Source organism: Hippichthys cyanospilos, chromosome 14, assembly GCF_059441005.1.
Source record: "Hippichthys cyanospilos isolate Australia breed blue-spotted pipefish chromosome 14, RoL_Hcya_1.0, whole genome shotgun sequence".
Lineage (NCBI taxonomy): Eukaryota > Metazoa > Chordata > Actinopteri > Syngnathiformes > Syngnathidae > Hippichthys > Hippichthys cyanospilos.
The window spans coordinates 8,834,586-8,906,674 of NC_142382.1; the positions used below are offsets into that span (position 1 = coordinate 8,834,586).

A 72,089-nucleotide genomic window follows, 5' to 3' on the forward strand; every position below is an offset into this window, starting at 1 on the left:
AGACAATATGACATGACGTGACAGAGACAATGATCCGACACGGGCTGTAACAGACACTAGGCTTAAATACATTCACAAACTAATCAAACTAACACATGGCAGCTGGGCAGGGACAACAGGCAAAGGGAGCAGATTGGAGGACACGAGGCGCAGGTAACAGACAGGTGGACTAAATCAAAACTAACGCAGGCAGACGCGACAGGGGCAGAAACCGGAACTATAAACGTAAACAGAAACAGAACCCCTCAAAATAAACCCACAACCCAACAAACCATGACAGAACCCCCCTCTCAAGGGACGGATCCCAGACGTCCCAAAACAAACAGACAAGCAAACAAAACCGAGGCAGGGTGGGCGGAAGGGGGACCGGAGGAGGGCACAGGAGAAAAACAAAAACAGTCCAAAGGCACCCCTGGTGCCAAACGGGATGCACCCGAGGGGGAAAGTCCAGAGGACGACCCGGTCGCCAGAGCGAGTCAGGCGGGCGACCCGGTCGCCAGACGAAAGGTGCCCTGCGGGGCGAATCAGGTGGGCGGCCCGGACGCCAGACAAGAGGCGCCCGGCGAGGCGAATCAGGCGGGCGGCCAGGACGCCAGAGCAGATGTGCCCGGCGGGCCGAGTCAGGTGGGCGGCCCGGACGCCAGACAAGAGGCGCCCGGCGAGGCGAATCAGGCGGGCGGCCAGGACGCCAGAGCAGATGTGCCCGGCGGGCCGAGTCAGGCGGGCGACCTGGGCGCCCGATGGCGAACAGCAAGCCACCCCAGGTAGGCTTGTATCCCGGTTGCCCCTGAAGATCGGCAGGCGGGGCGTCAGGCGAGAGCGGAGACGTCAGCAGGGCGGCGTCAGGCGAGAGCGGAGACGTCGGCTGGACGCCGTCAGGCGAGAGCGGAGGCGTCGGCTGGACGCAGTCAGGCCAGAGCGGAGACGTCGGCTGGACGCAGTCAGGCCAGAGCGGAGACGTCGGCTGGACGCAGTCAGGCCAGAGCGGAGGCGTCGGCTGGACGCAGTCAGGCCAGAGCGGAGGCGTCGGCTGGACGCCGTCAGGCCCGAGCGGAGGCGTCGGCTGGACGCCGTCAGGCCGGTGCGGAGGCGTCGGCTGGACGCCGTCAGGCCGGTGCGGAGGCGTCGGCTGGACGCCGTCAGGCCGGTGCGGAGGCGTCGGCTGGACGCCGTCAGGCAGGTGCGGAGGCGTCGGCTGGACGCCGTCAGGGAACAGCCACTGGGTGCAGACCACAGACACGAGTGAGAGCACAAGACTGACCTGGGACAGGGGCGACCACAGGGAACCGTCTGGCATCTCTGTCGTCTGCGGCAATGGTGGCATGGCTGACAGCTCAGGCGACTGCGGCTGCCGCGCCGAGGCTGGCGGCTCAGGAGGCTGTGGCAGCGGCGCAGAGGCTGGCGGCTCAGGAGGCTGAGGCGCCGTGGCTGGTGGCTCAACAGGCTGAGGCTGCGGCGCCGTGGCTGGTGGCTCAGGAGGCTGAGGCAGCGGCGCAGAGGCTGGCGGCTCAGGAGGCTGAGGCGCCGTGGCTGGTGGCTCAACAGGCTGAGGCTGCGGCACCGTGGCTGGCAGCACTGGGAACGGCAGGCTGGACAGAGACAGCCACTGGGGGCCAATCAGAAACGGCGGGGATGCCAGGAGACTGACTTGGGATGACTGAGGCAGACGGGCGACTGGCTTTGGAGTCAGACGGGCGACTGGCTTGGGAGTCAGACGGGCGACTGGCTTGGGAGGCAGACGGGCGACTGGCTTGGGAGGCAGACGGGCGACTGGCTTGGGAGGCAGACGGGCGACTGGCTTGGGAGGCAGACGGGCGACTGGCTTGGGAGGCAGACGGGCGACTGGCTTGGGAGGCAGACGGGCAGGGTTCACAGAGCCTGGGGTCCGGCTCGCAGGGTGCACAGAGCCTGGGGTCCGGCTCGCAGGGTGCACAGAGGCCGGGGTCCGGCTCGCAGGGTGCACAGAGGCCGGGGTCCGGCTCGCAGGGTGCACAGAGGCCGGGGTCCGGCTCGCAGGGTGCACAGAGGCCGGGGTCCGGCTCGCAGGGTGCACAGAGGCCGGGGTCCGGCTCGCAGGGTGCACAGAGGCCGGGGTCCGGCTCGCAGGGTGCACAGAGGCCGGGGTCCGGCTCACAGGGTGCACAGAGACCGGGCGCTGGCTCGCAGGGTGCACAGAGACCGGGGTCCGGCTCGCAGGGTGCACAGAGGCCGGGGTCCGGCTCGCAGGGGTCACAGAGGCCGGGGTCCGGCTCGCAGGGGTCACAGAGGCCGGGGTCCGGCTCGCAGGGGTCACAGAGGCCGGGGTCCGGCTCGCAGGGGTCACAGAGGCCGGGGTCCGGCTCGCAGGGGTCACAGAGGCCGGGGTCCGGCTCGCAGGGGTCACAGAGGCCGGGGTCCGGCTCGCAGGGGTCACAGAGGCCGGGGACCGGCTCGCAGGGGTCACAGAGGCCGGGCGCCGGCTCGCAGGGGTCACAGAGGCCGGGCGCCGGCTCGCAGGGTTCGCAGAGGCCGGGGACCGGCTCGCAGGGTTCGCAGAGACCGGGGACCGGCTCGCAGGGTTCGCAGAGGCCGGGCGCCGGCTCGCTGGGACAGGGGCGGTCTGCCGCCTTGGCGCTGGGACAGGGGCGGTCTGCCGCCTTGGCGCTGGGACAGGGGCGGTCTGCCGCCTTGGCGCTGGGACAGGGGCGGTCTGCCGCCTTGGCGCAGGGACAGGGGCGGGTAACCGCCTTGGCGCTGGGACAGGGGCGGGTAGCCGCCTTGGCGCTGGAACAGGGGCGGGTGCCGCTTCAGCCCGCCGGCAGGAAGTTTGGGGAACAGAGACCGGTGGTACAGACGCGACAGGAGCTTGGGACAGGGTGCAAGAAGAGGGTGGTACAGGACAGGAGGAAGTAGGCAGGGCGCGGCAAGAGGGGGACACCGAGACAGGAGGGAACGGATCGGAAGGCTGAACAGATGGGTCCTGGTGGTCACTGGGGCGGTGGCCTTTTCGCGGGCCCCTCCACCGGCGGCCACGAAATGCCAACCGGGAGCCCACGAAAAGGTCACGGTCAAATAGGGGCTCTGAATCGGAGTCTTCGGACGAACTGTAAAAGGACTGGCCGGACTGATAGTCAAAATCTGAATCAAAATCATAATCAGAGGTGCACGGGCTCGAATACGGAATATGATAAAAAGTGTCGAAGGAAGAGGGACGCGGGTAAACAAAATCCGGACCGGTACTGGAACGAAACGTGACGAAAGGAGGGCAATCCTCGATATCGGAAAAATCTGAGTCCAACGTACAGTAAGGTGCGCGAACAGGAGAGGAAGGGTGATCGGGTGTGCGGACAGAAGGTGAACTACGCAAATCAGAAAAATCGGAACTACAAAAAACGTGCGGGGACAGAATCGTGTCGTATGGGAGGTCGGAGGAACACGAGGGAAACGCGGAAGTAACAGACGCGGGGGGCGGATCAGAAGCGGGGACAGACGCGGACTCGGAGGGGAGAAACACGGAAGAAAAAACAAGAGGTCTCACACTGGGGGAACGGGGCTGACCGGCGGGCTGAGAACGGATGCGGGCGGGGCGGCGGCGTCGAGTCCGCCGACGCGGACTTCCCGCTGGGTCCTGTGCTGGTCGGATCATTCTGTCACGGGGGAGTACGGCGGTTGAGGAGGCCGGCATGGTTGCAGAGGAGGAGGACCCAAAAGCAGGGGAGCGTCGGGACAGGGGGTTGATTAAATCCATTTATTTATAAACGAACGGGAACAAAAGCGAGAAAAACAGGACGGCAAAAAACTCGAACTAAGGGCGCAGGCAGGCTGGCAAAACAGAAAGCAAAACACTATGGACAGGCTGGCAGGAAAACACGGAGCTGAGGGACTCGGGGCAAGACGGGACTACGAGACAACAATACGATAGAGACAATATGACATGACGTGACAGAGACAATGATCCGACACGGGCTGTAACAGACACTAGGCTTAAATACATTCACAAACTAATCAAACTAACACATGGCAGCTGGGCAGGGACAACAGGCAAAGGGAGCAGATTGGAGGACACGAGGCGCAGGTAACAGACAGGTGGACTAAATCAAAACTAACGCAGGCAGACGCGACAGGGGCAGAAACCGGAACTATAAACGTAAACAGAAACAGAACCCCTCAAAATAAACCCACAACCCAACAAACCATGACATATACATATCAGCTATTACTATGTATAGGCATATAAAGGCATTGCACATTAAAGGGAAAGCTTCTGGTCGATACTAGGGAGCTAAAATTTCACCCTGATTGTCACAACATGTCAAATTCAACATGTTACGATCACACAACATGGAATGTGTCATTCCTTGGCTAAAATATATTGAGCATGTGGAAGAAAATGGCCCAAAAATGGTCAGAATAGTCCACAAGGAGTATTGTGGAGTATTCTGACCAACTTATTTTTCTGTTGCCCTCTTAATGTGTTTGAGAACATTTGAATTTGAAGGTGTCACCAAACCTCTGACTGGTACTGTGCATATATTGTAATTTACCATGATTTATGATGTTTTCGTTATAAATAAATCTTGTGTCCACTCTGTAATCATGACATTTTGATTAATTTGGTGATCGAAGGTTTTAAATTCAGCAGCACCTGTTTTCTCTGAAACAGCTAACTAACTAACTAACTAACTAACTAACTAACTAACTAACTAACTAACTAACTAACTAACTAACTAACTAACAGGTTCATCTTGACCCTGTAATTCATTTTAGCCCACTTTAATCAATTCAGAAGTTGACTTGAATGCGCCTTGGCGGCTTTGTTGTGTTTGTGACAGGCAATTAAGAAAACACTTAAAACTCGATTTGCCCTCATGCTCTCATTCCATGTCATCAAATAATGAGTGTATCAGTTTGCCTTTTGACTTGAGCATGAATTGGAACAAAATACTGAGTGTTTGAGGAAGATGGAAGATTAACCGCAATGTTGGCCTGGCGCCACTCAGTGATAACATGCTGTACAGACAGAAAAGGATGCCTTGTGTCAGAAAACAGGCAGCAAAGGATGGCTATTTGACAACCTCAACCGTTTCGAGAAAATGCGAATGTACGTTTTTCCGTCGCTTTGTAAGAAATTCCTGATCAAGCATTTCTGCTTCAGCATTTGGCTGATCTTTGGTCACATCAAGAACTTTAGCACCGAGGACACAGGCGGTATTGATAAGATGCATTCGGGGGAGGCGGTGGCACTTCATCAAGGTCACATGTTCTGTGTATGACGCTCACATTGTCGGAATTCTTGAATGAATTTCAGATAAAGACCATTGTTCTGCAGTGCTTATGATGATCGAATTGGAGGGTTTTTTTTAGGTTTTTGATCTCCTCTTGCTTTGCATGAGTTTTCTTCTTAGTATTCCAGCTTCATCCACGTCCAAAACATGTGAGGCTTATTAAAGACAAAACAGTGCACATCAATTCACTGAGATAGATTTCAAATTAAATGTGTGACCAGCTTGGGACTTTGGCAAAATTGTAAGAGTCAATGTTCATTTTGAATTTTATCACTATCAAGAAGAATTGTGCAGATGTAGTTTGACGTGAGATTTGACGCTATTTTATTGTTAAATTTAGATAAGCATGACGACTAACGCAAGAGCTCTTGTGCAATTTTCACCTATTACTGGAATCTAGTTTGCCTCATTTGTTTCATTAAACTTGTGCAGAATTTTGACCATTATTGGGTCATTTTCTATCCTATCAGTCGTGCAGTATTTTAGCCAAGGGATGACACACCCCTTGTCGTGTGATAACTGAAAGAAGACGATAGGAAGCTGAAATTTCACCCAGATGGTGACAACATATCCACTGCTCAAATATTCCATTAACTCTATAACACGAGCAGTCACGAGTGCAAAAAATGCGTATTGTTCATTCATAACATTTGCCAAATATTGGCTCATTATCAAACTGATCAGATCGACGTCAGATTTTCTCCACAAGATAACTAAATATTTTTTCATGTATAATCAATAGATTTAAAGACATATTTAATAATATGTACTCAAGGCTCATAATGAATAATCACGACTCAGCTTGTGAACGTGGCCAAAACCAGAAGACAATTTAGCTGTAATTGGTCGCTACCTGAGCTGCGTTTTAAGCATGTGCTGTCATTGTCAGTCAGTAGCAAGAAAAAATACATTTTTAATAAGAAAAAATTTATAGATAAAATAGAAACGTTTTAATGCTGAAAATGTTTAAATAAGTTAAAACGTGATTTTTTTTCTGTTTTCTATAAAAATCACTGCATTATTTAATCATGGTCACTTAAGGAAAAGCTTTTTTTCCTGCTTTTTTCCTGTGCACATCGCCATCAAAAATAAGATCCATCTGTCTTCTAAATGAATTTGTTGATTTCATTAACACTTACTTGAAAGACGTCATCCTTGTACTAAGCAACGGTGACGTTCTGGATTTGACAAGATGTCTCTCACTTTAGCGTCTGGTGTTTGTTTAGTAAAAAAAAACTTTTGTAGCACAGACTTCCCCTTACTCGGAAACATAGAACCAACATTTTTCCCCACTGAGGGAAAGTACTAGAAAATAGTCTGTAGGGATGTTTCACCATTCCAAATGATGAGTTCTGAAGCGCCACACTAAATTCGTCCAAGGACACCTTTTGAACTTTGCTTTCTACACCGGAGTAGAATCTTGGGCCTTCATCGAACTGTTGGCAACAAAGTCTGAAAGCATTTTTCCAAAAATGACCTCATGACACTAAAACTCTGAAAACTACCAACTCGATGAATTTGCTAATGTTTTTGGCACTCGTAAACGCACATTTCCCATCATTTTCCGTGTACTAAAGTGATGAGCAAACTCCCCCACTCTTCTAAATTAATGCACAGGCGCACCTCTTCAAACATCATCAATCCTTTCGCCAAAGCGTATTTCACTGTTGCACAGAAAGCCAATTGTGTGGCTGAGATTCTCAATACATAATACAAGTGTATAAATCAAGTCCGAGACGGGCCCGGGAAATGGAGACGTTAACGTGCAGGGGACACCAACAAGCTGACCTGAATGCTCGCTGCTCTTCTGATTTCCCCAAGGAGCTCCTCTCTGGCCTGTGCCACCGGTTCTCGGATTCCTGAGGGAGGCCATTACCGCTCCCGATCCATATGCATGTATGGCTGGCTGATGCCTCCCGACTGCCAAGACGCTAGCGCGGAGGACAAGCCCAATGGTTTTACAAGGTGATTATTTGCACTGTGCATCTGGATGTGAAGCTGCAGCTAATAGGCTTTATTTGGAACTTTCTGAACAGTTGGTGGGCTTTGTCAGTACACGGCTGATTAGCGTGATGTCCTGTCAAGGCTACTTTTGCCTTTTGAAATGATCGGAGCGGAAAAGTCCAACACTTCTATTCGCTGCCCAATCAGATTTTCGTGTAAAATATGCTTCAAAAGTTGCATTTGAATGACAAGCCCAGGGGTGTCGGATGAACAGACTAATTGCGATAAATTAGTTACAGTCATAGTTAAAGCTTTATTTTGTTTCAATGTTAATCTCTTTTTTGATCCTTTATGTTTTTTTAATCTCCTGGCAGCACAAGTCAAGCCACCCTCAAGAATGATGATAGTCAATCTTGTGAGATGTTTTGAGGCGCCACATATATTGTGCTGTATTGTTGTTGTTGTTTTAATGAACCATTACCATGGAAAAAGATGATCGCTATTCCTGTTACTACGTCACAAGAATACAAAGAGAGCAAATGGGCATGAAATGAAAATGATGGTATTGATACTTGAGAGGTGATAATGACTGCACTTATGCATTTTAGTGACAGGCTCATCTGGCTTCATTTATTACATACAGTATATACTGCGATTTCAGCTTGAACAAGTGGAATTTTTTCATTGGTTTGTACGTGCCCCAAAAAAGGAGAAGTTGGACTCAACGTTAAAAAGTCAACATAACCACAGTGAGCATCGGAAACTAGACTGGATTTTAGTCTGAAAAAGCAAAAATACCTTAGAAAAAAAAACAATAACTGATTCTTATTTTTTGAGCAATTTATGTTCTCTTTTTAAAACAAAGCTGTTTTTAAATAAACCGTTGCTTTAAATAAACAAACAGTGATTAAAACTTGTGTCTTTTGAGTCTGATTAACTGAATAAATAATCAACAGATTAATCTCTAATGACATAATTGTTAGTTGCAGCCCGACTAGAAATGATTACATATTAGCAAACATGCAGTCTTAATCATGCTAAATGTAATTATTGGAATTAGAGTCTGACTTATTTGATGGGCTGGTTTGTTGCTCGTAATGTGCAGTAATTCACTTTATAATCCAATATTTGGAAATATCCCCAAAAAAGGCCCATTCAGACACTATCTTGTGGTCCGCAAAATACGGTGTATGAAATTCAAACAACTACCAGCAGATTGTGTTCAACTTCTGAGGTTCCAGAGTCGAAGGAAATTGGCTTTAAAAGTTTCCCAATTATCGCTGCCTTGTGATGTGAATATAGTAGTTCCACTTCAATGGATGGCTTATGTTTTTATTCCTCAATGCTTGCTCACTGTCCAGTACATCAGGAGCTGACTTCCTCCCCGTCTGATGGGCTTGATAACCTTTTGATAGCCACGTGCGCTCATTCTCCACAATCTCCAATAGGCCAGCTGGACCCAGCAAAGTTGTCTCGCCAATCTAATTAACAAAATAAATCTGCTCGGCTTCTTGGTGCTGGAATAAAGCGGACGATAAAAGTGGGCCATAGACTCACTTCGTAATGTCTCTGCGCCACAATAGATCCAAGCTTTCGTGCTCCAATGTGTCATCTCTCTCTGCCGAGTTAAAAATAGTGTGATTGGGAGGATGAATGGCAAAAAAAAAAAAAAAGTAACTTCCTGATGGTCTCTTTGTCTTTCTACAGCTGGGAGGAATCAGGGCTTATGTCGATGTTAAAAATTCATAAAGTTAGACCATGAATGTGAAATTCTGTCCGCATATAGTCGACCTTCATCTCAGAAGTGTTCACGAGGCTAAGAGGAAGTAGGAGGCCTCATCCTGTCACTATTACTGTGATCACATGATGCTACGTGGCACAAAGACGGTCACTGCAAGATGGAGGAAGGGCCGGAGTGCCGCCTTTTGAAATCAAGCAGAAAATTTCATTAGTAAGGACTTCGTTTCTTACAAAGCTTCATTATTTATTGAAAAATCTTCAAACGCGACAGGAACAAAAATGGTTTTGTTTTTTAATGAATCTCAGAATCTTCAGCGACAACAATTCCAATGACTTTGGGTCGCTAAAGCTGTATTAAAAGCAAAATGTTGACTGTAGCTATTTGGATTGTTTTTAATTGTATGAATGCATGCGGATGTGGAACCTGAGTAAAAATATCTACTGTACTATAAATGCAATTTATATTTTTATTAAATTAAATCATAAACAAAATGATTAAAAAAAAAAACGATCCCTTTCAAAAGTATGAAAGTGTATTTTCAACTAGCTCAAATGTTATTAAATGTGCCCTATTTTATATGATGCCTTATGGTTTGGTAAACTAGCATTTTAGCCTACAGGCTATGTTTAAATTATGAATATGCAATTTGGAAACATTTCACTTTATCCTGTCAAAACAACCCAATTGTAAAAGTCAAAATAATTTAAAAAAAATACTCACATGGAAATGAGAAAATACATAATTATTATTCATACATACAGTTTAGCTTTTTCTCACAAAATCTGATACACCTTTTCTTAATATATTATACAAAATTCTAGTGTTTTTGTTTTTTACTTTACATCACTATTTAATCCCTGCTTGTTATCTAAAATGGAACAAGTATTCCTTGTGGAATAATACCCAAATTAGTCTTCATCAGGTAAATGCTTTAATTGATGTAATTAATCCAAAAACAGTCAACATTTTCTTTCTGTCTGTAGGAAAACTAAGTCGTGATGATTGGCATATAAAATGATCCAGGAACAGTTTGCCCATCACTTGTAGTTGGCTCGCATTGTTGGCAGTCGAGAAGGAGCTGACAGCCTTCCAGTTTTGGGAAATAAATGTCCCTTATAAAAAAAAGAAAAGAAAGAAAAGACAAGGAAAAAAAAATCCCATTTTGTCATACTGTCAAATATAATTGTTTTTCTCACATTAAAGAAAAAGTAATAGATGTGCATGTTATGTTGCCTGCTGTCGACGAGTCTCCCTCTTTTAGATATGACTGATAGAAAAGTGATGATTTGTTGCTGGAGGTGTTGAGTCTTCCTGCTTTTGTGTCTCCGGTGGATTTTGCTGCCAGACTGGCACTAATAACTGCTATGAGCCGCAGCATGAACAACGCATGCATAGCGGGGACACGCAAACTCTCTTACCTGTCTCCCCCTTGTCTCACCCGGCCTTCTTCCACTTTAGCAGTCTTTTTCGCTGTGTTTTTTTCCTGCGACAATGCTGAGCAGGTATGGTTGCCTCCTTGTTTGCTTGGCATTTGCCGCAGTGGATGCCAATCATTTATATTAAATTCACAAGAAAAACAATTGAATACGTGATTGAAAGGGACAGTCATTTACTTAATCGCAGATAGGAAAGAGTTCAGGTCAATTTCAGTTATTGTAATTATATGACATCAGATCATTAATATGACAGTAATATAATATTGTATAACTATATCGATGAGCATATAAACAGGAAGGACGTTGTGGTTGACAACACAATACCAAGCATTTGGAACATCCGTAAAAAGGAGCATGAGAAACTACAAAATACCAAGGCCTCCAAGATGAGCTGGCAGGCTTGGCAGGTGAAGACCTCAGTGGTGCCTGTGGTCATGGAACACTCAGGGTAGTGACCCCTAAACTGGAGTGGCTAAAACATATCCCAGGAAAAACATCAGACATCTCAGTGCAGAAAACCATAATACTTAGAACAACAAAACTACTGAACAGAATCCTGAATCCTGAAGAGGAGGTAGAGGACACGAGCCGTGGAGTGAGAGATTTGTATGTATGTATGTATGTATGTATGTATATATATATATATATATATATATATATATATATATATATATATATATATATATATATATATATATATATATATATATATATATATATATATTGTGGAACACTTTAATGTTCATATAAGTGAAAATCTGAATACAGTTAGCTCATTTTTTTCTATTTGATGTCTTACTTCTGACAATGCTTGAATCCCTTTCAACTATTACCGATGGCTTACATCATTCTCCATGAAAAATATTGTTCAGAGGCTAAAAAGTTTGGTAAGATGTTTTTCTAATCTTTTCCAAAGTAAACTTTAAAAAGACTTTTCCTGGAAGAGGAGTTGCGATACTCTGTTGAAACAAGAGTTTTTATCAGGAGTGTCTGCTTTCCGATGTGTTTGGGGGCGACCATATTACAGCCCCAATGTCTGCTCGGGGATGGCGGAGGAGGAAATAGATGGTTCTAGATATAATAGTGATGGCCCCTGGGTGGTACTCCTGTGAGGAAGCGAGAAGAGATGAGAGTGGAGGTGTGAGCTTGCAGTAAGATTACATTTTCCCTCATTTTTAATGGATACGTGAGCATCTATCTTCTTTTTTTCCCCCTTGTGTCACTCCCACTGTTGCGCTTCTGTTTAGCCGTGTTCCATTTTTCACTTCCCTCAAACACACACACATGCACATACTTGAATAGCTCACACTCAAAACCATGCGCATATGCGCACACACGCGCAGACACACACACTTTTCCCTGCGTCCTCCCTCACTTGATCCTTACACCTACGTGCTACAGATGGTTTCATTTTATAAGAGATAAAACCACATTTGGTGGAACTGATTAAACAGAGGGAACAACATCCCCATCTGCCATTTATTCCAATCTGAAATTGCTTGGGCAGATGCTGACATCTTTGGAGATGATTGATTCACCCCGTCTGGCCAGAGAGGAGTAGAGAGGGGTTGCGTCCTCCCAAGGGCCGAGTCTTGCCACTGCCCTGCCATGGCTTCGCCGGCGATGGAGCTGCCCCCAACCCCCACCGAAAAAAGTCCCCCGTTTCTTCTCTCCGGCAAGCTGTCGCAATCAGCAGAGCCGCTGATTGGACTTGGGCAGGTGATCGCTACGCACTCGAATCACGAGGCCAGTACATGCCAGATCGTTCTCTCTGTACTGGTGTGTGACTATGATGGTGACAGCACGGGTGGGCGATCAAGGATGTGCTTGTGATTCCACTAAATGTCACACAAATCATGCTGGGCTCTTTTTTTTTTTTTTTGCCCACCTGTTGTAGTCATGCTGTTTGATTTCATGTTTTTGGCCCAGATTAGGAACGGAACCAAGGCAACGTAGTGTAATATCCAATGGATATAGATTCCATATTTTTCAAATGGTGGTCTCTGTTGGCAGTAGAGGCTCAGTCGATGATGTCGGATTCATTAAGATGCATGAGGTGTGCACTTTTGGACAAAAGTTTATAAGGCGGCACAATATTATGGCCAAGGATGATGTCCAAGGCAAAAAAACCCAAAATGGTTCAATAGAGAAACACGCATCTTAATCGTTTGCTGATACATAGATGTCAAAGTGTGTGGAAAGCAAGCAGATTGTGCAGAAAGGTAAAGATGTTGCACGATCATGCAGATCGTGCCAGAACTTTCCCTTGAAGGCCTGAATAGTGTTTGGGCCTGCAGAGAACACCTTGAAGGCCCTGACGACACACCACTCCTAAATACATAAATACGATGGTGCCTCAAGATACAAAATTAATCATTCGTGAATGGCTTTTGTATTGTGATTATTTTTTTTTTTTTTGTATCTCCAGTCCAAATTCTTATGTAAATCGTCTTACTCCTGCCAAACAAAAAAACAAGTACAAAAATGCGGAATCAATCTGCAATTGGCTAGCAACCGGTCGAAGGTATACCCTGCCTTTCGGCCGAAATCAGGTGAGATTGGCTCCAGCACACCAGTCACTCTGAGGTTAAAAAGTATGAAAAATGGATGAATGGAAACAAGCGGTTACATTTCAATTCCTTTCAATGGGGACGATTGATTTTACGTACTGTACAGTATGAGTAAATCAAGAATTGTCTTGTAAGACAACATTCTTTAATACCTGCATGAATTCAGTGGAGTAAATAGTTCATATCAAACCTTTGTTTCACTGTGCTTGGGCCTTCATTTTCCTCTTGTCATCATCCAGTATGTGATCACATAACTGGGGAGTGAGGTCTGTGTTGTCATCACTTTGTGTGAAGCGGTGCCGTTGCCGCGATCCCGACCCCCACCTGAGGTAACGTGATGAAAGAGTGAAGAGAATACCAAATGGGCCTGGGGTGATTAAATATTCCACTCAACCTTCATCTAATCAACATTTATAGTGTCCTGCCAGTGGAATTACGCTGCCCTCCACTAAATCGCCTCTGCATCATCACTTGTAAACACTCAAGCATTTTAAGATGAAGATCTCCTCCTGCAGAAATGCCATCAAGCTCAGCCGCGTGCGCGCGTGCGTGTGCGTGTATATATATATGTGTGTATGTGAGCACGGCCTCGTAAAAACTGCTGAGCTGGGCTCCTCGATGCAATCAAGCTGTGGTCTCAGCTCATATACTTGTTTGATGATAACCGAAGATAGAGGGAGAGTGATGGAACTCTCCGAGGGACGGCGGCGATCATTTAGCCCGGGGAGCGGGTGTGAATCATGGCGGGGAAGGACGGGATGCCGCAGGCTACGGATGAATCATTAGAACGGCGCTCGAGGGGGAGGAGAAGGGTACCAACCCCAGGTGACTTAGATCCATCGACTGCAGCGTCGACCCTCAGGATTCTAACGCCGGCCTGTCCATCTTTTTCTATTTTGCCTCTGTCGCTATCTTTCTACTCTGCCTCTCTCATCAGGCGTGTCATTCCATCAGAGGCCTCCTCTCTTCTCTCTTCTCCGCGCCTTCGCTAAGCCCCTTGAAGTATGACTCGACGCCGGAATGGCAAATGAATTCCCAGTCCGAGTGCGTACTTCTTGCCTCTCTGCTGCCCTCCCTCTCTCGCCTCTGGCAATCAATTCTACCTCTCTTCCTAACCCGTCCTCCAATTCTCGCCATTGTCACTACGTTCCCAACACATGATGAGCTCCCAACACATGATGAGCTCCGGGTGATCTGCTAGCCTAAAAAAATAGAAGAAGAATGTACTGTATTTTTCTGGACTATGAGTTCGAATGCGAAATAATATGTCATAGACAAGGCTTCAAATGATTATATATACATCTAATTTGATATAGTATGCATCTGTTTTAGCGTGTTTGCACTTTCAGAGGCTGCGTGGATAATTTTTACGGCGGACTTTGACAGATTATGAAAAGGAAAAGACGGCCTGAAGTGTGCTTGAACAACATGGATGTCGGCAGGTGCAGAAACAGCAAAGAGCAACCATCCACGCTGTGATCTCACAACAGTCGTCACTTGGGTAAAGAACGTCCCAAATAAGATGATCAGCAAATCATCTCCGAAAAAATCAATTTCAAACAACCTGAACGGGTCCGAAGATGGCTTACAAGGATGTTTGCGCAAATGATGTAAAGGAAGGAGAGGACGTAAGAGGCGCATCAGATAGTGGTGATGACTGAAGGCTTTTAGATGAAGTCACATTGAACTGTATCAAATTATTATTATTGTTACTGTTGCAACATTAGTCACGGCATTTGCGTCCACGCCCGTGCGTACATAGCCTCGTACTTGTCTCGTTTACGCTCCACCCCTCCCCCCCTATAACTACAACAGTACGTTATTTGATATACAGTGAAGAAATGCGTCTAAAAGTACCGTAATTTCATCATTTTAATAGTGCACACCTTGTGTTTTAATTTGAATTTAAAGTGGACAATGTGCATTTCTGAAAGATGAACGGGCCAAAACTTTGGATGATTTTTTCTCTCTAAACTAAGGATTTTAACATGCAACACTGAATTTGCTGTAGCATCTTTTTATGAGCCACCTCCATGTATTTCATTAAAGAATTTTGAAGCTAATGATCTGTATAATTCGAAAAACTACATTTTTATTTTGACAGCCATACGTACGCTTAATTTTGTGAAAACATATTTTTTTTCTGGACTTTGTGTATATTTCGAAGTGACCGGTAATCCTTGAAATACGGTAAGAAGAGGAAACAGGAAATGTTCCAACGTGATGACGAACTTGGCCCCTCATTCTCCCGCTTCTCCCAGTGCAATAATCAATTAGCGGCGACATCCACGTGAGAGCTACACCTCCCGGAGGCTTTGACTTTGGACAGGCAGAGGTTAGAGAAAAACAATGTAAAAACAGCCTTATCTCCCAACACACGAATGTTTGTTAAGGCTCCCCATTAAGTTCCACCCTTGAATTTGCATATTAATTGCATTTTGGCTCGACTTTCCTGCTTTAAGGCTTGTGTTTATGGGTGCTTCAATTCTTTGAGAAGACACTCGTGTCCACAGGGAGCTCACCTGCAACAGAGGACAAGAAGTGAATTTCCACAGGAAATTGCTTTAACACGAGTGTAATCGAATTTTCACCCACACGCACCTTTAAGTTGAGGGCCTGGAGGGCTTGTGGATTCGTTCTATTCATGCGGCGTATTATCACATATGTGGCCGTTCAGAAACAACTACAATATGCAAATGTTTTTCAAGTCATCTGGCGGATTCAGAAGTTCTCACGTCACAAATTTACTCCATGCCATCCTCCTGCCACATGCACACTGAGCGTGCTTTGGCAGCTTTTTTCTACAAATGTTTGAAAAGATGTGAAAGTTTTAATGACTGGATTGGGGGGGTGGATAAAGGAACAGCTGGAGATTCTGTAATGTAATGGCTATTCTTATATGGGAGCGGTACATGCAAGCTGTCTCCTTTTGAAAAAGCGCTACTGCAGTTTTATCCTTGCTCACAAAGAACAGGTGATGGAGCGTTTTCTTGTTTCCGTCTCCAAAACAACGTGGCCATATGGAGCACATTTCGATATGAAGAGGCAAATGACACTTATATATCTGTAGTATTGCGGGACATTTATAATCATAATGATAATCATTTCTGTTCACAGACTACAATTTACATTTTTTGTATGTGTGATGCTTGTGTACAGTTTAATTGAGGGGACGCTATACGTTTTTTTGTTTTGTTTTTGTCATGAGTCCAAGATGGAACAATTGCAATTCCCTCAATACGACCTCTTAAAATCTTTCTCCAGCTTCATGCTCATCATCCTTTTTTTCCATCTTTTTCCTGGATGTGCTCAGACCGAGTATGGCCCTTCAATCATTGGCAGAAAAAAAACAAAAGACCGAGTATTTTAAATTTGATCCTTTTTGTGCTTTACCACTTACAGCAATTGCATATAAGTGACACTCTCATTATTTATTTATTTATCAAATACATCCCATGAAATTTTCGAATCAAGCCATTCAAGTTGTGCTAAGAATTGACCTGCATGTTACTACTTTACAAACAACCTAGTCACACTTTGTTTAAAAAAACACATAGTGCAACATTATTATTATTATTATTATTATTATTATTATTATCAACAGTAACGGGTGACTGAATAGGTATCAGGTCGGCCTGTGAACGGGGAAAATCTGCATATACAGTAATTGACACCAATCTGAAATGCGTCGGAGGGAGACCAATTCTATTTTATTCATCACATCTTTTAAAAAGAATCGACCAGTTAATCAGTATTTTCTGATGAAAATAAGGGTAGGCCTAAAAAAACATATTGATGTGGCCCTATTAACTAAAAATTGATTTCATTAATCAATTAACCAATCATGTTTTCAATGAATCAGATTTTTTTCTTTTTAATTTCCATCTTTTTTAAAAATAAGACATTTTTTCCCACTTTGTCAGTGCAGAAAGTACTCAAATATTTTTTAAATTCATTTTCAAATTTACACAATTGTATTCATTGTTAGAGCAACAGAATGTCACACAGAATTTAGGCTAAGATAGAATGTTATTTTATTTTATTACATTTTTAGTTTTGTTTTATTTTATTTATTTTTCCTTGCTTTTAACCCTTTGGATAACAATAAAACAAGAACACGCTGAAAGTAACAACTGCATTTTGTGAACTATGCTTTTTATTCTACAATATCAATATATATATATATATATATATATATATATATATATATATATATATATATATATATATATATATATATATATATATATATATATATATATAATATTTATAATTCTAGTTATTGTTCATATTTATTTAGTATGCTCCAAATGTTGTTGTTATACCAATTATACATTGACAACAATGACAACAAAGGTATTCTATTCTATTCTATTCTATTCTATTCTATTCTATTTAAAAAAAAATATGTTGCAAATATGGTTTCGTGTTGGTTAAGGCTTTTGCTATGCAAATACAGTTAATCATTGCTTGGTTGAGCTAAATTCCACCACATGAGACTTTGCTTTGTTCTTCTGTTTAAGTCCAAATCTAATGATCTGCACTCAGTGGGGGAGTAACTCACAGTTGTAAGACATTGATTTTCTTTTGTGCTGCCGATTGATCTCGGAGCTCAATATGTCACTGTCTGCAAGAAAACCTTGATACAAAGCAGCTGCAATACAAAAAAAAAACAGCATGTACATGACAGGATGTGAAGAATCCATATCACAAATCCCTAAAATCGCTTAATAAGGCTTTCATACAAGTAGAGCTTTATATAGACTCGAGCACAATGATTAGTTGCGAATATTTGACTGGCCTTCATAGCCCGTTCCAGTCTAGTGTGAATAAAATGCTAGCCGTAGCCTGGGAGTGTCATTACGACCTCAATCAGAGTGGACCACTCCCCAGGCCTCCCCGTGGCGGCGCCCATTGCATCGCAGCCCCCCTCGGACGGATGCGTGTGCGCACACAACCGCACGCGTGCACAAATTACACCCCTCAGCCTTTCCATTAGGGCATTTGCCGCAGCACGCTTCTCTTAACACGGTTGTCTGAATACTCTGCCTCGTGTGCTAATGCAGACTGGGTGTAGCCGACCCCCTCCAAACACACTCTCGCCCCCACCAAAGCCTGTGTTTTACTTTTGGGAGGCAAACAAAGAAATGCACAGGGACTTTGCCGTGCGGAGCGCATGGTGCACAACAACACCAGGCGCTGCTGTAGCTTCCTATGTGCCGTGGGTGCACATCTAATGTCTTCTGAGGGGGTTTGGTCGGCACGCGGTGGGACACATAGGGCTGCTCTCCCGCAGATGCAATTAGCCTAAATGGGATTATGCCTATCACATTTCAGACAGGCCGGGCCTCACAGCCACCTGGGGAAGAGGGTGATGGGTGGAAGACGAAGAAGAGGAGGAGGGGATGATGAAGAGAAAAAGAGGTTGAGCGGATGCGGGGAGAGGAACGCTGTCATGTGGATACCGCAGCCCGTGTAGCGTCTTAAAGAGATTTGTTATTGTACTCGATGTCAGGTTAGCATTATACTCGTTTCTGACCCGACATTAAAATGGCGAGGTGTGTTGTTGTTGTTGATATGATGCACTTTAGAAGTGCACCCCCTGTGGTGTAAGGCTAAATGTCAGAAGGAAGGGTTGACATTTTCACACCAGGTGATAGGACCGCAATATTCTCCCCGGTGGGGGTGGGGGGTGGGCGGGGGGGGTCTTCCTTTGAGGATTGTGTTGGACAAATGGACAAATGGGGGTATTTTCCAATAGTTTGAATAAAAACTACTGTACTTAATGATACGCTACTGATTGGACAATTTCTACAAAAGTGATGAGGGTTAATGATATAATCTTCTGCATATTGAACGAGTTGAATTGTTCATGAAGCTCATTTTTAAAGATTAAACAATATCAATCAGGGCTGCAACTAACAATTATTTTGCTAATCAATCGTTTTTTGATCAAACAGTTTGAAAAACATCCCCAGATTTATGAAAAAAAATACAATTTTTTGTAATTGACGATGCATAATCAATTGTTTTAAAGATTTGCTCGGTGGTTATTTCCGTAACATGTCAGAAAATTGGCATAAATATTGATATTTTATTTTTAAAGTAAAAGCAGATTTTTAAAAATATTTTATTTTGATTTAACAATGTAAATCATAATGCTATCATAAAAGACTAAATACATCATTTCGAGTCAAGAGTCAAATTTTAGGTCCCTGTGATTAATATCATAATGAATTATTTGTTGATCAATCAATCATTGCTGCTCTATTAGCAATGAAAACTGTATATTACAATATGCGTAAAAAGACTGCGTAACGATGACTCTATGAGGATAAGGTAACATTATCATGGAAAATTTCAAATGGGTGAAACAAAGAAGTCCCAGACAGGAAAACACATGCCATTGTGAAGCGATCACATTTTATTCTATGCTAATGGTAATGATATGACAACATTTCTAATCATCCTAAGTACAGTACTATGCAGGAAGATTGTTTTCCACACTTGAATTCAGCTGGAAGCCTGTTAATGTGCATCGTTGGTGCTGCTGTTTTGGTTAACTGTACAGCTCAAATGTGCTCAGCAGTTTGAATTTGAACAAATAGTGCCTTTCCTGCTAGGAAAAGAAACAAGTCTGTTAAAGGAACGTGTTCATTTGTCTTAAATGAATGATGCATATGGGACTAATTGTCGTGAGGCGACTTGTTTCATTGTCCACTATTTGTGCAAATACTGTAATTACGACAATTGATGGCGGGGATGGTACACCAGCACTTAAGTACACGTTGAGTACAAATTATTAAAGTATCTCAATCGGCTCCATATTTGTAGATGGCACGCAAGCTAAAATGTACTGCATCTTGATTTCCATGCTGGTGTAAGGCTTGATTTACCCTTTTGAGAATTTGGCAGACCGCAGCCATAGGGGATGTTCTGGCATACTAGGGTAAACCCTAAAAACTGTTGGTTAAGGATGTAATTATGGGTCAACAAGTTGCAAAATTTTGATCAATTTGACCCATCTTTCTTGGTTGTTTTTTCACAAAACAACCAATTGTATACAAAGCAACCTAAAAATAAAATAGTTGGTTTGTGTTAAAAAACAAAAAAAAAGGTTGTGTCTAATTGGCCTAGATATTACTTCAGTCCAGATTTTGACCCATAATTGGTTTAATTTGACCTCAACTGTTTTTAGAGTGTATTACGTTTGACATATGCGTGGGCGCGTCTGACAATTTGGTGGCTGACATATCATACCTGCAGAATCCTCATATAACTCTCGGTGTACATCACCTTATGGATGTGATTGGCTGCTGGAGCAACTTTGTAATTTTGAGTCGACATCAAATGGCAAAATGACCACCACCCGAGAGGTATACAAATAGGTGACCTTTGCCAATTAATTCAGATTCTACAAACACAATAATAACCAGAAAGCTGTATTTAGACAAGAAAATATTGTTGTCAAGAACATTTGAATTCATCAATAAAAGAACAGCAACTTTTATAATACAAGGTCAATCTTTTTCATTAACTCCTCCTCCCAAGTCAATTTGTTTGAGTCTGCTTTATAGTTTGCCCCGTCCGATAAGCAACTGAACCGAGTTTTTCCATTTCCTTCAGAACATTCCTAACTTTCTCCTCCGTCGGCAGCTGGAGCCCAACTTGCACACGCTCGCCAATATTGGAACTGGTTCTTTCTCATCATCCGTTTTGGTAGCACATGGGGGCAGGAGAGCCAGTCTCCCATAGACTCGCTCTCACGTTAATCAAAATGAAACATGCGGGTTTCCCAAGCTCAATTGTGAGCCCGCTGGTGCCATCTGTGTTTGGGACAGGCCCGTATTGGCCGGATTGACCCTGATCACACACTGTCATTGTTCCCTGGGCCTTGTAAACAGCGAGCAGGCTACAGCTGATCAAATTCAGGCTAACGTGGACTCACAGATGCATGCACATTTACATGGACATGAGCAAACACTCTTGTAGAAATGCCATTTTACATTAAATATAATTACCATATTCTAATGTGAATCTTAATCTGTAGATCCATTAATAGAAGTTGTTAACTTTTAGGAAGAAGCTTCATGGGGTTCCACTGGAGGCACATTTGTCATTGCAAGCAAATGACTGTCTTAATGATGAGGGATTAAACATTTATGGAGCACCTAAGCCTCCTCCCACATTTCCAGAGCACTGGGGACAGAGAACGGATTTGGTCGCGTAAATTGGGGGCTGGGGGGTTGTGATAGGATACGGACCATTAATTACTGAATTTGTTGACGTTATGACAAATAGTATTGCCCTGGCCCTCACCGGTGTCCGTGACTTGTACAAGGCCAGCTGGACAAAGTCTCAGCATTTTTCCTGTGAAACCACATGTGCAACTTGACTTTAATCCGTCTTCATTTTTGTTTTTTTTAAGCACTGATGCAATGCGACAGAGGTATGGTTTTATTCAGGATAAGTAAGGATGAGTTTTCTTAACATTTTTTGACTATCTTCTAGTTTCTAGTTTCTTCACACTATTTCTGTTGTTGGTTCTGTCTCTGTGTCAACCGGAGAGGTGACACCGCAAGTGTGAACATAAACAGCAGTGCTTATTTCAATCCAAGACTAGACATCGCCATTGCACTCTGACTTGATTATCATAAAAAATATTTTATTCCGAATAAAGATTCAAAGTTGGATGTCCCAAAATAGCCTCTTGTCACATCACTGCAAAGCAGTGGAACCATTTGATTACTCCGACACTGTCCAGTTGGGTGAAACTTTTTGTGTTCTGCTCTGTAGTTGTCCGAATGCTAGAGCAACTATTTCAAGTCAATCCCAGCTCGTAAACACTGAGATGGCCCACCTCAAAATAATTACCAAATAATATATAGACATGAATGCCTTGGTACGCTTTTATTTTGAAGCTTTTCCTGGAAGGGTTTCGTGGTGCTAACAAATGACTTAATTACGCTGACATTGACATTGATCATTTGCGGCACCTGTTGACTGGCGACTTGGGATTTTTTATAGCTGTGCTTATCATAAATTAGCTGCTAGCTAGCAGTGCTCGGGTGCTCCATATAGGCTGGCCAGATAGACATACATGAATATGTAGACTTTGATGCTCACAGCTTGAGAACATTGCTGTTCCTTCTGATCAGATTTATCAAACAAATGTGTTGTTCCAGTCAGAAATTCTGTGTCATAGACCAAGAAGTAAAAAAAAATATAAACAATTACACATTCATGAAATTTGATCATTCATAATTAACCACTTCACCTTCAACTTGCAAAAAATATTATTATTTTTATCCGAATATTCAATTCCGGTTTCATGAAAGATCTCCGAATACTAAAAATACTTGATAGCTGCAGCCCTAGCTGTCATGTATGCTTTGAAGAGAGATGTCAGCGAACCTCCTGAGTCCCCGTGTGTGTTTTTGTAGGTGAAAACAAAAGGTTGAAAAAGCAAAAAAAAAAAAAAAAAAGCAGTAGCAAACATAACACCTGCTGGTAGATAATTTGAAAAGGCATCTGCAGGCCACAAAATGAAATAATAAACAACAGCAGTGGCAATAATAACTCCTGCATAATTGCTATAAAGTGACATGATTCAGGTACATTATCAGCAGTAGGTCTTTATCAATGACGTTACAGTACTTGTTGTTGACATTTAAACGTAAAGTATTTATTGAATGACTTGTATGACAGTTCAATGTTCAAACCTTTTTTAAAATAATAATAATGATTTCTGTTTCTATTCTGTACTGTGAGCCAAATTATGCCAGCGTTCCTGCTTTAAGCTTTGCTAGTTTGCATACTATCAGAAATCCAGTACCTAACCCAAATGGTTAATAAATAACCTTATTCGCTGGCACTCCTTTGTCTAATTCAAAGAATTCCGTTAATCCAGCACTGCTAAATTTGAACGTTGATTCTGAAACCTTCTTCATTTATGGTCATGCTGTTTGTCATTGGATACATGTGCACAACTACTTTCTTGTCGTTTTTCCGTCTCAGCTGGAAGTCCGCTGTGAAAGAAAGGCAACAGTGTGATGTGTTTGCACTGTGTGCGGTGCACCCCACCTCCTAGGCCCCCATCCTGACGTGCATGTGGTCAACTGTGCCCCATAGGGGCATCCACATAGGGGCAATTTGCACATTCCCCTGTGGAATAGCCAAACACAGTGGAACCTCTGAAATTGATGGCGCAATTCTGAATAAGACTTAATTTGTGGTTTGAACAAAAACATCTCTATAAAGTCACCCCGCAAAAAACAGACTCCTCAATATGTCATTTCTTGAGACTTAGATTTCTCGAGACTTTAAAAATAGTAACAGTCAAATGTCTGTCTAGTCTGTCTAGTGATATCTCTCTCTCTCTCTCTTATTCAGCAACTCCAGAAAATAGATTGTGCAACATCACCTTTTTTTTCTGGCTTGTCTGTTAGAAAATTCTGTCACTAATGAGAAGACGTATTCCATTAAAACTTACTAAAATAAAAGGGAATAACATTTTTCAAAAGAGCCACCATAACACAATTTAGCAGCCAGTTGATTTATGTTCCAATTAGTTTGCTCTTAGATTTAAAAGAGGCACTGTTCCTGTCACGGCAATACGAAGCATAAACATATATTTGCTGATACCTTCAGAAACCCCGTGAGAGTCGCTCGTAATCCCTGAAGTGCCTTCTCGTACCTTCATTTGATTCAACGACATTATGATGTAGCAAACGAAAAAAAGAAGTATTGAAAACAGAATCTCTTAGATTCTTCAACATATAGCACATTTATTCATTTTTGTTCTGAGTCAGTCTTTGTGAAATGTACGATGCTTGATGATATGGAATGAATCTGAATTCATCACTGTGCATTTCATTTCAACGTTTGTCTGATAATGAAAATGGAATGTCCAACTTGTTTTAGGGAATGTATTGCAATTGGTTTCCCTCAGAGGACCACTGATGTCCTGTGTTTTAATTACTAGACAAATGACATATTAGTAGTAATCTTTTAATCAGCGATCAATGAACATATTCACTTACTATTTTAGTAACTTTATGCTAAAAATATGTTTTTTGGGATAAAAGTAAATACACGCATCTGTTTCAGACAAAATTGAAAGAAAAAAATAACTAACAAGAAAGGACTTGAAATTCTATGATTCTAAAGGCTTTTTAAAACTCGGTGAAACATCTTTAACATTTTTTTTCCTCTGGAAGCATCCTCTCATTCTTTTGCCTCTAACTTGCCGAGAGGCAAAATCCTCAAGGGAGTACACCGCACTCTTCGGCTGTTTAGTTTGCCTAAAGCAAGTTCCATGGTGGTTATTAACCTTTAACAACACCAATGTATCACCTGGTGAACACGACCACCATTCATCACTGATTTTAACAATTTGTCAGAATGAGTCTCGGGTGAGCTGCGGAGGTCTAAAGACTGCCTCATTTATAGCGCTAAATGACTTGGGCACCGCATTCTGAATAATGACTCCTTTTTATAGGAGACACTTAAGATTGACCAGGCGGGTGCTCGAATAATAGCTGCATTTATGAGTCAAACGTATGGCGAGGAGTCACAGAGGGCATTGTGGGCCTATCTGTTGGATCTCCGAATAGAGCAAGTTACTGTGATGAGCAAGATGTGTTTTTGCATGGTCCTTGTTGATTTTTTTTTTCTCCCTCCTGTGTGCTTGTTATCGGCCTTCACAGTAGACGCATCACGCTGCCAGCTGCTGGAAAGTGGCAATTAGACTTTGCACTTGAAACAAGGTGAGTCAGGACCTTTTAATGGTGCAGCGCAAAAGTTCTGCAGCAGGGAGGTGTGCTTGCGCAATTAGTTATGTGCTGTGATGCTGCAGCAAGGCATGCACCTTTTTAAAGGCTTCAAAATGGATGACTCCAGCTGTACTTGGAATATGTAAGGTTATATATGTAATTTTGTGCCGGTTCTCATCCTAGACCTCGATGTGGAGACTGCTTCCGTTGAATCTACTAGACCTTCTTTCTATGGCCTGGGCAACCTTGCACGTGCTTATTGGTGAGCGTGAGCAAATGAACACAGTATCATGTTTGCGCTCTTGCGCTCACCATGAATCGCAGGATGCATGCACGCAAATGCAATTATAAACCGGTTCCTAAATAGAACATAGCGTAGGCTGAAATAACAAAAGGATATCTCAGTTATTTTCCGCCACGCTTAAATACAATTATATTAATTTAGAGCTGTTTATGCACCCGTTTCCGACGAGCTTCACTTAATATTCTTAATACAGCGTGACAGGGATCCATTTACATAAATATATTTCTGAAATTCACATCTTTGAACCCTGCAGGGAATGTGCATTTTCAAATAAAACTGCGACTGCATAACAAGAATACTGATAACCATTCCTTTATGGAGTCGATGGAATCCACATGGAATAAATAATATTTTTCAAGTACATTTCCCCTTTCTAAAATCTTAATCGACCTGATATGGTCGATAATAATTCCAAGTGGATCGTAGTTGACAAAAATGTATGAGAATTAACAAATACTACACTATTGCGAAATTTGTTGTAGTAGACTTGGCACCTTCCATCAGATATGTGCCACAGCTTCTTTATCTATCTATCTATCTATCTATCTATCTATCTATCTATCTATCTATCTATCTATCTATCTATCTATCTATCTATCTATCTATCTATCTATCTATCTATCTATCTATCTATCTATCTATCTATCTATCTATCTATCTATCTATCTATCTATCTATCTATCTATCTATCTATCTATCTATCTATCTATCCATACATCCATACATTCATCCTAATCTAGCTAGCAAGCTTCTTATTTGTCAGATCTTGGGTCAACATCTTTATTTAAGACATTTATTGTGACAAATCCCATTAAACTAACATATAATCCACAAATTTTCCAAATTCAATATGGATTTAGCATTTGAAAGTAGTACATAATATATCAGATTTTTTATTTAAATTTGACAGTGTTATTTGAGAAATGTTCAAACCTTTGTCTTGACTACATTTCTAAAACATGGCACATGAATATTATTGACTGAGTCCAAATATGGTGTATTGTATCTTTATTGTGCAAGAAATAACATTAAAACAAAGCTTGAGAAAATCTTTAAGCTGTGTGTAGATGTCGCGCAAGGACCTGTCGTTCTTTCAGTCTTTTGTTCTCCGGGAGATAAAGAGCATCCATTGCTGGCTGACAAACACATAAATATGCATTCATCTGTTCTGCTTGGGCGGTTGTGAAGAACTGTCAATCGTCAAATGTAAAGGTCACGCTTTTCTTGCTGTAAGGGAAAAATCTTGGTGACTATGGTTAGGGCGCTATTTGAATAAACTATGCAATGAATTACAAGTAACCTTCAGGGGCAAACGCGACATCCCCCACCACACTTTGCCCTCTCAGCCATATACAACTAAAAACATCCAAAATGTCGCCATTCTGGATGAGAGTATAGATTCATTCCTGTATTTTGTCATCTGTCAAGCTTTTTGTGCAAGTAAAAAAAAAACAAAAAACCTCAATATGCAGATGGAGCCCTGGTTTCGCCGCAGCCCAGCTTTCTGGGTGGAGTGTGACAGCCGAGCAGAATGTGGCAAGCGGGGGTCTTTCAAGCCCGTTGCAGGGTGACCTTGCCGCTTCCTGTTCAGAAAGCAGTTTGGTAGGTAACACTAGAAATGTGCCGGCGCTCCATAGACAAGCCTGGCAAACGGAGGGTCAGCCCCCCAGCCTCTTGGCAGCAGATGCCACATGGCGGGCTCCGCTGCGTTCGGCCGCCCAGGAGTCGTAGGCGAGCAACCGCCCGGGTCACCCCAGCCCATGTCCATGTCACGCAGAGAAAAGGCCTTCTCAGCGGGCAGGCGGGCACGGTGCCGTCCTCTTCAGTTTCTTTGGTGACAGAGTCCAACAGCTCGTTTGCATGTGCTTTGTGTCGACTAAAGCTAGTGCACTAGACGACAACAGCATAACTGTCTGGGTTAGTGTCTTTGTTTATGTTGCTTATACGAGGAGTGACGATAAAGAAACGAGACAATCAAAATCAAATGGACGCCTGGCTCCATGTTTGGGCCGCCTCCAGTTGCGCCACAGCAGTGTGCTGCACAAAAGCCTGAGAAAATGTTGACCGGTTTTCGACAACGTTTTGGCTCATCTAAAAGTACAAGTGTCAAAGTGGTCTGATAAAGGGCATTATCTTCATATTTCTAATGGTATGGATTTGTTCTTGTTCCTTTTGAAAATAACGTGCCAAAACCTAAAATTTTCCTTGGGGCTACAACGAAAGATTATTAAAAATAGAGTATCAATTATTTTGCAGATTAATGATGAATAAGGTGATAAGGTAATATTCAATTACCATTAATTTATTTGAAAACATGAAAATATTTCAAGCTGGCAGTGCAAATATTCAGTTATAGTCCTCTATTGCTTGGCTTGAACAGAAAACCGAAAATGAGGAATCACCTTCATCAAAATACCCTTTTGACTGATGTAACGCTTCAGTCTTTATTGTCTCTGGGTGGAAATCCGAAAATCCAATGTTTTCCAATTCCAAAATGGCCGAAAACATAATGCATCCTTATTGATGATCAAATCTGATTATGAATGAATTTATTCAACGCTTCTCAGCTCCAATATCAGCTTCAATTCCTTATTTTTTACTGATATTCGGTTTTATCTGATCATCATATTAGCAAGCATGTTCCCACCAAATCCCTTAACTTTAGTATACAACTAAAAGTTTAAATTTGGCCACCACTATTTCAGATGTCTTCTGATTTCAAATTAAATTTGTAGTTAAAAAAAATAAACAAATATATGGGCCATTTAGGTGATTATACAGTATAATCACCTTGCATGTAAAGAGAGCAATAAAGGTTTATTCACCTTCAAATTAAAAATATCTCCCGGATTCACAGGAATGAATTGTGCCTGATGTTAAATGCAGTGTAATAATGTATGCACTCAAACTTTGAAACACAAATGTAAATAGCTGCCTGCTTGGCAAGGACCCAAAGCTGGATTTTAAATACTTGAACGGATAAAAATGAATGGTGATTAATGGTGCAAATTCTGAAAGACAAAGTTGGATTGAAGTTACATACAAAATCAATCGCATCGCAAATAAAACTGACTGTGATATACACTTGAATGCTTTATATCGTAATTACTTTTATGTGCTACTGGGCGCAGTGGTTCAGACAATATTAATATTAAACAGATCTGGTGTGCATTTATTTAGATTTTGGACTCATCAAATTAGATTTAAGGATGATGACGAGTATAATAATTAACAGCATGTTTCTTCAGGGGGCACATTGCTCAAAGAAAAATGTGTTTACAGCCATTGGATGTGGCAGTCATCCATCAAATACAGTGGGTCATGGTCTGGGGTATGTTTGGAGGGGGGGGGGGGGGGGGGGGGGGGGGGGTTCTGGTGACCGAGCCTCAAGGCCCTCAAGGGGTTGCCCTCTCTTTTGCCTGCACAGCAAACAGATCAGGGCAAAAAGGATCAAGGTTTACTTCTTGCTTTTTTTCTAGGTCATTATTTATTATGTAAAACATCAACGTCCTTGGCCACAGCCGCACGGGATCTTCTTCCGTCCCCCCAATTGACAGATCTCATTATGCGATAGAGGTGTCAAAGATAGCTCATAATGCTTGAGAGAAATGTAACACCATTAGCAGGTCATTGTCACTGTTCTAATGTGTCCTTTTAAGCCGCTTAGTGAACTGGTGTTGAAGTGTGATACAGGGATTAACCTATCAGAGAGTTGCTGCGGAGGAGTTGAGCCGCCACTGATGAGGAATTTTTTTGGACGTGTGGCGATATCTTCCCAGGCGCTGCGCCGAGTCATTCCTAAACACACAGAGCTTCCTGGTGTATGTGCATGATGTCTGCAGGCATGAAATAAGAGTTTCTTTCATTTTCAAGCAAATACTGTGACTGTGGTTTTTCATGGCTTCCTAAACTAACGAAATGATCCAAAAAATGTCAAAATACCGCACAAGGGTTAAATAATTAGGGGGTGTCAGAGTTGCAGATTAATTGCGATTGATTAATAACAGATAAACCATTTTGAATCAACTTAAATTTTGATTTTACTGCTTTGTGCTTACTGTAAGTTTTTTTGCTGTTTTATATCAATCTTTTGATCCCCAAATACAACACAATGTATCTAAATTAAAATAAAAAACTGAGGGTTTTTCTAAGACATTTTGAAGGCATGTTAAAAGAGGTAAATTAGATCAATTAATTGTACATTAATCAATTTTTTTATCTCATCGCATTTTTAATTAATAGCAAAACAATCGATCAATAATTTCTGCATTACTCATAGATTTACAGGATTAGTAGTAAATCATTTTGTGAAACTCTCTCCACACAGTATCAAGCATTTTTTTTAAAATAAGAAACCACATTATAATAAAATTTTGATGTACATGTTTTGGTTTTTTTGCATGTATAAAATGAAGATTTCTTCAATTGTCAGGAACATGTATTGATTATTTTTTTAGCGCCTATACTGTGCTTTAGTCGATTATTTCTACATAAAACGACTAATATCTTGATTACTTGCGAGCCATTGACTCGACATAAGGATGTCAAGTCTTAAATACGTCTCAATTCAATGTCAAGGCTGCGGTTATAGCTCTCGCCCGGATGAATCATCGAGCAGAATTCACATTTGAGTTGTGGAAATGGCTGCTGAGTGACAGCAAATGCTTACAGTGCAAACTTGTTATTTATGAGCCTGATGATGTTTGATTCCAACCAGCTCATCATTGAGCCATTAATCGCGCTCCCGCTGACACAATTTCACCGATCAATTAGCCAACATCGCTATCAGTCACTCAATTAGTGTTCTGCGTTGCAACAACATCTTATTAAAGATTGTGAATCACAATAGAGGTGCAAGAGTGACGGTGCGATGAATAATAACTGCAACGCATGTGACGACAACTTGGATACTTCACAAAACCAAAAATCATGCTTGTTATGATAAAAAAAAGAAAAATATGATAGATCATAGAGCCTGCATTTTGCAGTATACCCCCACTAATTATAGCTAGTATATGCAATAAATGCATTCAAACCTTTACAGGAGAACTTAATGTGACCTTTTGAATGCACATGTCCAACTGTTGGATGTTTCAGTAGTTTTGCACAAGTTGCTGTTCTCTAACAAGGAATTTAAGGCAAAAATCACAGCCAGGTGTTTGATCACTGAATTGACCAATAAATGACCTGGTTCAATTAGAGCTGCTGCTTAAAAGGTCGTCCTCATCATGCTGTTCACATTTTGACATCATGAGACTGAGATGATACCAAACAATGGCTCAACATTCCCTTGCCATTGTGATGCTTCAAACAGGACGTTCCCAGATGGAAGTGGCCCCTGTGCTTGGAGTGTCAGAGTGTCATCAGCAGATTGCAACAGAGATAGGCGAAGAAGTGGACATCCTTTGGCCACATCCCTTGCTGATGACGGCTACAATGTGAAAACTGCCCTGAGAAACCGGATGGTGAGTACCACTCAACTGAAGTCACGTTTAAGGGAGCTGAGAGGCATGCAAATGTCATGCAAAGCATCCACATTTATTTTTGTAATTTTATGGCTCAGCAGGGATCGTCAAAACTTTTTGATTACATTTTAACATGACCTTGATCTAAATGTACGTAGCAATCAATACTATAGCCGTTAGCATGTTGCTAAATGTGTGTGAAGTAATAATACATTGATTTGTCTGGCCCTCAAATCTCTTTTAGCTTCTTATTTCTTTATTGGGCAAATGGAAGGAGAATGGCACGCCAAGCTAAGATGGATGTAATCAGGAGGATGGCGAGATGGAAATGAAAGTATTTTTAATCAAATCTACTGATCATAATGGCCTCCTTTTTCACCAGACTCGACTTGAATAGAAACACACATACATACATGTTTTCTCTTTTATTTTTTAGAATGATGGCTCTGTCAATGTAGCACATTTATTGGCCAATATAGAATCATGAGACAATATGTAAAACCACAATGCACTCATCAGTATAATAGGACTATTTATTCTGCTTTGTTAGGAGAAGAGGTCATGTGATTGGCTGCTGTAATTATAGCATGCGCTTAATTACATTAGCAACCCTTCTGTCTTTTCATATTATCTTTGACACCAAAAAAAAAAAAAATCACTGAGACATTTGATTATGTTAATCAGCAACATTTTATACATGGTAATGGAGGCCTAGTTCAAAGCCATTAGTGCTATGAGGAATATCCATTTAAGTGTCTGTGCTCTCGAACGCAGCTCGCTTCAAAATGCACATTGTTTAATGGTATTGATCAACGGTCGAGAGAGCTGCGGGGCTTTTTGCTCATTACGCTGGCTCATTCATGCCTTGTGGGGTAATGGTGCCTGCACACTGATAACTGCCACAATTGCGCCGGTGATCGAAGAGAGAATCATCATCCTAAAAATATGGAGAAGAAACAAGAAAAGTGTCATTATCTGCGGCGGAAAAAATATGTTTAGCTGATGGATTTTATATCAGGAGGAATCTGTTTGCATCTTTGTGTATTCCAGCCACTTGTGTATTCCACAGCTTTTATTTGTTACACATAAATTTATACCATAACCTTCTGTCTTCAAAAACATATCATGAAATTTGTTATTGAGGTAATTCTGTGGACCTGTCATTCAAAACAAAGCAAATCTTCATTATTACAAGCAATAATTAGCTGAGCGATTCAAGAAAGTTTAGCAAATATGTATTAATCATTTTATATTTGTATTTTAGCCAAAGTATGGCACACTTCTAATAAGTGTAATAACTAATTATTCGTGCCATGTTGAACTTTGACATGCTGTCGTCATCTGGGTGAAATTTCAGCTCCCCAGTGTTTTCTTTCAATGCTTTACCCTTGATGTAAATACCTTCAATGTAAGAATCTTTAGCTTTTACAATATACTGCAGCAAAATAAATCATCACAATTAAGCATAAATAGTATGACACACTCAACTACTAGTAACACCAACACATATGACAAGAATGTAAGTTCTGTTAACTTAATTATTGCAACAGCAATGCATTCTGGGAATGGAACAGATAAGTTGTTTCCCAAAAGATTTGCTGTTGACCCCTGCTATTCATAGGTACCAGGCCAGCAAGTTAATCGACAGCTATTGAAATTGATTTTAAGGTAACAAATGCTATTTTATTTTATTTTATTTTTTCATTATAATTTTTAATTCATCTGCCAATTAATCAGTTATTAGTATTTTTTCTGCTAACCACTATTGGCCTCCAAAAATAAATTTCTGCTGGGCCCTACCTATTTTGCAGTTATTATTATTATTATTATTATTATTATTATTATTATTAAAATAAGATCATCTTTAAACAAAACCTTAAATTTTCATGAAAACCCATGCAGCCTCGATCAAAAGAAAAAATAATATCCTTTGGATTGGATCTGACTTTTACACCATTACACCTGATAAAAATGTTTTGAGCTAATATATACAATTTCACAAAAGAGTCAAAAAATGTTGTCAGTTTACTCAATTTAATCGTGTGCAGTAATATGTAGTATTACTTAATAAGTATTTTTCCCCCAGTAAACTACATGTGATATCCCATTATAATTTCCTCCAAGTAACACATATCCAACATCCAACCCCTCCCTACACACACAAACGCACTTTCACTTCCCCCGTCTCTTCCTATCAGTGAGGAAAGCAGACCTGCTCAGTCAACTGCTTCAAGATTTATTCTTTGCAACAAATCTGCAACAGCTGGAGAGCCGGGGAATGCATGTAAACTTTGTGTGTGTAATTTGGTGACAAGTCAGGCTTAATCAAGCCCCCATTGGCTGGATGAGAGGAGCGCAAGGGGAGCGGCATATGGGGAGCTGAGTGGTGAACAGGGACACAAAGCATTAACATGTACTCGGTACAGTAGCAGCTAGCGCTTAGCCAAGTAGAGCAGTGGACAGGTATTTCAAAGATGTCAAATATTTTCAAAAGTATATAAAAATACCCCATGCAATTTAGTTGCAATATAGTAAATAAATAAATGACAGCTTAATTGGACTTAACTCTAGTTCCTCAAATATAAATACAACCGTCGTGCTCAATAGACCAATAACTTTCCACTTGAATATATAGCTGAATAGAAAATAAACTGTACTTTTTTGTTAGCTGACCTTGGACTTTGCTCAATATCTAAATGGTCGAACGGAAGTCTCTTGGTTTTGGCAGGGTAATTATAGAAAAGGCATTAACAGGGTCTGATTTTGCCACCAGATGCATTCGAAAACAAGATGTCCTTGGCAGGGACGGATGGATTGCAAATTACAGGACAAACCTAAGTAAATACAGGTGGAAGAACAGTCTGCCGTCATTTATTAGGCTCGGGGGAGGGGGGGCATTTAGTGGTTTACAAATAATGAGAATCTCATCAGATGCCATGGTGAAATGGTGAAGGTCTTGGAGGCATTTGCTGATTTTTGTGCAAGGAGTCTGACATTGACTCTAGAGGAATTCTTAACGATAAGCGTTCACATGAAAATACGAAAAAAAAAAGAAAAAAATATTAACTGTCTACTCCTCCATTTTCTCAACTGCTTAAATGGGTGTCATATGTAACACATTTATGCTTAACCCTTAGGGCACCAAAGTAGCAACATTGAACAATATTGGAAATATCCATCTGTCTATCCATCCATTTTTTTAGAGCTGCTTATCCTCACAAGGCTTGCTGATACCTATCCCAGAGGTCTTTGGGCTGTGGGTGGGGTAGACCCTGAACTTGTTGCCAGCCAGTCACTGGGCACACAGAGACAAATGACCATTCACACTCACAGACACACCTAAGGCCAATTTGAAGTATCCAATATACCGACCATGCATGTTTTGGGGGATTGTGGGAAGAAACCGGAGAACCTGGAGAAAACCCTCGCGGGGACGAGGACCACAATGCAAACTCCATACAGGAAGGCCAGAGCACAAACTAGACAAGATCTTAGAACTCTTAGGCGAACGTGCTAACCACCGGGTCACCCGTAAATGAACTATTAACCTTTTTTTGAGGCTAGGGAAGTGAGTACCTAAAAATGGCATGGCATCTTTTACTAATAAGTACAGTAACTTTCATGAAGCAGAGAATTTTGCTTTAGCATCTAAGTCCTTGGGCACTTACTTTTCCCGAATGAACTGGAAGCATTAGGAGAAGTGTGTCCAGGGTTTATGATGATTTTCAACGGTATGATGCTGCTGCTGCAGGGCAGAGCGTGACCTTTGCAGGGGGAAACTTTGTCATCTTTGCCAGACTGCCACATCCCCATTTGGGTGACACCCAGAAGGGTCACCACGGGGGCATAATTTTAGTCATAAATCAACAAGGTAACTTGGGATATAGTGTCCTTTGGTTTTACATTTCACCTGTTCTTTGGCTTTGTCCTTTGTTAGAGAGGAACAACATATTGCAGTATGTGGAAATTTTCAGTTTTCTCTTTGCGGTGTACATTCAGAACTATTAAACATAGGACCAGTCAATAGTGTAATGTTCGTTTGAGGTGTGACGTTTCTGTTGTCATCTTCTAACAATGGAATGTGACAAAAAAAAGAACAAAACAACTAAATGAACAAATGACTGAACCCTTGACCATTTCTTTAGCTACCATAACTTGGGGTGATGGTGTTGATCTCAAATGACGTCATTTGCGCATTTCCTATCTGCCTGAGGTCCGACCTTTCAGAGAAAAGTTTGGAAGCAGACACCTGCATCTTTCACAGCCGGACCGAAACACAGGTTGACCCTGTCCACGAAGTACTGCCTCGTTCCCCAAGCTTCCATGTTAGCCCTCCAGATCAGAACTAAGTGACTAGCATCAGAACAGGAGTTAACCAGTAGGAGAGAAGGATGACTGAAATGAGTCTTCAATCTTCTCTAATTTCTTTTGTATTATGGGTAAAAAAAGAAATATTCGGATGTCATTTTGCATTGTCATACGCAAGCACACTGACCACCAAGTTTGAATTTTGTAATTGTTGTTAATGCCGTAAAGCGGGAAAAATGCTGCAAGGAGGGGACAAAAATGAAAAACACATAAGCTCGTGACGCAGTAACCCGGAGGTCCACTGTAGTTGATTACAGATCCTTTTGAATCTATTTCTACTCCATGTATACACTCACATTGTCCTCTAAATTGCCATTTTTGTTTTAATGATCATCAAAACAACAATAGTGATGATCTGACTCGCATCCATGCCATCAGAGTGCAAGATCAGAGACTTTGGCTTGCCTTTGTACTAAAAATGATCTTTTGTCTTGTCCATGATTACTTTGCCCTAACAGCAGCATCATTTTTCCATTAGTCAAATATTAATATGCATCCTCGGGTATAATCGCTCTCGCTGCTGTCATCAAGCAAACACCACGCAAACTTGCAAACAATCCCTGGTGTGTGTCCTCCGCACAACAAAAGAGCAACATCTTCATTTCCCTCACAGAATACATTAGGCCCGTAAGTGGGCTCGCTTATTGCTGATGCGTGCGTTTGCAGCAGGCACCTGGGATTCTCCAGACCTGTTTGATGTGGCCCGCTTCAAGCACTCGGATCGTCCTGCTAAATTGCGGCTAATGGACGGGGCCCACCACTCGGCCGGGCCCCGACGACCGGGGGGGGGGCGGAAACTCGGGGACGCACACACCTGTCCTTTGTAGTCTGGCGAGCGCATTGTGCGCACAGGCGCATTAGCCCCCGTCGTGCTCACATAGGCACTTTGTGTAGCCGGAGCTGCCATTTTGTCCTGAATAACCCCAGGTGCCATTACTTTGGCTACCTGAGTGTGCGTCGCCACCACTCTGAACAAACAATGCACATCACATTGGAGATGGATGGCTATTGAGCGGCCGCTCTTGTGTATTATGAATTGTTTGATTTGATGTGTGCACGTGCCAGTTTACACAGTGGATTGTGCCTTTCACCGGGGGGTGCATAGCTGCACCTGTCCCTTCAATGGAATCCCCACCGTAGTGAATAATAGATTGGAAAGGGGGCTTTGAATAAGAGTAATGCGGAGACGGACCCTGTTGATGTGTACAGGTATATTCTGGTGTTAGTTTTTTCAATTTTAAGCATCAGATATGATTTTTATTAACCCTTGTACCGTATTTATTCAATCTTTTGAACTTTACGTTGAAAGAAGACCCTAGGGAGCTGAAATTTCACCCAGATGGTGACAACGTGTTGAACAAGACACGGCAAGTATAACGTATATATTTGTGGCTCGGTGGTAGAGTGGTCATCTCCCAGCTGAGAGGCTGTGGGTTTGATCCCCCAACCATCAAGGCCATGTAGAAGTGTCCTTGAGCAAGACACTTAACCCCCTGTTTCTCCTGATGCTGCTTCCTCAGGAGGTAAATGACTAGTTAGTGTAAAGCACTTCGAGTACCCAAGGTGTTTAAGCGCTATATAAGTGAAAGTCCATTTACCAATTACCTGAATACATGGGCTATCTGAGTATTTCAAATATACAGGACAATGCTCCATCCATCCGTCCATTTTCTAGAGCTGCTGAAGCTTCACTAGGGTCACAGGCTTGTTGGTGTCTATCCCAGCTGACTTTGGGCTCCGGTGGCCAAAGAACCACAGAGAACCCACACGGGAAGAACATTACATGGGTTGGTTGGAAATTTAAATATACAGTACAATTTTCAATGGCAAATACACAGCTTGAAACAAACACACCTGACATCTTTTTCCCGAGGACTTAAGAGTTATATTATTTTCTGACCATCTTGTTCAAATTCAAAACTATACCATTTCTAGCTGTTTCAAGGGCATTCACCTTTAGAGGTTTCCCTTTTAATGTGACGAACCAGCCAGAAGCTTGAGCTCCTCGGCAGAGGTAATGAAACAATAAATTATCCAGCCATTGTTCTGTTAGTCTGGCAACTTGACAAGTACTTCTCTTGCCATGACTTTCACATTAACTGCCTCTAATGGGCCCGTTGTTGTGTTTTCGTTTGTTTTGTGATGTTTTGTTTCGTTTTTTTCCCGATGAGTAGAAACCTTTCAAATGAAGCCTAAATTAAACTTTATAATTGTCACTCATTAACATCCAACTTTGAATCACATGAAAAGGGGACTTCTCGCATTACTCTGAAGCAAACAGAGAGCAGGTAAGTGAGCAGAGAGATGTCCAAAGGTTGGCAGCTAACCAGGCCCATATTGAATGGCACCTAACAGTTTTAAATCAAGACTGTGTGCCCAGCATCTGATGTGGGAGGGACTGGGAAAGGCTTTCTGTGAGCGCACCGGGTGATTTTTATATTTGAGAGTTATGTGTGTGCGAGTGTGTGTATGTGTGTGTGTGTGTGTGTGTGTGGACAATGACAGTATCTGTTGTGCCAGAGGAACTGATGAGCAGGTGGTCTGAGTGGGATTCAGCATACTCTCTCTCCCTCCTATTCACACTAGCACTCATCTTTCTGCTTCTGTGTGTCTGTCTGTCTCTCAAGCAGTCTCACTCTCATTTTTATGTATATTTATTTGTAAAAAGAGAGGATTTGCCTTTGCATTGGCATGTATGGAGGAGCACATAAAGGAAAAAAAATGGAAATGTTGAGCAATATCTAAACAAAATACCACTGTGAAATTAGAATTTTTATTTGTAAAAATATTTAAATATATGTATGCTGCTCTCTGTTTTGATATTGACTCTCGCTTTCCTACATGTTCTCACCGTGCTTGTGCACTTTGATAATACTATTTGCAACCTCCTCTGCAATACAGTGTTTCCTCGTTTTTCATGGTTGATGAGGACCAATAAACACTCACGATAAGTGAATTCCACTAAGTAGAATCCTTGGATGTTGTACATACATAAAAAAAAAAAAAAAACATGTATGACATGTTGAATAAAACCTTTTTTACCTTTCTTTACCATTCCTAGTCTATACTATAAAACTATAATATAGTTATAATACTATAACTATAATACAGAGGCCTAATTGTACTTGTGATACTTTTTCGGCACAAGCTTGAATCTGTTAGCCATTCTATTTTATTTACTCATGCATCCACTCACACCCTCTCTCTCAGCCCCTCGCCCACATGTACATCCCCGCACAAGTAAATCTCCACAAAACTTTCACTTACATCCATAAGCGCACCGCTCTTATGCAATGCCATGTCTCTGTCGATGTAAAATGATAAGCAGAGGTTTAGTTTTAAGCAAACGGCCTTCATTTGCTGCTCAACAGGACCGAGTATTAACAGGCTGTTCAACTGGTTCTGACTCCTCGTTAGGACTGAGTTTGGGAATGTTGTTACAGTACACTGGGTTTTTTGAAGACAATTTTACAATACGCATCCTTGATTCTTGTCAGTATGCGACGCAAAATAGAAACATTGAGATAATGTACGTGAAAGTAGACATCGAGGCACAATATTTAATTTTTTTGGATGCGCATGCTTGAATGTGTCTTGGATGTTGCCATCAATAAATGAGTACAGGAACTAACCTCTTCTATTACAGCGACAGTGCACTGTTACATGACTCAGAGGACAATACGCACACACAGAGACGCTTTTGCATACCATCACTGAGCAGATGTCTGAGTCCATCGATCGCCTCTGTGACATGCTTCAGCGGTGTCCCATTAAGCTGCACACACACACACACACACACACACACACACACACATACCCACACAAAAGCTCAGTGGATCTAATGTGACCTGTTTGCTCATGCAGCATTGTTGACCCGTTTGGATAGTGACCCAGTGCAGGATCAAGTTGTCATCCAATGTAGTCTCCTATGTCTTCTTTCCTCACTTTCAAGGTCATGTGGATCCACTGTCTTTTCTACCATAGCAGCACTGCAGCTTTGGGATATCCTACTGAAATGTTTAATCAGATATCAGATATTCTGATAAAAGCAGAAAATATCGGTCTACAGCACACACAATCAGCACATTCGAGTTAGCATGGTTTGTTTTAAAAGTGATCAGTAAGAACGGCGACTCTCTCGAGCAGTCAACGTTACAGTCTGCATTTATTTGCATCAATAACGCCAGCCTATATGGAGCACTTGAGTGATGCTAGCTCACGGCGAATTTATGCAATTAAGGTATCTGGGGCAAGAGAATTTGCCTGAACATATTTTTAAACCCAATTACTGGTTACCATTGTCAAATCTGAACTTGTATTAACTTATTCAGAGGTTATTGACATTCTGATGATAATTATATCATATTTTATATAATATATATAGTATTTGTCTCATCACATTATCCACAATGAGATGATATGATCAAAATGGAAAATTATTGATTGATTTCGTACATTTCAAATGATCGGTAGGTACATCAACAGAAGTGATATGGTAGAGGGCATTCCATGTTAGAATGAGCTTCATGCAATGACAAACCCTTTTCTTTTTCAGGTCTTTTAGTGTTTCAAACAAAATGCAAATCTCAGTAATCAGAGCTATGGAATTATTGAAAGATAATCTAGTTTTGTTTAAAAATTCTGAATATGTATATACAGTATCTATGATTTCTACACGACAATAAGGTGGTCGGATGGAAAGACGAACAGTGGCTTTTACTGAGGCTGTGCATGTGGATACATTTTTGCTTTTAATGCAAAGCTTCAGCCTTGTGATTTTTGTAAACAAAACTTTGCAGGAGAACTGCGCTCGCCTAGGAAAATTCATCGTCGAGGGTTTGATGGGTGCAACACTATAATAAAATTTCCATCAAGGCTGAGGGCTTGTTGATATTCATTGGACATTTTGTGACATAGTAAAACCTAGATCAATGACTGCTGCACTTAAGGAAATGAATTGGATGATTTATTTGTACTACTGTCAGGCAGAGCAAGAGTGAGAGAGTGAGAGAGAGCGAGAGAGAGTGAGAGAAAAGGAAGGTCAAATGTGTCGATGTAGTTATGAAATTACTATTGACATCTTTGCTGTTTGCGTTTCAGCTTATTTTGCATGAATTTTTCTGTTAGTCATACCAATTTAGAGGATCACTTTTTAAGTTTTCTTGAAAACATTTGGTACATTGCTATTTCACCATCACATTTGTATAGCGGTCAGTAAACTACCCTAATTCCCCAAATATAAGATGCACCTCTGTAAAGGACACCCCCTAAATTCTGGGGTAGGAGTCTGATATTTTCTTTGTTACCATGTATAAGACGCACCAACCCTTTGGCAACAATGTAAAAAGTATCATCTTGTGAATTTTAGCAGTTTACATCCGTAAGTTAAAGGATATATATGTTTGTGTGTATGTGTATATATATGTATCTATCATTTTCCACACGACACAACTTGATTTTCATTTTACTATTAACACCCAAATTTGCACAGCATCCGTGTTCAGCTGGAGACATCCTTACTTTACATAAATATTCCGTTTTAGTAATATTCCTGTGTGTGAACAAGGATTGACTCGGATGTTGATTCAGTCACCTTGTTTCTTTTATTGAAAATAATGTTGTAACAACCTCAGCTATCATGAATTGCTGTTAGCTGCAACAAGCACTGACACCCAACAGCCACCTGATGTCTGCCGTTTTGCTCTTCCCGTATGGTAATTATTGTTCTTAAGAAAATGGCAGGTTTTAGCTTTTCAAATTTAACCTGTAGGGGACAGTCACAAAAACTGGCCATTCTGCTCATTAAGAACAGGAAAAAGTTGATGAAGAACAGGAAGTTATTGACCTCGTAGCAACTAACAGATTACTCCATTCTCGTTTACTTAAACTATTGCATATGTAATGTACATATAACATTATGTACATTTGATCTAAACGGTTGTTAGTGAATGTTGACCCTAAATAGTAACCACAAGTGCGCTAACGCTAATAGTGACCGCTAACCTGTTAGTATAGGCACATTTTGTTGGTGTTTAAAAATCACGTGTATAGAAGATAATAAATAATGCGATGCTTTATCCATTCACATCAGCACATGTTCAACCCACCTTCGTTTTTTCATCATGCAAGATTGTGATCTGATCATTTTATAAGACAGCACCTCATCAATGTCTATATTATTGCGTAAGTGTATTCCATTAACCAGTGTGCTACGCACTACATCTTTAGCAGGCGCATTGCGACCTGTAAACTGAATGTCGCCCAATCACTGGCCTGTTAGCCAGCAACAGTAGTCATCCATTCACTCAGTCACTCAGTCAGTCCTCCAGGCTGTCGGGCACACGGGGAACCGGAGCACAGCTGTCCGAGCAAGCCTCCATTATCCAGCCTCATCTATTGATTCACCCTGTGGGATTTTTTCCTGCCCATTTTTGGCACGGGATCATCTGTGAACACACACCAGCACGTGTACAAGCATTAACCCAATATTTTGCACTCCTTCATATGTACAAAACCCAACATGCAAACCCAACACACATTTAGAGTCACATCAAATTGCTTTCAATGTATTAATATTTTTCTGTACTTTTTTTTTTTTTTTTGCTGTTTGCTCTCTTTTATTATAAAGTGGCCTGGTGCTTTCATTAAACTAAACATTTGGCCACCCAGCAATTGTGACTATTTTGTTTGTCAAAGTTTTGTTGTTATTATTGTCTTCAGCTGACTGACATTTACACATACTCACACCCAATTAGTGGTGCTTTGTATAATGAATGACACGTAGGCTGCCTGATGGCCAGCAATGTCTTCTCTGTTGGCTTAAACGTCATCAAAAGAGCTGGCCTATATTTACAACTTCACTTCTGATAGTTGTCCAAAAAAATTGGATACATTTTCTTTTATTTTACAATTTATTCATAATAATTGACGTTTAACAATAAAGTACGTTCATTTAATATTGTAAGACATCCTTATTCATGATAAATATATTTAGATGTTTGTATAATTGATTTGCCATTCATGATGTAACAGTGTTACATACAGTATACACACACACACACACACATATATATATATATATATATATATATATATATATATATATATATATATATATATATATATATATATATATATATATTTATATATATAGACACAGAAAAATAAAACGCAAAACACCCAAGATGAAAAAAAACTAGCAATTTGATGAAAAACCAGGGGGTCACGAAATATAATTCTGTGGTTCGCAAATGGCCCGCATAGTGCGATTTTGCAACCCCAGTTGCTGATAAAATAAATACCGATATGCAGCATTTTGTTTCACCCATCAATCAAAACCAGCTTCTAAATCATGCCTCAAACGGCAACCATGAGCAGATAAAACAAACGGTGTTTGCTTTTGCATCCGCCTACACATAATTGTATGGGCAACCCCAGCAGCAGCGATCAAACGAATAATCAACAAATGTATCCAAACAAACCAACAGCTACAGTATGAGCAAGTGTAAACTCCAGATGATCATATGATTAATGTATCTGCTCTACGTATGCGGCCTTCACTATTATTGCCAATGAATAATGCATGAGCTCCAGCCTTTGTTTATGGTATGATGTAAAGCATGGCCTTGAGTGTTGCGCCTTGACGCCAAGAAATGCCTCAGTGTGCTCCTCAATCCTCCCATTGCAGCTCGCCACATGCATATTCTGTTGGGAATGTCTCATTCCCGCGCTCTTCCGGCACTGGCGGCGGGCTAAACAAAGCTTTGCAATAGAGGATGGAGGGACAAGTGGGATGGTGGGGGAATAAAGTTAATGAATAATAACAGCTGTTAATCTCTGATGGAAAACATCTTTTCATATGAAAATCTCCAGGTTGATCTCACAATCCGCCACACTGTCAATCTGGAATATGGAAGCCCTGGAGGAAAAGGCTCTCTAATCTGTTCTAAATCTGTGTGTTACCCCCCCTCCCTTTTTTGAACAATATCCTCAACAGCAGCTGTTTAGCGTGCCCGCTTGTTTTCATCACCGCGGGTTGTCTTTGAACATCATATCTAATATTTAAAGTGTCTTCCCTAAACTCAAAGTGGATGATAGGATTGCCATTTAGAGTAGGAGTCAAGGTTTGTTTTTTTAACCCCTCTGCACACACTTTGGAAACCATGCACATTGCCTTTTTTTTCTCCTAATTTTGTAAATGCTTCTAAAGGTGCAGTAATTCAAGTTCATGAATATATTTTGTCCTTCAACTCCTCAAAATTTTCAGTGGCATCAGTTCTATCCACATATGTAGGTTCAATTTATTAACACCCACACAAAAATTGAATAATGGTATTGTCTGTCTTTGTAGCTTGTGAAATGAGGATGACACTTGAAGACGTAGCCATTAACTGGAGTCCACCTATTGTTTTGAGGTGAAACACAAGTCAACGAATAATTTTTTGTTTGGTGACATAGATTGACTGCAGCTCAACGGAATGTTGCAAAAACTGCAGGAAATTCAATGTAACAAATCCGATTAAATTGCATCTCAAAAATTGTAATCATGTGTACTTTATGTGGTTCAAAATTTGGACAATGATTATTTTTGTACACAAAATCTGGCACGTCCAGCTGCAATCACATTAGAAATGTTAGAATCTTTGCTGTTTTAATCTGTTTTAATCATCTGCTGGAAATTTCAGCTCCATAGTGTTTTTTTCCCCATTGATTCTTTTATATGTTTAAAAAAATTGAAGGAATTTCCCTAATTTGTTAACATCATGCGACAAGGGTTAAACTGACAATCTGATGATAGTCAAGTTAGTGTCGACTTGTCATTTTTTGTCAGTAATGAAAAATCAGCCAGTGTTCAAAAGCCTACTCGAGCCTAGCTTTTAAATCGCCTTTCTTTCGCTTTCTCACTTACCGCAGCTCAAAACTAAAAGATACTTTGAGTCAATTATTTTGCCAGACTAATTTTTTTCTGTGCATGCTGTTGAAAGTGGCCCTACCATCTCAAGCAGGTCCAGTTGACATCAAGATTTAAACGTCATTGTGAAGTAGTATGTAGTAGCTTGTCAGGCAGTCTAGAGTGCACTGGAATGCATACTGCTAACCCGTGTAATTTAGAAAATATTGTCAGTAAAACTAAAAAAATTAAAAGATAAAAGAAAACAAGATGACAAAGGGAGCTTACTGTATTGTTTGCCAGAGGCACACAAACACACACAATGGCCAAGTTGTGCTGTGCAAATCAGCCAGTTCTTGTTTTTGTTCTTTCTTTTAAGTCAGGAATTTTTGTTGGGTGATTAGACATCCTCTTTTCTTCCCTTGGACTTAAAAAATAACCTAAAAACATCTGGCCGTAACTTGGAATTCATTCTAGATGATCGGCATTGTTTCTTTCATCCTCCTTTGACTGTATCTTTTTGAGTTGTTCGAATTATGACCCAGGGACATTTTGCGGCTGCTCATCCATTTTTTTAGTAAAATTGCATGCACCAAACATACCATTTGACATGGCCTAACATTTAAAAAAGAGGCGGACCTTTCGGGTAATAAATTCGGACAAATAGATTTAGAAAATCTATTTTATGAATTGCATTACTGTACATGGCCCATCAAGTCACTTAGCTCTACAGTTCATAATCACGGTCTTCTCGATCCAATCAAGGCATCCATCTTCCATTCTTGTGTTTGGTATTTCCACTAATCAAAATAAAGAAAAGAGTAACAGTTGCGGCTCATGCATTGTTTTTGTAGTAAAGGGCGCTTTTCTTACAATTCAAAACGTAATAAATACAAAATAAAAGACACTGTACGGTAGTGTCTCTGTCGTTTGTTTGTTAAAGCAGTCTGGGTCAGATCATAATAATTGTTTGTGCATCTATAGATAGGAGCAGAAATCCTAGTCTAACTGACTATCGCCATCTTCTCTAGCATCAGCCTCCTCAGGCTCTTGTAGTGGAGCCACATAGCTAGCAGGTGTTAGCCAGATTACACACTGCAGGAGCCCACCCCAGCACGGATGTCTGCTTGCCTCAAACACACTCGAGGTTCATCCCTCTATCTCCTAGTGGGTGAGGCCTGATGTGCTGGGCTGCGCATACAAGAGGTTATCCGCTCCGAGGCAGATGAATGTCGACGTGTGGCGGCGTTTGCGCATGAGGGCTTGCATTGTTGGTAAAAAGAGGAGCGTGACCAGAGTCTGCTGTGGATATAATTAATAGGCCACATGCGACTGCACCAAATGTGTCACAGTGAGGGGAAATCAATCGATGGAATCTGTCGAATAATGGAATAAAGGGAGTGTGCGTCTGCGTGCGGGGAAAAGGGGGAAGGTCCATAAAATAGAGAAAGAACGGACATGAATCACGGGAAATGGGACAGGGACTGTGCGTGAATGTGAAAAAATGTTGCCCAGAAGATGGAGATAGAAGCTTTGCCCCGAATGCTGTAGCGTTGATTCTTTGGCTCGCCACCCATGTAGAGAACGTGCTGTCTTCCCGGGGCCCTAACCAGGCAGCCGCCCTGTTTGTACGGAGTGCATATCTAAGTTTGAAGGCAGGGGAGGAAATCACTGTAGATAAGAGCTGGATAGAGAGCTTTGTGTTGGACAGACTGGCAGCACACTGAGAGATGCAGCCTGTCACCAGCTGCATGGTCCTGCGATTGTGTGTGTGCATGCGTGTGTGTGCGTGTGTGTGGGCCACATCCAGGCACAGTCGCTGATAGTGCTGCCAGGCGCCAGACACCCATAGATGAGACAAGGAGCGTTATCACAGACCGCTACTGCCGTTGCCCTTGGACGTCTTATAAACACAAGCACATTTGCATTCATCCGTACTTGCAAATAATGTAATATAGTATAGCATGTTCCTGCATGAAAATGTGTTGAAGCTCAGGATGCACGTTTTCTTTCCTCACTTGCTAACTCTATCCAAATATAGGAGGTGTTTTTAATGTTATGTCTATAGAAATGACCATCTCAAAATCTTAATTGATAATTATAGGTTATAAAAGATGATTATTTGTCAACATCACATTTCCAAAGTTAAGTTAAAGAGATGCTGAAGTTCTGTAGGCGTTTTCAACCTTACTTGATATCTAAATTATATGTGAAGTTTATGCTTTTAAAGACACATTTTTCCTCCTGTTTTCCAGGTTAAGTCATGTGACATTTGAGAGTTGAGCTGTAATTGGTTGTTACCTGAGCCCTGAGCACATGTGATGTCATTTTTACGAAAGAGCTACTGGAAAAATTATGTATTAAAGGGCCTAGACCATAATATTTTTACACTCTCCAGTTAAATATACTGTACGCATATAAATTACAATTGGCACATTGGAAGTTTAATTTCTTAGTAAATATGAGTTTTTTTTAGTACTGACATTCCTAACCAGATAGTAAAACATATCGTTGGCTGGCCTGCTTCTCACAGGGTGGCTGCCACGCCCCCTTTATGATGTCGTTCAATCCCACTCGTTTCAGATCCCACTCAATGACACACATTCCTCCTATCAAATTGGTCCCTGTGGAAAGACAGTATTCTTAACAAAAGTTCTGCCTGGGCGTGACATGTCCATCTGTGTGCTCCCAAACACACGTTTTAACCCCTTTGGCATTTTCTACAGTAAAACGTAACTAATAATGAAATCGGTGCAAAATCTCTCCTCCTCCACTCCGGAAACAAAACAAAACTAAAAGATGTGGATAAGGTCAGGATGTAGTGACTCTTTCATGGGCGGTATGGGGACGGTGTAGAGAAAGTATGAATTTCTTCTGTCGTCAAGCTTTTTGACCTGCTCAGGCAGGACTGGTGTGACAGTTTTAAGCAAGGAATGCGTAGAAATGCATCTGTGAAGGAAAATAACACTTTGAGGGTGTTTAAGGTGAGAAATCAACATTGTAGCATGGTTAACAGCTACAAAATGTCGACTTTCCACGATGAGGCCCCCTGTAAATCGTACGCAGTTATACTTGAACAAAAGTTCTTTATCACATTAGTTGTATCCAAAATATTAACAGGTATCAGAACCATACCTTAAAATATGACCGTTTGCTGACCCGATTCTGACTTTAACTTTCAACTTTTGCATGTTTTGAAAAAGGCAACCAGCTTCAGTTTCATATCCAATCTTCAACTCAATCTGCTGGGTCAAATCATGAATCCAAGCTTGTGTAAAAGTAACCCAATCTGCACATCATTCAAAACTACCCAGTGAGCAGGTTATGAAAACAAGGAAGCAGCAATCCAACGTGGTATATTGTTGAATAACTTGGGCCAAGCACTCGCGATGGTAAAACAGCAAGTGGAAGAGGTGTTGTTATTTGGTCTGAGGAACTTGCACCCGGACCGGAGCTTGTCTGATTTGTGTAACCGCCCTCGCTGCCTCCCTCTAGTAAACAGTCCATTAGCGTAGCGCTCCAAGGTAAACATATTTACTGGCTGGTGACGACTTGCCAGTGTGGCTCGTCGAGCCCTGTGGCAGAGGGGATTTCATTAAGCGGAGGGCAGGGGGAGAACGAAGGAAATTAATGTGCCATTCAAGATGATTTCTTTGTTTCCCATCAACATGATCACAGACAGGCCGCAGGGAAGAGATGATTTACGCACACAAAGGAAAGAGACAGGCAGAAAGAGGGAGCGAGAGCAAATATCAAAAGGCTCCCAGTGCGTGAAATGTCTTCCTTTCGGTTAAATTAAAAAAAAAAAAAACTTGTTGGGATTCTTGTTATGGCTTGGAGAGCTGAAATTGTCTTCAATTGGAAAAGCTTTCTTGTTTGTCATAAAGAAAAGGAAGCGTCGCAAAAGCACCGACAGGCTCAACATTCTAATGCATTTTTATTCTCCCACACGGTAATCCGACCGATGCAGCGATGTCCGGAAGTCTCATTCAGAAACCTTTATCAAAAAATGCTTTTTTTTTTGTTTTGTTTTGCTGGCAGGCTGTTGGTTGTCATTCGTTTATTACTGCGCTTCACAAGTTAATTGTCAGATTGCCGTATTTTTCGGACTGTATACCCGACTTTTTCCTCATGTTTTCAGCCTTGCGGCTTATAGTCCAGTGCGGTTTGATTGTGGTTTTTTTTTTGTTTGTTTGGTTTGTTTTTTGTTTTGTTTTTGCTAGCCACTAGCAAGCAAATGTGTGTATCTGTTCAAGGTGTCAATTTATGGAAGAACTATCAAATAAAACGGAAAAGATGTGAATCAATGGCTGAAAACAATATATTACTAAAAAAAACAAACAAAACAAAAAAAAAAAAAAAAAAATATATATATATATATATATATATATATATATATATATATATATATATATATATATATATATATATATTCATATATTTAATACTATAAAATTTTAGGTATATTTGTGATGGGTAAATTTTATATACAGTCCAGGGTATATGTGATTTTATTTATGTATTTATGAATGATGTAGAATGTGTTATTGGGTTAACTAAGATAAGCTATCAAACAAAGGGAGACAAAAAAAGATGCTATTGAAGTGTTGCTTTCGATTTTGAACTGCTATTTAACTAACAGATATCCATCCATCCATTTTCTATAAATATGTTGGGATCAAACATGCAGGCATCTTCAGTCTGTTGAAGAGTGGATGTTGCTGTTGGCAGATAATTACAAAAAAAATAAATGATAAACTTCATTTACCATCTTTTTGCGGAAAGACCTGACGTCATTACTGGCGGTTTATAGTCTAGTGCGGCTTATCCGAGACAAAAATCTTTTTTTTTTTTTTTTTTTTTGCCTATATTTTGGTGCTGTGTCTTATATACCAGTGCACCTCATAGTCCGGAAAATACGGTAGCTTCAATTCACTTTTGGAAGATTTTTTGTTCTTCTTGTTGGATTTATTTGAGTGATTAGTTTGCAGGAAAATATGATGGGCAGTACTGTTGTATAAGTATAGCACAAAATGTTCTGCGCTGTCATGAATCAAAATTCTGTGATTGCCAGGCAGCAAGTAGCCCATCCGTCCATCCATCCATCCATCCATCCATCCATCCATCCATCAATCCATCCATCGCTGCATTGAGAACAATAATGTTGCCAAGATCAAATGATAAATGCTGAGGCCTCGATGTTCTTTTGACGACTGCTCAGCGGCACGCCCCGATTTCCCACAATTCATCAGTCATCAATTCCACACACTCAACATGATTCACATTCACAACAATCAAATTAGAAATCGTTATGTCCCTCCCAAAGTAAAAACAAACCACATTCACTCATACCTCATACCTAAGTGCTTTCCTGATCGGCAATGCTAAAATGACAACCGACTACAAAATAGCGCAAAATCAACTGTAGATCATAACACAGACGGAAAGTATCAAGTGACATGGTAACATCAATATTTATTGGATTTCTTTTGGTTGCATGGCACTTTGCGAGTGATGTGCCGGGTTAGCTAGGCTGCATTTAAATTAACTCAGTACACTTTCCATTCGCACACAAAAACACATGTACGCACAGAACACACACCCACTTTCAAATGCCCGGCTGGTTTGTGTCGTCGGTGACCTTAGACAGTGGAGCAGGTGTTTAGGATATGATAACATCATGACAGAGAGCACAGGTGCGACAACACACAGACAGGAAGGACACACACACACACACACACACACACACTCACACACACACACACACGCATGCAGCCTTTTGTTCGCTGGCTAAAAGACATACAAAATATTCCACTATAACGAAATAATGTTTTTGAAATAATGTTATTACTACACATTGAGACATTACCAAATGTTATTACATTCACCATTGTGCAGTATTTTGTCCAATCCTTTGATCTTTGCATCAAAGGCATTCACATTAAAGGAAAAGCATTGAATGAATCCACCAGGGAGCTGAAATTACACCCACGTGGTGACAACATGTCAAAGTTCAAAATGGCACGGCTACTTGAGTTGTCACACTAGCAGGGGTGTGCCATCCATTGGCTCAAATGTTGCGGGAATGATGTGAAAGAAAATTATAATAATAACCACGTCTCACAATTCTTTTTGATTTAAAAGTTTTTTTTTGTTTTTTTTTAAGAATTTAAAACTGCTAACATGCTGTGCTGTACATTTACTTGCCAACAGTTTTTTTAATGCATAGATGAAATAAATACATTTATTTATTTTTTATTTTGTATTCATTCATTAACAAACATTAAAAAATACTTCATTAAAAATGGGTAATCAAATAATTAATTGTTTCTGGAAATTATACATTCATAAAAGAAATTTTATGTTCAGTAAATTATTCAATTTCATTTTTGTAAAAAGCCAGCTTCTCCCCTATATTCGATCCAACTTGTCACGTGCCACCATTGGTTACCTGTCCAGTTAATTTTTTATTCCTCTACTCTGATCCCCCAAAACACTTTCTGTGGACAACTATTTATTCAGAGTTATTTTGTTTTTATAACAGGTCTGAGATTTTATGTTGTCAATTTTTTGGGGACAAATATTCATTATTAATTAAATTATTGATTTATTTTTGTGAACAGTAACCCCCAAACAGCATAATTTATGTTTCTTAGGACATGTTTTAGTGTTTAGTGTCTAGTGTTTCGTGTGATTGTTTCCTTGTGGACCAAAACAAATGAAGTTCGAAAGGGTCTAAAGTTGAATAAATCCGACACTGGTGGCATGTTCTAAGTCTTTTTTATTTTTATCAAACTCAAAAATGCTTTGCACTGGTTAAGGAGTACTTGGCTGAAAAGATATTTCACAGGGGTACATCACTGAAAAATGATTGAGAAGCACTGTATTAGGCTATATGACTAGGCTGAACATTAGAGATACATGCATAATGATTTTAGTAAAAATATGTTGCTCTTTTACTTAGGATTATGCAGTATTGACAGTGGATCTTAATGTGAAGATATACCTGATGATGGTGTTCTTGGCTTGCATTATCAAAGTGGAAATTTGACATGGGCGTGGAGCGAATGGAGGTACAAGTGAACTTCTGCGAAAGGGAGAGACCTCTCTATCTGCACCATCATGTGGAGAGAAGTAGTACAGCAAGCGACTCCATTGACATTCCACCCACAATGTAATCCTCTTCACGCAGATGTGAGAAGGCAAGAAGATGATATTCACTGTGGGGGGGAAAAAAAGAAAATGTACATGCGCCGTTCTTGATTTGTCCACTCACGCCCGTTGTCCAATCCCATACTTGAAGGCATGCATAAATAGTTTCTGTGGGGCTTTCACAACATGAAAAGATGTTCAGGAGCCGCATTTGTATTTATTTGTAGATGCTCCAGCGCGCAAGTGGGGTGATGGTTTGTTGATACCACGCAAGGCCCAGGTAGAGCCTTGATAAGGAGCGATATGCAGACAGCCAATGTTTTGTCTTTCTCATCAAGCATGGCAGAGAGGATTTTCGGAGAGGCTGCACTGGCAGATGGGAGATTGTTCCTTCATGGATATTGTCTGTGAAACGCCTCGGAATATGTCAGCTTTATCTGTGTTAGAACATACCGAACATTTTTGCATGCGATACCGAGCTACCGGAGCTATAGCCTCTCCCATCTGTGCCGTTGCAAACTATATCTCCGTCCTGCAGCATCCCGCCACACAATACCGAAATAACTCCGCTGATCAGGGGAAGTGCCGCCACATTGCCAAGTTTGGGGAAAATGTCTGAAACGCTGTGATATTGAGACGTGGTGCTGCAAGATAGATTATGTAGTATCGTTGAGCTGTGTTTTATCCCACCATTCCCGCATTCCTTGCTCTCTATCTCATACACACACAAGCTGACACACATAATCGTTTCCCCCTCATTCCGTACAAGAGGTGTGAAAGGCAAATGTATGCTCGCCTTCATCATAGACAAAATAGTGAGGTCATGAGAGGACTGACGATGATCTAGCACCACACAGGATCAGGCTCGTTCAGTTTCATGTATGCGGATAGCATACATCCCTTGGCAAAAGTGCATTGAAAAAAAAGTTTTTTTTTCTCTTAGCCTTCTCATAAAACATGCAAAATGCGCAGGTGCACAGGGTATTATGCTTTGACATCGTACACCAAGATGTACGAGTAATATGGCGGTTGAACTAGGCCGCCAAGCAACTTTGTAAAGCCCCGTTTTTTTCGCTTTTTCCCAGTGACTCTCCTCTAAGCTTGGTTGCAGTTTGCAGACTTAAAAAAATGAGTTAATTTTGAGAGGCAATGCGTACCTTCCAGAATGTTTTTACCGCGTGAAAGCCCCAAGTAGAAAACATGTCCGACGAACTATTTCTAATGAAAGTTCCTTTATGATTCGGCTGAAAAGAACAACTGTGACCTCAATACCGTAAACAACTCCAAGCAAGCACACACACTGGGACGAGATGAGGAGGCTGTTAAAAAAAGCTTGGAAACTTAAGATTCTTTTACTCTACTAGGATTCACTAGCGCTGTTATAGTGCTGTATGTAAGCTGAAAATGCCATTTACTGCCACCTATAGCATGGGAGGATATCGGCTGACAGCGGGGCAAGCTGCACTGAGTATAAAATGCTGCAAAACGCGTGCCAGCAAGCTTCCGCACGTCTCGTATCCACACGGAGCGTTCATACGTCAAACATAAACCAGATATCAGTGATTAACTGTAAAAAAAATAAAATAATTTCCCTCCCTTTATCAAACAATATATTTTTCAAGCTGAAAATGAAGAAAACATTTGTTTTCAATAATTTGCTTGCTGTTTTGTGTTGGCATACCGGCATCAGAGGTTGATAATTTTCCAAAGTATAAGTACATGTTTGTGCTATCATCATAGAGGTATTGAGAAATTTTTAAAAATCTGAGGATGAATCTTGCTGAAATGCTAAGCATTTAGACATGCATATGCCTCTTATTGATTAATTATCAAAATAGTTTTTCAATTAATTTGTCAATTAATTAGTTGTATATATATACATATATACATATATATATATATATATATATATATATATATATATATATATATATATATATATATATATATATATATATATATATATATATATATATATATATATATATATATATATATAAAGAGTGTGTGTGTGTGTGTGTGTGTGTGTGTGTGTGTGTGTGAGAGAGAGAGCGAGAGAGAGAGAGAGAGAGAGAGAGAGAGAGAGGGATGAGAGAGTATATCGAGAGGGATGGATATATCACTGCAAAACTGGATTCTGTTTTGAGTTTCTGTCCCAATTCTTCTGTCTGATGCCCGTTCAAAAGTACTAATGAAAGCCTATTGTAAAAGGCAGGCTGTTAACTTCCAATCCCTGTCACATTGAAAGGGGTCAGGGCGGAGGCCGTGTGAAGGAGATGCAGCAACCCGCTCGCTGATCAAGCGTCGTCAGTGTTTGAGTATCTTATCGAGGCTGTTGCCAACTCAACCTGCCTCAATTGACTTTGTGTGTGGGGATTAGAAAAGGACCATGGCAGCTGATTATTTGGGTGAGTGAGTGGCTCTGTGTAAACAAACATTGCAGGCTTTACCGTTGTCTCACTCTCAACACGGTTGGCTGGACCATGAAAAAACACACACAGACAACACTTCTTCAGATAGAATGTCAAAATTAAGTCAAGTATTCCTATTATGCCCACTTCATATAATTATTTGTTTTAAAACAGACTTTAAAAGATGTAGCACAATGTCCATGCTGCAGACACTCTTACAAACCGTATTTGTTTTGTCACCTATTGTGTGTGAGTCTGGAACATATCCAACAACATAATTGGGGTTCATGAGATATAAGCTTTGAAGAGCTGTTTGAATACAACCACTCAGCAATAAAAAGGGGGTGCTCGGTGTATCGTGGGAACTTTACTGTCAATCTTGGCCGAAAGTGACATAACTCAGGGATTACTCATGTGCTCTCGCTGACTGTCCAAAAAAGACTCAACTGAAGAGTCGACTCCCCGTCACGAATGTAAATAATGTACTGTTATTCAAGTTTATACGAATGATGGTATTGGCATGTATACAGATGAGCAGAGACATATTGAATAAAAATAAGGTTGTATTGATTAACTATATGAGCCCTATTTTCATGCGCAGTGCAAGCTTAGTGCATAGCGCAGTATGACTGCGCGTGTGGAGTTTTCTTTGCAGTATTTCCACAGACCTGCACTGTTAGAATATGCGTTTGCGCTATTGTGGGCGTGAACACAGCCATCTTGCTTCTTGGCCCAAAAATTGGCTCCTTTCATTTCCCTTCAAAGGTGAGCAGTCTACATGGCGTATGATGAAATTGACTCGCTGGAGTCAATACAGGAGTTGAACATATTCATGACAGCCACCACGCAGTTCCATGAATATCTGCGTGCTCCCAAAGTTTTGGGATTTTGATATGCTAATACATGACAGCAGTTAAATTCTTGTGACTAGTGTCATATCAGTTATATTTTATTTTATTCAGATATAATTAGCAAAGAACACTTTACAACAGTACTTTCTCCCACTCCTATTGAGCATATTAACTTCTGCTTCTAGATGCAATTTATTACCACCTTTTATCATTTAATGTTTTTTTTTTTTTATGTGAGGCAAAAACATCTTGATGGTATCTTTAATAACAGTAGAGTGAGATCCAAAGGAGCTAATTTACCACAGCTGCAGCTGGAGTTTAGCCTAACACATAAATGTAAACCACACAGCTGCGACTGTAGCCAGCCACAGTTAATGCTAGCAACAAAGATGCTAATGTAGTGCAAAGCTCTTTGTGCTGGCTCGCAAACTTAACTTGTGGACACCCCGTATCTGAACAAGTCTGCAATGGACAGGATTGAAGATATTTTATTTTAATATCAATTTTATTTTTTGGGTGTGAAGGACAAAAGAAATCAATACTATTCCTCTGAATGATCAAAACTAAAGGTTGCAGCTAGCAGTTGGCACTCATCTCATGTCCATCCATCCATTTTCTAGAGCCGCTTATCCTCACAAGGGTCGCAGGCTTGCTGGTGCCTATCCCAGCTGACTTCAGGCAGGACACCCTGAACTTGTAGTCTCAAATACAGCAGGAGATAAATGGTTACAATTGCATCTGTTAAATAAATAAATCTGTCTGTTTTTTTTTCTCAGGTTTTTAGGTAAAATTAAATAAATGGATTGGTCAATTACAGATTTTCTGGAATTACTCGCTCAATTATTTTTTTTTCAATTTTTGACAGCACTCCTTTTTGCAACAGCAAAGTCATCCTTTACATCAGAGCCTTTCAGTTTGAGGTTAGTGCCAGCACAGGGAGTGAGATTGAGGAGTTCCCATGAAAGAGCCGCAAAGTTTGCAGCATCCCCACATATCCATTCCAGATGCCGGCTAGACTCGCTGGAGCCGAGGGCCGTCAAACTGGGGGCTGGATGGAGTTGTCTTTTCCTCCAGGTGTGATGCCTCACGCCGAGTCCCCCACATGTTCCCGTGCCCTTGCACAAACACGCAAGGGGAGGCGACAGCGCCGCTAGGGCCGCCTCCCCGCGTTCCACTCATCTCGCGGCCGCCTCTCACGCGGCCCACCCAACCGAGCAGCCACCCACCCAAGCGGCCGTCTCCTCGGGATGCAAGCGCATACGCGAAGCCTTCCTCCTTTGAGCGCTAATCTCTTATTTCATGCGTTTCCCACTCGTGTCAGAACTCATGTCCCCTTCTGCGCTTGAACCCTTTGACGAGGGGTTAGGCTCACACTGCTGCAGGACAGTTGTTGCTCTAGTAACCGGACCATGTTCCGCACTAATGTAGGACGTATTGAGCTTGTCATATTTCAAGCCTGGTCAGCTTTCGGACAATACACCATCAGGGAGTGTCGGGTGGAGAAAGAAAACAGAAGCGGTGCTGTTTTGTGTTTATTTTCCAGATGAATGTATTTTTCCAATAAAAGTGAGCAAAATTGGGTCCAGCGAGCTCACACACTTTTGCAGTTTTACTTTCACAAGTTAATTCTTCCATGGCAAATCAATCCCCCCCCCATTTTACATGAATTCCACCTACACTTTTAAGACTTTTCCATGGCTGGAACAGATAGATGCGGTCAGGGCAAACATTATTTGCAAGCCCACACAAAATATGTTGCCTCATGGCTCGAGCTGGACGACATCCAGTTTCGGCATAACTCTTATTTATGGGAACAAGGCACCAATGTTCTTCATTTCTTTGACTGAGGACTGTCTCTACTCATTAATGTTACAAGCAGAAATAAACTGCCTGAATGTTTCGAAATGAGGGAAATCTGTTCACTATAAATCAATTTAAGACTTTTGACATGGATTAAAACTCATGAACGTTTTTTTTTTTACAGAAAGTACACCTTGTTAAAACATTTATAATATTTCACACTAGCATGCTAGCTGAATTGCATCAACCACAGTCACAAAGCAAAGATGTTATTGACAAACATTAAACCAAAACATGAAGCTCTGAAGCAAAATATAAACTGTCATTAATGAATTGAAAACACAAGTCGTAGTTACAGTCTCAAATATCAGCATGGTGAGTTCCCATACAGACCTGTGTGTGAGTGAGTATGTGTGTGTGTGTAGACCTCTGTTATCATAACTTTGCTAAGATTCTTTGAAATTTCCCACGGGCCAAAGTCCGTAAATGATTTCCTCATGTTCAAACCTTTTTTTTCCTATTCAAATTAAACACAAACACTTACGATTCATCCTGTTAAATACTCAGAAAAAAACAAAATCAAAGTATACACTCTATCTATCTATCTATCTATCTATCTATCTATCTATCTATCTATCTATCTATCTATCTATCTATCTATCTATCTATCTATCTATCTATCTATCTATCTATCTATCTATCTATCTATCTATCTATCTATCTATCTATCTATCTATCTGCTAAATATATTAAGGTCATGATTATCAAAGGTTCAAATTAAAAAATAAGGGACTATAGTAGATGATGCGCACTGCTGAAAATGAATGTGCCAAAACTTTAAATGCGCTTTTCTCAAAAAACAAGATTCATGCCTGAACACAGTCAGACCTTAACGTCACCCGTATTTGTTATTATCAAGTCACTTTTGTGAGTCACCAGAAACAAAATCCAAAATCAATGTCTTTACCCCCTGCGTCTAAGTCATGACACATATGATCCAACTTTCCTCGCCAAGAAAGTTGCTTGTCTGTTTCTCACTCACTAATTGAAAGAGACACGTCTAATCTGCTTCCCATTTCACCTTCATAGTCTATTAGTTGTCATGGTGGCAAAACTGTATGCACTAACAGGCATGGTCATTGAGATGGAAGCTAACAGCTGCTAGCATTTATAATACCCTTTCTTCTAGTTGTCTGCCTGTGTTTTACATTGCAAGTCTTCATGTTCAATACATATATTTTTTTGCTTCATATTGAATATCTTAATACTGGGAGTTTAAATCAGAATTAGAGAAAGTGAGAGACTAAGCGCAATCAGCACTTTCATCTCTTAAGCCATAGTGAAACAAACAAACAAACAAAAGACCTCACTTGGTTGTTTAGTGTCATCCCTGCATTATTATCCCAAGGCATTGGCACAACTGTTACAAATAGTGATGACCAAAATGAATCCAAGGTTTAGCTGCTGTTTGTATCGTTGCATATTGTTTCATCATTGATTAACATAGAGGCAGGATGATGAAGTAATGGTTACCGCTGCTCAAGCTCTTGGGATTTTTTTTTTTTTTTTGCATTCATGACAGGTGTCTTAACTCTTTTAGCGCCAAGTGAGCAAATGTTCACTAATCGACATTTAGATTATGTCTTGATCTCCTCGCATTTTCAAGTTACAACCATTTGAAGTTGTGATATCAAAACTGAATATTAAAACAAAACAAAAACAACATACATGCCGTAAAGGGTCAGGGTCTGGCTGAGGAAGTAAAAGCAACATTTTTTTTGTGGTGTTCATGGGTAGGAATCTTATTCCGCGCAGTCAGTTCATACTGGTATTTTTCATCATGTTTTTTTTTTGTTTGTTTTTTGTGACAGAAGTCACATTTTTCTCATGCCCTTTTCTGTTGAACTGTTATTGTTTCAGTTATACACTATAGGTTGTATTTTATACTAGAGAGTTCCCAAATAAGAGTACCAATGGGGGTATGTGAAGGCACTTCACATTTTACAGCTAATCTGCAGTAATTAATGTTTTTTTTTTTTTATGCCATGGCAGGATTAGTACATTTGTCTTTTCAAATTAAAAGCAAATCCATTGGAACATGAAGGAACATATTGCTTCTTAACTGCCTCATAGTGTCTGCTTTACAAGATGATAGTTTACAAGACGATTATTTAGCAACATTTTGCACATCTTCGTTAGTGCTGTGATTCTTTTTGGAGTCAGAAGTATAATAAAATACATCTACATACAACACATCAAATGTAATTTTAAAGCCGGGTAAATCAGATATGGATGGCACTGTACCCTGTTTTTATTGTTTTTTTTTTTTTTTTTCTAAAATGCTTTGTACTGGTTCAGGGGTACTTGGCCAGAAAAAAAAAAAAAAAAAAAAACATTTCACAGGGGCTACATCATTGAAAAAAAAACACAGTTTTGTTATGACACGCGGATGCTTATAATTACTTAGTTCTGTGACGCCGTAGAAAAACACTGGGTCCCTTGTCAAAGGCAAACTACTTTTTGGCATCTGAATGTGAACGAGGCAAGAGTTACTCTCACGTCCTTGCATCTCTTTCGTGCCGGACCCAGAGAGGGTCCCGCTACGAGCCGTCGTCCTCTCTGTAAACACATGCGGATAATGTGTGTACGGGGTTATCCGAAAGCCGTCCCGCTCGGCTCCTCAACGCCTCATTACCCCCGCTGCCTACTTCCATCGCACCAAAGTGGGGTTGGGCTCCCCTTTCCAGAGCCTGGCCTCGTCAAGGTGACCCCACATGCCCCAGGACGGCAGAATAGCAGAGCATTGTTTGCTTTTATTGTACCTCGGCCACTATATGCTATAAGCGGTGCATGAGGCCTGTCTCATTTTTCAGCGCACAGCTGCCCCGACATCAGGCCGGGCGAAGGTGACCTCCCTCCCCAGCCGAAAGTCCAAACGGCGCCAAGTTGACTTAAATCCCGGCGATGCGAGCGCGGGAGCATTTCTGAACAGACTGTTGTTGTTGCGCTATATAGCAATTAAAGGCATGATTAAAGCTCCGCTTTAGCATCTACAGTATGCGGACATATGCAGACGCAAATGTAACAGTTGTTGCTGAGTAATTGTAGCAGACTGCATGCTGTTTGAGCCCCTGTGCTCTGGCAACAACAGACTGACCAGAAACACACCATTAACTGTACGGCTCATCCTTTTTCATCCTTGCGGACATCCATCTCCATTTCTTGCTCATTCTCACACCGTCCAGCCGTCCATCCATCTCTCAATTCATCTCATTTGTCTCCCCCTCTCTCCACGTGGCTTCCTGTCACCCCCTCCCTACTCTCACACAGGACAGATTGGGGACTGGTGATGGCGGTGCAGAAGATGAGCGAGGAGCTATTTATCCCAGACGGATCAGGAGGTGTGTGACGGAGGTGTGGACGGTTGCTGCAGGTCAGTGACGTTGGCAGGCGCCAGGCAGGCCGGCCCACATGGCTCAGGGACTGTGGGACTACAGACAGATGGCACCTGGTGGGTGACAAACAATTAACAAACCAACAAGAATAGCTGGATCGGCAGCATACCCACGAGCGCCGCACATAGCGAGAGAACGGATGCATCTGTGCTCGGAAGACTTTTTCGCTCTTTACTTTTTCCCCTCTTCCCGACTTGTTTTTGTGCATTTGGTACTTACCCCAACGTTTTCTCAACACACACGCACACACAAAAGCCCTCTTGTTGTCATATCGCTATAGAACCGTCTAAATAAAGCCACGCAGAACATATGCGGCTAGCATATGTTTCTGTTTATTTCGGTGCACTTTGGAGGGAGCGTCATTTCAACGTTACATTTGATAATTACTTAGATGTGGAAAGTTCTGAACTAACTCAACTAACTAAACCGCAAAATATTTACATCCATCCATATGTATGCGCGCGGGGTTTTGATTCAGTGCCATCCAATATCCGTGCTGGTATAGATTAATTAGGCCTCCAGTGTCATTCACATGCAAAAATACCCTTTTAGCTTATGTTCACACAAAAACAAATGAGAAAAAATGTTTGCAGTCAAAAAAAAGTTCCTTTATAGGTGACAGCAGGTGGAAACATTTCCAAATGCTACTGCGTGTTTGTTCGACCGATGATAGGTGATGTCATCTTTTAGTTGCTTTGGTATACTGTAGAGCTGCAGCGGTAATCAAATTAATCGATAATTCTTCTTGATAATCAAGTAATTGTTTAGAGAAAATTGTTCAAGTCTTCAGAAATTCAGCCTCTTGACTGCATCACGTAACGTAGTCATCGAGTTTTTTTCTAGTCCTTCGTAAAACATAATTGCATTTGTATTGAACTAAAATGAAACATTTAAAAACATCTACTCTGGTTTTTGACGTTACAGATCAAAAAAGGGTGAATGTTCAATTTATCGTTTCATGCTAATAAAGATTTGGTAAGTAATGTAGGAGCTTAAGAAAAGTAAAAACACCATACATTATGCAATTTTGGTTTTGCCTATAAATTACTTTAAGTGATATGTTGGGTTTGGAGTTTAATTGTGAACAGCCACTTGAGCATTTCTACACTGAAAATTGATGCATTCCCAGCTTTTTTTTTTCTTTTAATAGCCAATTGTTTTTCCATTAACTGAAATAAACAAGTTCAAAACACTTCTGCCTTGAGACCTTTTTAAAAATGCTTGGGATTTTAAAACTTTAAAATGGCTTTGTCATTGTAAACAACTGAGGTCATATCTGATTCAATTATAATTTAATTATACTTGAGCTGATTTACCTTTACATATTTTCATGTTATCTACAGGACACGGAAACACTTCAGGGTCAACGTGAGAATTTAACAGGCAATCTGCAGGTATCGGCAAGTCTAATTTCTTTTTTTTTGTTGTTTGTTATAGTGCCGTGACAGGACGATTACTTTTGTTTCCTTTCCAAAGAAGAGCAAATTAATTGGAACGTGAAAAAATTACTAATTGTCTTAGACTCTTTTGTTTTATACAGATGCACACTGTCATTATGACACAACTTTCCGGCAAACAATGAGGACATTTAAAATAGAGATGTTACACTGTCTCTGGAGTGGCTGGACAAAGTACTGTATGCTTAGTGATAGCACAACAAAAGTAGTTCCAAAGTTTAATGTATCAGATGCGGATGTCACAGCGCTTTGTTTTAAGTCTTTTTTAATTGTTTGTTTTTCATCCAATAAGCCTTTGCACAGATTAAGGGGTACTTGCCTTGAAAACTATATCACAAGGGGTTACATCACTGGAAAAAAAGTTGAGAATAACTGATTTAAAAAGCGCCCGGTAGGAAGTTGTGTTCTTTGAATTAATTTTTAAAGTTGATAAAAATATATATGTCTGCTTCTCATTGGAAATAAAACAAAAAATCCCTTGACCTCAGAAAAATGTAACACGTATGTTCAAAAAGTACGCCATTTGTATCCGTTTTCATCTCGTGTCAACAAACTGTAAGAAACATCTCTTTTAAGAACCGCGGGCAGCTGTCGGGAGGAACCATATTTCTGATGGCAAACTTTGCAAGCGAACGTCCATCAGAGTGTGTGTCATGTAGGAATTATGACTTTGGACTCGCACCGGTCTGAGAGTGTGTGAACACATCTGGAGTCTAGACTTAGTGGCTCTGTGGGCAGGGTCCTATCTACGAGCAGCATCGCGTCCGGAGACCGGCCATGTTGACATAGGTGGCACATGCATCTGTTTCAACATTCAGCACACACACACACACATGCTGTTGGACGCATTAATCGTCCGCAGAGAGCTGGAAGTGGTGGTGAGAGTGAGAGACAGCATGAAGAGGGAGGGGCAGCGCAAGTAACCAAAAGCAAATGATGCTTCACCATAAATCTTCCATTTTAGTTGTTGCATCAGGATATTAACAACATGTGTGTATGTTATTGTCTTTATCCTCAAGTGGTTTTAACATTTGCGGCTTTGTGTGTGCGTTTGTGTGCTTGTCAGACAAGATGTAATGAATTTTCTCTGGAGGAGTTATGGTTAATCATGAAAGTGGCCCAACTGTAGTCATGAGGGGATGTGTGAGGATTTGAGTACTGCATTACTGGAAATGCATGCAGGAGGAGCTTTTAGTGACCCCAGATAGGTGGATTTTAATATCACAGCGCTGACACGCTAACTCTATGGAATGTCAATATGAAGGCATTATAGTGGACATATATGCATATACATTAAGTGATTCCCATGAGAAATTAGCCATAATGGTTTGCAAAATAAGCCAATGTTACGCAGAATTAGAACCACGGTGGCTGGGTGAGCTCTGTGACAAATTGCAAATGAATGCATGTATGCACTGAAATTCACTTATTAAGATTTAGTTCAATTTTGTCCATAGCAACAATGGTGACTCGAAGGAGAAATTTTGAGTTGAATTTGGTCAGTCACTTTTGTTCTTATAGGGCAAGGAATGTGTAGAATGTAATCACACAAAACATGAATGTCTATTTTATACAGCTCAATAGACATATTTTTTAAAATCTGGCTAATGAATAAGATTATTATCTGTACACGTTGTATAAGTACCTAAAAGTGTATCCTTTTTAACATTAACAAAATAAATTGGAGAAGGACTGGTTTTAGGATTAGGGTTAAAAAAAAAGGAATGCATAGGGTTAGGGTTAATGTTAGGGTTAGGGTTAAACATGTATTTATACACAAATACACAAAAAGGTAGACTAAGTTGACTTTAAAAATATAAAAATATACGGGCAAAAATATAAAAACATAGGCTGGCATGGTAAATGAGTGATTAGCAAGTCCGCCTCACAGTGCAGAGGTCTTGAGTTCAATTTCAGCTCTGACCTACTTGTGTGTAGTTTGCATGTTCTTCCCATGCCCATGTGGATTTCCTAGGTAGTCCGGGTTCCTCCCACATATCCCCCTAAAAAACGCGCATGTTAGGTATACTGGACATTCCAAATTGCCCTTAGGTGTATTTGTAAGTGTGTATGGTTGTTTGTCCATGTGTGCCCTGAGATTGCCTGGCATCCAGTTCAGGTTGTATGTCGCCTACAGCCCTAAGTCCTCTGGGATTGGCTCCAGTGTGTCCGCAACCTTACTGAGTATAAGCGGCTATGCGTGTACAGAGCTGAAAAAAAAAGCTCAGAAAGATGGAAACTAACAAAAAGAGATTAACACAAGTCAATACATCCACTGCAATATTCTTTGTATACCAGCTATGTATAATATTACAATAAATCACAATGGGGCAATAGCATGCAAAGAATGCCAATGCAAAAATAACACTGATAAGGCTGTGGGAATAGTGACGACTGTCTGGAATAAATGTAGTCATTTATATTCAACAGCAATTGAGTGAAGATGACTTATAATGCTAGTTTATTTTAAGGAATGGTTTTTGTAGAGAGTGAAAACAAAAATCAATGTTTATATATATATATATATATATATATATATATATATATATATATATATATATATATATATATATATATATATAGGGAATGTTAAGTGTGGGTAGTGCAAATGCACAGTCAAAGCATCTTCAAAAACAAGAGGCCTCTCCCTCTCTCTGCAAACGCATCCAGCAAATAGAAAGCCCCTAATAGAAGCCGCAATATAAATTTTCCTGTCACCTCCTACAGCTCCAAGGAGCTCCTTGGTCGATAAGGCAGAGATTGGGTCTGAAATTGATTTTCCTCAATAATTGCTATTCTCTTCGTCAGGGGAGACTCGAGTGTCTCCGAGGCTTTTTCCCATTACGGCTGCGGGCTGGCCAAATGACCTGCCTGCAGGAAAATACACGAGAGGCCGCGGCCTCTTGGCTTCGGCAATCATCAACGCCGCGAAGCACCGCGTAGATAAGATTCATGATGTTTTGTACGGCGCTCGCTAAGATTGATAACGTTTGACCTTTACAACAGCAAACCTGAAAAAATAAATGACGCATCCCCTTTATATTGTCCTGTAAATATCATTGGAAGGTGTTTGTAGATGAAGGTTAGAGTGTTGCGCCATGCAGAATGTACAATCTGCATCATAAATGCCCCACCTTCCACCTTCTTTCAAGTTACGGTGACAGTTATTGACCCAGACTCCTCGCCGTTGCTGACAAGCCTCACTTTTTTATGTTGTGTGTCATCACCTCTTTGATCTCTTGCACAACTCCAAGCGGCAACAAAACAGGCCATTTGTAATGCAAGTACTTAGCAGACCTTTGTCACACTGAATGCCTTGCAAAGGTAGGCAGTAATAAGCTCCATTTACTCCATTATATTCACTCAAGTAATTGCTTGAATACACTGTATTCGTCAGGGGAACTTAAAAACAAAATACCTTTTACTTGAGTGTTTTTGTGAAAAGAAAAATCTTACTTTTACTCCAATATATTTCTTCTATTGTTATATTTGAAGGTATTTTTTATGGCTTGCCCAGTCTATTTTCGTTCATCAGCGTGTCGTATGATGTAACCGATATTTGATTCCACATAGAAGCAGCATTTGGTGACCTTCATATTTTCCTAAAATGTAAACAGTTGGTCAACTTCACATTAGTGGATATTGCTTTCTTTGTGAAAGATAAGTGGCCAATTTGTAGCGGTAACTTGTTTGTTAATTTTTCAGAATGCAATGTTCATGGTTGAAATAACCTGACATTTTTGGGGTCTCTGAAAAGCGATAATTCTGAAGGTACAAGAATTCCACCCGACACCAATGATTTTTAACTTCATTCATTTGCGAACGGATACGTACAGACACGTTATTTAACATACAGGATGACTGTAGCATTGGAAATGAGGATAAGCATTTCTATATACAAGACCTTTCAAACAAGCCTTCATTAAGGGGCTGTTTCAGACTGCATTGCCGAAATTTTGGGGTGAAACAACCTATCAAATTCAACACTATCAAATTGCATATAATCTACTGTAGGGGTTCTAAAACTTTTTGGAGGCAGGGACTCCTTTTAGAAAGCAACTTTTCCAAGGACCCCCATTGCGAATGTTTGTGGAAACAAAACAAAACAAAATAAGCCAAACATAAGTACCCTTTTATTCAGAAACATGGGCCAGATCTTTCAAAGGGAAGGAACAACACATGCGCACTGACAGCAACTGCTCTCAACTGAAGCCACGCTGTCCTTCCCCACCACAAAATGCATTATGAACAGCGGCCAGAGGCGATGCCAAAAAACAAAGACTAGGCCAAACAAGGCAAAAAATCTGTAACTGTTAAATGATAAAATGTATCAGTTCCAAAACACCCAAATTATTTCACAGACAACCTGCAGTCAGGCCACATGGACCACACTTTGAGAACCACTGCTGTATAGGGCCGGGGCAGCGTACCTTCTGCACACACAGGAGGAGATGAGAAGATTTATACAAGAGTAACCAAATCTGTCTGATTGAACACCAGCGTTTCTCTTGAGTACCCATGATAACTGGTGTGGATATAGGAGGCTTGTTTTTGCAGTGAGATAAGATGTTCTGTATCTTGTGAAGGCGCCTGTGATTTGTGAAGATACGGTATCTGAGTTGGATGTACTGTACATGCATGTCAGTATGCTGAGAAACTGTTTGATATCTGATAGCTGGCACAACTAAGGACGTTTGACTCCCACATGAAGATGTGAAGAAGTAGTCTTGATCAAGAAAAACAGACAGAAGTCATTAGGTTGTGGCAGAAGATGAACCAAAATAAAGGCCCAAGGGCAGCAACAAATTAGTATTTTAATGATCTAGTCATGTGTAGATTATTTTTTAGGGATTCACTACTATGCATTTATTTCCCCTCGAATAAACAATAAATGAATAAATACATGCATAAATAAGTAAATAAATAAATTTTGGGTTCACAGAATAGCAGAATCAATTAAGTCATTATTTTGTCATATGTTTTCTTTTAACTAATAGCTGAATGGGTGTCATATTTAATTTACGCTTAATATATGTCGTAACAAGTATTTTTTTTTTTTAAACGAATTGTCACTTTAAATTGTAAGGTAAAGACATTCAGGGTTAGGTCTGCACGACTTCAATGCATTGCTCATCTAATCCTTACTTGTAAAAATTAAGATTTGCTTTGTTTTGAATGGCCCATCCGCAGACTGACCTCATCAACATATTTTACTGATTTATATTTAAAGATACAGTTATTGTATAGATTAACATGTGATCAATAATAGTATCAGTGTTACTTGTATACGACTGCTGTTTAAAAAAAAATGGTAAAAAGGTAAAATAATAAGAAAATATTGGCCATTTGGCTGATCATTTTTGGCCAGTTGTTGAATGTCCATAATAAACCAGAAATAAAAAAATACTGTTTTGTGTCTGAAATTGCAGGTATTTTGACCATTTTAAAATGGGATGTGCCATTAAAACTTTTTCACTTCCAATACGATACCGATGTTGCAGCTTGTACTGTTTGATAACAATACAATTCTGATATGAAATCAGCAGGAATGATATGCTTTTATTTTGATTTTTTTTAGAATGAACTGTTAGTTGAGTTAGTTAGTTTAACATTGTTTGGAAATGTGTTTAGAATAGCCTACTTGTATATGAGTGATATTGTACATTTTGGATGTAGATGACATCATCCAATGCTGTTTTTTGACCAACATCAAATCGAATCAGCTCTCCCGTGATATCAAACTAAACTAGGTCTTAAAAGGATGAATCGACGAATTTGATGATCGAATCCGTTTCATTATTCATTGCAGTTCTTGAAGGCGCTGTTGTAACCCAGAGTCAACATTGTGTGGTGTCAACGTCAATATTAAATGAAACCGTGTGACATCTTGAATTCACAGGTTGAATATTTCATCGTCTGTAGGCACACCTGAGAGCCAAACATATGACTCAATCAAAAGTTAATGTGAAACACGCAATATGCTGAAATGGTGAAGGCACAGGGGGAGGAAGAAGAATGAATCCACCGCGGATGACACAGTTGGTTAATAGACACTGAACTGCAGTCACTTTTTTTTGAAAAAAGTCTCGTGTGAATTCTAAATTAGGAGAATGAGCACACATTCAAAGTCATGTTTGCATCCTGTCACATCACCGTGATCATGCAAAAAATATCCTCTGCTGCGTTACGTGCGCAAATGTAGCAGCGCAGATGTTGTCTCTTCCTGCTTGTGATGTTTCTTTCCTGCACAAAGTCACTGAAATGAAACCCCCCGCGTTTACCCGCGACTCTGCAGCTATCTTACAAACATTTGAGGAACCCACTAGGAGGCAGCCTTATGAGATGCGCATGTGTTCTCGCACGTGCAATTAGGCCGGCCCGTATGTACGAATTCGCCGACGACGTGGCGACCCCCTGCCCTGTTCAAACACCACGCGGGCCGCCGCCAGTCGCCGATTTTGCCGTGCCAGTTGTACACGCTGTGCCCGGCACCCCGCGGAGGGGGAAGGAAGGAGCGCAGCGGGGCCAGGCTGCCTCCAACACCTCTCCCACCGAGCCAAAGGCCCCTCTGGTGGGCTTCGGAACCTCACAGCAGCCGCGGTGAGAAATGGTAATGAGGACCAAGACTGTGAGGCGCAGGATGACACACTAGGGACGCCGTCACAGGTTCTAAAGCACACACGCACATGCACGATGCAAATATATAAACATATGCGTGCAAGCAGCTTGCTCATAATCAGGCTGGCATGGATGCAGACAATCAAACACATCCAAACTCACCGGGTTGTTAGGAACAAGACTTTGTGAGCGCTGACAACTTCTGTCTCACTATTATATAGAAGTTGTTATCTTTAAACATTATTTTTTACTTTAAGCATGTAAGCAAAAGTCCACATGAAAACACTACACAGGAAGACCAGAACCTGAATTCAAATCTAAAACCTTAAAGAGGTATGGCTAATGTGCACACTTATCTTTACATCCATCCATCCATTATCATGACCGCTTATTTTCACAAGGATCGTGATCCTACCCCAACCATCTTTGGACAGTAGGCAACTAGTTCCCAGCCAATCACAGAGAGAAACGACCAGTCACGCTCAAAAACACATATAAGGACAATTTAGGGCGCCAAATATACATACCATGCATTTTTCGGAATGTGGGAGGAAGTCATATTGCCTTGAAAAAACTCTCTCAGGCAGAATATGCAAACTTCAGATTAAAAGGCCGGAGCCTGAAATGAACCTGTAATCAAGGCAGATGTGCTTACTCATCTGCCGATGTGACTCATTACATAGCAACATAATAAAATAAAATATAATACAATTTTGAATCATTTACTTTTGTTGTTTTCTCGATGGATATTTTTATTCAGACAAAAAAAATCATTAAAACAAAGGCTAAAATAGAAGACATTCATTTATACAATCATGCTCACTAAATTGACTCACAATCTACACAATGAACAACTAATTTACTGCATAATCCTGCTGTAGCATTATGAAAGGATTGCAAACATAAGGTAAATGAGAAACATACAACAAACGTCATATAGCATATAAACTTAACCTTCTCTCGCACTGCACTATACACAATTGTTTTTTTAATATTTTTTACAAGGCTGTTGTGTTATGGATTGTTTCGCTGCAAGAACCCTAACGTGCTTCACCTTCAAGTCACAAACTGATGGTCAAACATACTCCCTTGGGATTCACTGTTCCATCTATCACAGGTCACCCAGGTCCTGAAATAGCAAAGCAGCCTCAGATTGCGATATTACCACCACTATGTTTGACTCTTAGTATAAGGTTATCTTTCTAAAATGCTGTGTAAATTTACTCCAGATGTAACATGAGCTCACTTTCTAAAATGTTGAGCTTTTTTCTCATCAGGCCTTGGAATATACCCTTGAAAATCTTCAAGAACATTCAAAACAATCTTTGCTTCTCACATTGGACACTTTACTAGTCCTCAATGGGTCAAACATGTTTTGTAATACATGGAGTACATGGAGAAAATCAACCATTGTATGTGATATCCAAATACCCCATCTGAGATTCAAATTGAACACCTGAGAACTGTGAGGCAGAGATTCTAACCATCAGGCCACTCTGTTACTGAAGATTCTTCTATTCCATTAAAAATAGTTTAACAAATCTGAATACAAATATATATATATATATATATATATATATATATATATATATATATATATATATATATATATATATATATATATATATATATATATATATATATATATATATATATATATATATATATATATATATAAATCTCTATTAACCATTGTTAGAAAACGTCTCTAATATAAAGTATAGAAAAAAAGCTGTGGTCAGGAAGTTGCACATGAAGGCACACCTGCTAATGAAATAATAGCTTTTGCAGAGTTAAGGCAGAAGCTATAATTAAAGTGTTGTTTCGCTCCAGGGCTCCCCCTACACTAGTAAATTGTAATTCACTTTTAAGATGCTGCTGTTAACACCGCTCACAGAGGGGAGTAAGAATTTAAATTCTTCTGTACTGCTCCATCAAGGTTATAGACCACTAAAGCAGGTGGTCTGGGGTTGCCATCGCAACGACACAGAAGCTGTTCATGATGAATGATTGAAGTGGTGAAACTGCTTCAAATTCAAAAAGTATTTGCAAACGTAGCGGTTGCGGGTATAGTACATCAAAAAAGACAACGGAACCAAGCCAAGCTACAGGTCGGTTATTTTAAAATGCGATGGCGGAACCATAGACCAGGATAAGGCACTGAAAGCATGCGTTTTGCGCAATGTTCAAGATGAGAGGTTGAAAATGAGATGAAATGGCGTGTGGCAGCTCACTGTGGGGAGGTAATTAGGGACAAACACGGAGACGCAGAGCCTGATCTCTCCTGCTGGAGGTTAAGTGAAATCGGAGCTGCGAGTCCCAGCGTCCCGGTGGCGCAGTGATTAGAATTTCCTAATGTGGGGCTAATGGAATGTCAGCCGGGAGCAGAACCCCTACACAGAAGCACTCATAACAACAAGTGGTCAAAGATCAAGACTGATTAAAGAGACGCTGAAGAGAGACACCAGCACATTGCATGTGATGAAGCAGAAACTCAGAGAAAGAAAAATGTTGATTCCAGCGCAATGCCCTCCAGGAGGCCAAAAGTCAAAATTCCCTCTTGGACATATTTGAATTACCGTATTTTCCGAACTATAAACCGCAGCAGCAAAAATTGAGCAAAAAAAACAAAAACAAAACATCTTTGGCCACGGATAAGCCGCACTGGACTATTAGCCGCATGTATATGGTGGTAATATGAAACTTTTAAATTTTCGTTATGTTTTTTTAATTGTCTACCAACTGCAACATCCTCTCTTTAACAGACTGAACATGCCTGCATATTTAGTCGCAATATTATATTTGTAGAAAATGGATGAATATAACCACTGCAGAGTTAAATAGCAGTTCAAACTTGAAAGCAATACTTCGATAGCATTCTGTCTCCCGTTGTTTAATTGATAGATTATTGTAGTGAACATTGCACACACTGCAAATAAATACTATATACAATCGTAAATGTATTAATACAATCATATATACTGTATACTGTATATCAAATATACACGTCACAAACTTGTATAACTTTTCTTTTCTTACAATCCAGATCCTTCTCCGGCAGTGATTTGGGAAGCATTCTGCTTCAAATCTGAAATTCTGATTAATTTTCACCGACTTACCAACAAGTCACGAGGAGGTGTTGTTGTACTAATAAGTCTGTGTGAAGTCACAACTACGAATATAATTTGTAATATTCTCTTAAACTGTACATTTCTCAGAGTTATCACTGGCGGTAATCCATGACTTTTTCTGCCTTTAATCTGAAAATTCAGATTCATTTTTAACCACTGACCATTCATTCATGCACATGTATTTTTGAACCTTTTAGTCTGGGTGAAGCACTGTTACAAGTAATAATATAATCAATAATATTCTCTTAAAATGTATATTTGTCAGAAACATTACTATCAGTGATCAGTGACTTGTTCTGCCTTAAATCTGAAAATTACGACTTATTTTTAACGAGGTACTACTGATTCATGCACCGGTGTCGTCGTACTTATCAGTCTGGGTGAAGCGCTATCACAAGTAAGAATATAATTAGTAATATTCTCTTAAAAATATATATTTGTCAGAAATCATCACTGGCGATGATCTGTGACCCGTGCATTAAATCTGAAAATCCAGATTCATTTTTAACGAGTTATTCACGCGCAGGTGATGAAACGAGAGAAAACAAAAGCAGGCCCCACAGCTGCACATGTTGATGCTGGAAGCTGTTTATTGTGTGGAGATGTTTGCAAGGCTGAGGCGGCGTGCTTCTTTGTGTATACGTGTATGTGCTTTGTGTGTATTTGAATACACGTCGAACACGTGTGTACTGTGTACCTGTCCGTGTGAATGCGTGTCAATGCGCTGGCCTTTTGGCAGCGGGAAAGCCAGCTGGGAGGGCGAGCGAGCAAGCGAGCGAGCGCATTCATGGTGGCTCTCGGGAGCCGGGGGCCACGCAGGTACCCGGCGAGGGGATGAAAGGCTGCTCTGCAGATGTCACCCGCTGGGGTTCAGTGGCCGAGCCAGCAAATGTCATGTTTGGCTGCAGTCCCACCAGTTGTTGGCAGGGGCATCTTCTGGAGGATGCTCGAGTGGGATGAGAGCACTGGGAGCGCCCTAATGGGAGCAACATTAAAGGGAGTCGCCGGCTTCTGTCTGTCATAGAACATTAACCTTGTTTCCTGCTTTTCTCGGCCCGCTAAGCCATTCGGGCACTTGCCCCCACAACTAGGAGCGCGAGCTTGCATTTTTCCCACACGCGAATGTTCTTCATCCACTTTATGGCCTGAGAACCAAGTGAAGGGTTCAGGCAAGGGTTCAAAAGTAGACGTCTCAATTTTTTTACCAATTGAGTAGTGAATAAAAAATCCAGTGAAAGCGATACTAAACGTATTTAGCCATTTTCAGGAGTAATTAAAATAACAACTACTTTTTTTTGTAGTTAAAGTACTTACTTAGCTAGACATTTCCAGCAGAAAAGTAATATTTGGTCAATAATTAATCTAGTTAAAAACCTCATTATTTTTCACATAAAATACATTTAAAAACATATTTTACCTTCACTTGTTTTCTGGATTTGGTTCGGTAACATTCACAAG

At 40.7% G+C, this 72,089-nt stretch overlaps 1 long non-coding RNA gene across 1 annotated transcript; it reads left to right on the forward strand.

Annotated features, from left to right (window-relative positions):
• Positions 1 to 7,085: 7,085 nt before the first annotated feature.
• Positions 7,086 to 59,656, forward strand: LOC148412841 (uncharacterized). Its single transcript, XR_015867841.1, has 4 exons — positions 7,086 to 7,229; positions 24,913 to 24,991; positions 30,348 to 30,498; positions 59,301 to 59,656. It is a non-coding gene; the product is annotated as an uncharacterized LOC148412841 (long non-coding RNA).
• Positions 59,657 to 72,089: the final 12,433 nt, after the last annotated feature.